We start from the raw sequence: 70,341 nt of genomic DNA, 5'->3' as shown, positions 1-70,341 counted from the left end.
CATGGCAGTTGGGCAGGTTTGCCCGAAGTGAGTCACCTTATCGTTCAATGCCTCAGCGTCCTCATCTGGAATTAGGGCATGACGGCTGTGACTAATTATGTGATACTGAATACTTCCTAAGACTCTTACTACCATCGGTAAAAATGCTGCGACTAACAACCCATCCCAATTGCTGATGTTTCAGGCACCACGCTGGGCGTTTTGCCTCGTTCCTGTCTCCCATGACCAACCCCGTGAGATGTGGGTCATCATGCTCGTTCCCATTACTCAGCTGAGGAAACTGAGGTACAGACGGGTTACATCAACCTAATCAAGGTTATAAGGTAGTAGGAGGCCGAGCCAGGATTTTTTTTCTTTTCAGTTTACTTCTTCACTTCTCTGAGAGAGATAGGGAGCCAGCAGGGGAGGGGCAGAGAGAGAGGGAGAGAGAATTCCCAAGCAGGCTCCACGCTGTCAAGCACAGGGCCCGACGCGGGGCTCGGACTCACAAACGGTGAGATCGTGACCTGGGCTGAAACCCAGGGTCCGACGCTGAGAACCGACTGAGCCGCCCAGGCGCCCCTGAGCCAGGATCTGGACTCAAGTCAAGAAGAACTCGAAACTTTCATCACCCCCACAACCCACCCCTCAGAGCTGTTCTCATATTGATAGAGAATCCAGTGAGAAACAACCCATCGAGCAAGATAGACGCACGTGGGAGGGCCTGGGGTTTGTCTTTTCCTCCTATTATTTTTTTTGTAAGATCAGATTACCCTGGTGACGAGCAGCCCCCGCAGCCCAAACAGGCGGTGACCGGGATTCAATGCGTGTTATCGTCGACTCCACCCAAGGGCTAATAATGCAGCGTCTGTGCCTTTCTGTGACCTTCCGATCCCTTGGAGCTCTGTGCCAGCTCATTCCCCTGTGAAAACAGAGGAGCCAAACTGGGTTGCAAGCAGCCGTCTTCATTATCTAGAGGCAAGGAAAAGCTTTTGGTAGCCCTCTTGGGATCTGGCCTGGGTTGGCCGTCCCTCTGTGAAAGACCCCGGGGTGAGCAACGGGTGGGTTAATTCTCCCCCCCTGCCCCCTGCCCAGTGCATGGTGGGCTCCATCTTGGATCCAGTGCTGACGTGTCCCCAAGGCCCTCTGGAAAGCTACAGACTAGCCCCCGGAAGAACCAGCTGACAAAACCTCGGACGTCCGGCTGGAAAGAGCTCCCCAGAGCCCCTGCTGGGTAGATCCGATCCCTTGGGCTCTTGGGCTGGTCAGTAAAGTCTTGGGGCCGGGAGCTGACGCCTTCATCGGTCTCTCCTGCAAGGAAGACATGGCAAATGGGTGGTCTTACAGCCAGAAGTCTCCACTAGACCTTGCCAGGGGTGCCTCTTCCCAACCATCGAATCTCAACCCAGTTGCGCCCTCCTCCGAGAAGCCTTCCCTGACCGCCGTGACCTAGAGTAGGCTCAGCTACATCACCCAACTGAGTTCCTTCTCGCTAGCAGAAATTACCTTCGGTGTCGAGCTGTTGGATGGCCCCCTCGTGAGAATATAAGCCACAAGCGGGCAGGGTCTTTTTCTGCCTCGTTTTCGTCTGCGTTTCCAGAATCTAGACCAACGCTGGGCTTGTAAACAAAACTTATTGGATGAAGGAGCGAATTCCACAGAGGAATAACTGACCGAATGACAGATGGAGGATGAACACCTGTTTCTGTTCCACGTTCGAGAATGTTCCACGTTCGAGGAGAGGGAGGCCTGGTGAAGACAAAGCCGAATAGACAAGCCAGCAGTCCTGCGGGCTTCCAGAACTCTGCCTGCTTCCTGCCACCCACCCCTGGCCCTTTCCTCTGTGCCTGCTGGCCAGGCCCTTAGCCCCTGGCGAGAAGGCGCCCTGTGTCATTTGGCTTTTATCCCCAAGGTCTCATAGGTCCGGGCTCCTCACGGGGAGAGAGCAGGCTGGGGCAACAGACCCTCTGCGTTTAAAATTTTTTTAGGTTTGTTTATTTATTTTGAGAGAGACAGAGACAGCGCGAGTGGTGGAGGGGCAGAGAGGGGTAGGGAGAGAGAATCCCAAGCAGGTTCCCCACTGTCAGCGCAGAGCCTGACGCGGGGCTCGAACTCACGAACCGTGAGATCATGACCTGAGCCGAAACCAAGTGTCAGACGCTCAACCATCAGAGTCACCCAGGTGCACCGACTCTCTGGGTTTAAATCCCGCATCCTTGGGGCGCCTGGGTGGCTCGGTCGGTGAAGCATCCGACTTGGGCTCAGGTAGTGATCTCAGTTTGTGAGTTCGAGCCCCACATCGGGCTCTGTGCTGACAGCTCAGAGCCTGGATCCTGTTTGGGATTCTGTGTCTCCTTCTCTCTCTGCCCCTCCTCCGCTCACCCTCTGTCTCTCTGTCTCTCAGAAATGAATAAATGTTAAAAAAAATTTTAGGGGCGCCTGGGTGGCTCAGTCGGTTGAGCATCCGACTTTGGCTCAGGTCATGATCTCGCAGTTCGTGGGTTCGGGCCCTGCGTCGGGCTCTGTGCTGACAGCTCAGAGCCTGGAACCTGTTTCAGATTCTGTGTCTCCCTCTCTCTCTGCCCACCCCCTGCTCATGCTCTGTCTCACTCTGTCCCTCCAAAGTAAATAAATGTAAAAAAAAAAAACTTTTTTAATTTTTAATATAAATTTAAAAAAACCTCGTCCTCGTGTGTGATTTCAGACAATTCACTTGTGTCCTCTGAACCTCAGCTTCCTCATCAGTAAACATGAATTATAACAGAACTTTCTTCATAGAACAGTGCAAGGATTAAATGAGACAGCTGTGCATGGTCTAGGCAAAGCCTGACAATTATAATACGAATTATTATTACCGCCAAACGTTTTAACATCTTAAATGTATTATCACTAAGTGTCTTAATATGTACAAAGATTATGCAAATGCTTTAAACATATTATTTGGAAACGTTTGAATGTTCTAGATGTATTATTCTTACAGTTAAGTATTTTAATGCTTTAAAGACATTGTCGTGGATGGCTTTCGTGTTGAAAACGTATGGCTGGGAACTTTCAATTTTAAACGTATTGTTCTCAAAGATTTGTTGAATAAATACATCGTTCAAAATGGACGCTTTTCTCTCTGTCTGTCTCGTTCTCACCGCTCCCCATCTACCCCTGAAGACGGAGGACTTGAACTCTGGAACTTGAACTCCAGTGGCTCTATTTCTGTTTCTATTCTCAAACACGCTCCTTTCCTTGTAGGCGGGTCTACAGTGAGCATCCATACGACAGGGCAGCACCGACAAGCCCTTTGAAGTCAGACAGACCGGGGTTCGAATCCTGACCCCCCGCTACCTGCCTCTCTAAGCCTCTGTTTGCAAAACGAGACCCGGCCAACCCAGCCCCCTCACAGGTCCGTGAGGAGAGCTAAACGCGAGAGGGTATAGGAGGTTTATCAAGGAGGCTTCTATTTCTTTGCCTGTTTTAAAAAGGAAGAATTCTTTGTTTGGTAACTTTGTTTTTAATTCCAGTGTAACGGGCATACGGTGTGACATCAGTTTCAGGAAGGCAGCACATATTTCTTGAGCACCTACTATGTGCCAGGGACCGGGGACAGCTCAGTGAGCCGAGGAACAGAGTCTTGCCCTCGTGGGGCCTCTCCGCGGCCAGCTGTACCTTTTCCTGCCTGAGAACTTGACTCCATTCCCCCCGCAAGCCCTCTGCCTTCTCCCACGTGCTTCGACTCCCAGCGGCAGACATTTACAGAGCGTGCGAAGCCGAGGGTGCCGGGCACATCCCCCGAGAAAGGCACAACCTGGGATGCTGAGTGGTTGAGAGTGGAGTCTGTGTTCCAGTGGATGCTGTGCTGGTATGTCCAGACTCCCCCTTAGGACAGAAGGCTACGTGCCCTCGCCTGCCGGGAGCGCGGCCGGCTGACGGCACGTAGCTGCCAGCCTCGTCGGGACGGCCCCTGTCGCAACCCCCTGGAATTCTCTCCTGGACCGTTCCAGAAGATCACTTTTGGATCACTCACTTCAAGGTTACCTCAGCCTTGCCCCACCCCCCCCCCCAGGTGTCCTTATCACACTATGTTTTCCTCTCTTGGTTTAGTTAAATGTCTCCCCCGCTGACCTATGAAGATTTACACGATGGAGCTTTCCGGAAGAATGTCCTTCAGACAGCAGAAACTGCCTATGAATGTATTCAGCCTCGTTCTCCGACTGGCTGAAAGAAGCTTGGCCAAGGCTTGCGAAATCGGCTAAAGGAAGCATGACAGAGGTCGGAGGGGATTCCAGAACTCTCCTTGACAGGACTGGGCAGGGTTACCCGGTGGGTAATCAATGGTAACAATGGCTGATGTTTGTAAACACTTTCTCGTGCATGCTTTCTATCCGTCCTCAATATTATTACGGTCAGTAGTCATTGTTGGGCATCTCGCTTGTGGGTTCATGCTGTGCACCAGCCCCCCAGGCTGGCAGTTGACCTACAGGATCACAGGGATCGCCTATGACATTGGGAGGCAGCCGTTGTTTATTTTATTTCATAGGTGAGCGCCCTGAGTCTCTCTCCAAGAGAGTGACTGGCTTAAGGTTCCACGGCCAGCAGGGGTGGGGCCGGGACTCCAACCCACTGGGGTTTAGAGTCCGCTTGGCTCGAAAACCCTCGATCGGAAGCATCAGAGTAGAATTACGCTTGCATTCTGACAAGCCCGGCCAAGAAAGGAGACCAACTTATGCCCACTTCACAGCGTGGAAGCCGGAGGTGCAGACGGTACATAGACTAGTCGCAGGAAGTCACTAGGATGTCCACACGGAGGGCACAAAGACCCGCTGAGCTCCCGAAAGGGGGGGTTCCTGCTAACGCAGAAAAAGGGAGCGAGGTTCCGAAAGCAGCAGGCCCGAGGGACGCTCGCTCTCCCCGCGATGTCTGGCTGTGTCCGGGCGAAGCGCTTGGCACTGAGCAGGTGCCGGATGGCCGGGAGCCGAAGCGGACTCCACGGACGCCCGCAAGGAGGGCTGCTGACTCGTGTGATGTTTCACGCGGGACCCCTCGTCCGCACGATGGACGTGAGGCAGCGAGGCTGAGCCCTGGGTCCCAGCGAAACCGGCACCCCTGGGAGACGCACCCCACGTCCCACAGCCCCCTCCGCGCCCGGATTTTGGAGCCAGATCTCCCGAGCCCCCCAACCCCGTCCGTCTGGCCCTTCCCCCCTCCTCCCCCAGCAACTGAGCTGTAAGTACCTCTAACACCGCCTGCACTCACCCTGCCCGCCCGCCCCCCGGCCCCGTGCACCTTGGCTACAATATCTCCTCCTCATAAATCACACAGCCATATTAACTGTCTCTCAATCAATCTCTTCCAGGTGTTGGCTTAGACAGTCTCTCAAGGAGAAAACGTCTCTCCCCTCGAGGCTTAGGCGCTAAGAGCCCCGTCGTCTGGGAACGGTTTAAAGCCAGATAGCTTCCCTTCCTTCTCAGGGTCTCCAGGCTCAGGCTGGAGACCCCCAGGATGCACAGACTGCAGACGGCTTCAAGAAACCCAGGAGAGGGTCAGATGTACCCTGGAGCGTGAGGCTGGTCTTTCTCAACGCGCGAAAGCTGGGTAAATCTGTACCATTTGAGGTTTTTCCGCCAGCAAATATTCCGCGTGGGGGATCTGAACCCCGAAGCCCCGGGCTCAAAGCCGAAAGCGTGGTCTTCCCAGGACAGTTGTTAATATTGGCGGGGCGCCTGGGCGGCTCAGCCGGTTGAGCGTCAGACTTCGGCTCGGGTCACGATCTCGCGGTCGGTGGGTTCGAGCCCCGCGTCGGGCTCTGTGCTGACGGCTCGGAGCCCGGAGCCTGGTTCGGATGCCGTGTCTCCCTCTCTCTCTCTGCCCCCCTCTCACTCGTGCTCTGTCTCTCAAAAATAAACATTAAAAAACCCACAACTGTTAACATCGGTTCGTTTTAGAGACTTGTCATCCCACACTGCCTGCCCACCCCCCCACCTTTGGGCACACTGGTGGGCGTGGCAGAGATAATGCTGGATGTTCGTAAGATTCCCTGTCGACCCCATTATAAACCCTGGTTATTTCGTCTGTCGAAGACATACGGCCCGATCCTGGCCCGGGAGAGATGGACAGAAATATACCCACAACTTCCAGGTTCAGCCATGAGACACCCTGTACATCTAGAATCTTCTTCTGCTCTTTCCACGATGATCTAGGGCGCCCCGTGCATAAGACGGAAGGAGCCCGGAGCCCTGAGTCACCACCTGGAGAATGGTCCAAACAACTGCCCAGCGCACACGAGCCTGTGATGACAGCAAGTGTGACAAGCGACTGAGTTTCAAGGATGTGTCACTCCAGCAGCGCCTGGCCTACCCTGACTAATGCAATTAGGTTCCAAAAAGTCTACCGGCTTGCGAGATACGACGGCGGCCTGCTTACGTGTCACCTTCTGTGACCGACTTCGCTTGTAAATGCCGCAGAGGCCGTGTTGAACAGCAAATCTGGTGGCAGGGACCATCCACCGTGGGGATCATACCTAGGGCCTCATACAGCCACAATGAAGCACGTGGCTGCCGAAGTCAGGCCAACAGGGGTTGGACTTTGGCTTAATCCCATCCTGCTGTGTGGACTTGGTCGAGGTTAAACGTCACCACCTCATCTGTAAATAGGGATAAGATTTGTAGCAGACGCTGGTGGCCGCGTTGCGGTCACTGTGGCTCCTCGGCCGCCAGACGTGGCCTCGTCAATAGAGAGCCATCTCACCCAAGGTCACAACCCGCATCCAATGATGGGTGGATGACAAGGCGTAAAGACCTGATGCCCGTGACACGGCTCGAGACAACTCCGAAGGGTCATCCCGGCTTCGGATGTTGTGGGGGGGGCAGAGACTCCTAGGTGACCCCCCGATGATCCCCGCCTCTTGTGTCTTGCGCCCTTGTATAGTGCCGTCCCCGGGAACGTGGGTAGAAGCCGTAACTCGCCTCTAACAAATGAACACGGCAAAGGTGAGGGAGCGTCGCTTCTGCGGCTCTGTCGTGTAAGACTTCACTGTCGGTCTTGCCGTCAGACTCTGTCCCTTGCTGACTGTGATGAAGCCAGGGGCCAGCCGCGGGGCCAAGAACCAGAGTGGCTTCCTGCCAACAGCCAACAAGAAACCACTGTCATCCGTCCCACAACCTGTAAGAAATGGAATTCTGCCAACAGCCATACGGGCTTAGAAATAGACCCTTTGGGGCGGTGCCTGGGTGGCTCAGTGAGTTCAACATCTGACTCTTGGTTTCGGCTCAGGTCATGATCTCGCAGCTCATGGGCTCAAGCCCCATGGTGGGATGTGTGCTGACAGCTCAGAGCCTGGAGCCCCCTTCAGATCCTGTGTCTCCCCCTCTCTCTGCCCCTCCCCCACTCGTGGGGGGAGGCTGCCTTTCCTTCCCTTCCGCAAGTGTCGATCCCAAGAGCACTCCCTAAAAAACCCCCAGCCCCCTAAATTCCGTCCCAGGGTCTGCTTCTCGGAGAACCCAACCTGGGACGCGCATCGGATACTCACTGTTCTTCTCCACTTTGCTGGCAAAGCTCTGATCCTGCTGACTCGATCCCCCCTCGAAGTGACTCTGTGCTTCGACAGAGGCAGGCGCCAGCCCCTTGGCTGGCTGAGTCCTACTTAGACTAAGCCTGCCGGGAAAATCCCATTCTTCTTGCGTGGAGCTTTTTAGGAAGAAGCCCCTGGGCCAGTTGTGACCAAGGAGCTTCGAGAAGGGGAGTCTGTCAGGGGCTTCGAGGAAATAGACCCGGGAGGGGCAGTCCCTCCACTGCCCCTGAGCGCTGCTAGACCTGATCGTAGGAGCTGGGAACGCAGAAGTCAGCTGACACCCACGGCCAGAAGGCTCGGGACCGGGACGGCAGCGCAAGAAGTTGGAAGGGGGCTGCGTCTTTCATTAGATCGGCGTCATGGAAGTAATCGGCCCTGCTGTTGCGCTGCCTGGAGACTCTACCACGGGACACAACTTCTGTCTAGGGCAGCTGAATGCATTCTGATGGAATCGGTTTAGGTGGCCGCTTACAAAGTGTGGACTGGAGAACCGAATCCAACGATGCTGTCGTCGCCATGAAGCACACCTTGCGGGACCCCCCCCCCCTCCCCAGCCATGGGAGGAGTAATTGACCGAGGGCTCCAGTGGCTGATCCATCACCAAGTTTCGGCCACACTTCCCTTGGGCCGCTTCTAGCTAAGGACTCAGCACAGCAGGGACACTAAGATGGGCGTGTTCCCGGGAGACCTGGGATTTCTCTGATGGATGACCTTGGCACAAGGACTTGCCATTGGCCTTGCTGAACCTTCCTTAGAACTGCACTGCAGTCTGGGACTCTTCCTACCAAACCTAGTAGCCTCCCTCCCTTCCTTTCTTCCTTTCTTCCTTCCTTCCCTCCCTCCCTCCTTCCTCCCTCCATTCTCCTCCCTTGCTCCATTCCCTTCTTCCTTCCTTCCCTCCCTCCTTCCTTCCTGCTTCCTTCCCTCCCTCCCTCCTTCTTTCCTTCCTTCCTTCCTTCCTGCTTCCTTCCTTCCTTCCCTCTTCTCTCCTTCCTCCCCTCCCTCCCTTCCTCCCTTCTTTCCTCCCTCCCTCCTTTCTGTCCCTCCCTTCCCCCCTCCCTTCCTCCCTCCCCTCCTTCCCTCCCTCCCCCTACTCCCTCACAGGGGACAGACCTGAATCAGATCCAGTGACCCTTCAGCTCTTCCATCTCCCTCCCCATTTGCCCTCCAAGATGTTTCCCTCAATAAGCCTCTTGAAGGTTCTGTCTCATCTTAGTGTCTTCCCAAAGGATCCAGACAAGCACAGATGAGCTTAGTGTAGAATTTGCATTCAACAAATAGTGGTCATAGCAGTTGCTGTTGTGTCCCACTCAACATTTATTCTTCGTGTCTAGCACAGTGCCTGGCACAAAGTAATACTTCATAAATATTTTTTAATGAATGACTGGATGGATGGATGGATGGATGGATAAGTGGATGGATATGTGGATGAATGAATGTGTGGATGGATAAGTGGATAGATGGATAGATGGATGGGTGGATGATGGATGGTTGGGTGGATGGATGGGTGGATGGATGGATGATGGATGGGTGGATGGATGATGGATGAATGGATGGATGGATGGATAGATGATGTGTGGATGGATAGGTGGATGGATAGGTGGATGGATGGATGGGTGGGTGGATGATGGATGGATGGATGGATAAGTGGATGGATATGTGGATGGATGAATGTGTGGATGGATAGGTGGATAGATGGATAGATGGATGGGTGGATGATGGATGGATGGGTGGGTGGATGGATGATGGATGGATGGATGGATGATGATGATGGATGGATGGATGGATGTGTGGATGGATAGGTGGATGGATAGGTGGATGGATGGATGGGTGGGTGGATGGATGGATGGATGGATAGATGGATGCATGGATGGATTGATGGGTAGATGAATGGATAGATAGGTGGATGGATGGATGGATGGATGACAGAAGGATTGGTGGACAGGTAGGTGGATGGACAGACGGACGGATGAATCAATGTATGACAACACTTCTTTCTTTGCCAACTGATGCCTTTAAAGCCAGGTCTGAAGTTTCTCAAACCGTAGCCCACAGGCCTAAGCTAATATACTTGCTTGTTTTAGGACTTTTTATTTCCTTTATGTCCATAGCAACAAGAAATCTGAGGCCTCCCTGACTTCTTCCCTAATGTGCCTGACATCTCTGTAAATGGGAAGTGGAGTGAAAACGTACATTTCATGAATGTTCCTGTCATCCACTGAGACCTCCCTATGGAATCACACACAGGAGTGCCAGACTGGGAGATCCTAGGTTCCCATTTGGACCAGTGAGGCAAAAACTCCTGCCTTCAGCTCTGCCAGTGACTTGCTGTGTGACCTTGCACCAGCCCCTTCCCTCTCTGAGCTTCAGTTTCGTCATCTGTCCAAGACGGGGATTGAATGAGATGGTCTCTGGACCTCCCATCCTCCTTGTCATGTTCTGTCATTTAGGATGTGCTCAGTTACAAGTGAGAGTCAAGTGAACCATAACAATATTGAAAAATATCCTACATTAATATGTCACTTAACCAAAGGGATGCTTTGTACAGCTGCTCAACCAGTTTATCCATGTGCAGACTTTTTCAATCCTTTCTCCTCACTATATTTAACAGGCTGGCTTCTAATCTTGTCCTTGTTGTCTCATGGTCCCCTGAGAGCTGCCAGAGCACCGAATATCGCACTTCACTCCAGTGTCCAAACCCAGGAGAAAGGGGCCAACAGAAAGTTATTCCCTTTTAACAAAAAGGAGAACTTTTCCTAGAAACCGCCCCCCTCCAACGTGATTCCTCCTGATTTTCTGGCCATGAATCACAGGGACCCTTCTGGCTGCAAGCAAGTACTTGACCAAAAAAAAAAAAGAACGCGATCGCCATGGGCATATTGCTGCCTTGATCAGGGCAAGGCAGAAAGGATACGTCTTTGAGGGAAGGGACTGATGAAATCTGTCCCAGAGGCCTCAAAGGTGGGCACCCGATCTCAGAGAGACACGACAGCCGTGCATGAAACAATTTGTGGCCACCTGTCTTTGCACGTATCAAAAACAACAACAACAACAACAGGGCAAAAACAGAACTCCCGAGCGCTGACGGGGTCTGGATATTTGGGCTGCAGCTAGAGGAGTGCAGAGGCCAGAGGAATCAGAGGTGGGAAGGGAACGAGCATGAAGAGAAAGGAGATCCTGACCCCTTGCTTTCTCCGGCTGGGGCTGCGTGCCCTCTGTCTGTGCCCACCTTCGCATGTACCCTACCGAAACCCCCTACGCCCCTCCTCGCTGCAGCCGGACTGAGCTTGTCACCGCTCGACACAGGACCTGGCGTGTGATAGGTGTGCAATAAATGGGAAATAACGGAGCGCGTGCAGGTAGGAGGGCTCCCCGGGGAGTCCCCCGCCCGCCCGGCCCTCCTGCTCCAAGCCCTTCCCCTCTCCCTGCTCCAGTGCAGGTGGGGACCTCCAGCCCCTCGTGGTGGGACAGCCTCCAGGGCCGGCCCCTTCATTCTCCCCCAGGCCGCCCAGAGACACGGAATGGCTTTGATCACTAACAGGAGACTTCTGGGAAGAAAGAGAGAGGGAGCGAGAAATCTGGCGCTTTAAGCTCCCTGGACAGGACCCTTATTAATGAAACGAGCGGCTGTCAGCCTCCCCTCCAATCAGCTGTCCATTGCTGGGGGGGCACACGTGGAGGCTCGGGGCAGCCCCAAAGCTGGGGGGGGGGTGGGTAGCTGTGGCAGGGGAGGGCGCAAGAAGCCGCTGCCTCCAGATATTAAATGCATAAAAAAGCCCAAGCCTCGGCTGAGAAAGGTCTGGTGCCCCGAGCCATGTCCGACCCCACTGATTTTCACTGCATCCCCAATGTTCTCCTGTTTGCCTACAGCAGTTAGGGTTTACTTATAAAATCATGAATAAGTTCTCCTTGCTCAAAAAAAATTAACCTTGCAGATAAAGCCACAAGGACCCCCTTCCCCTCCTGTCTTGGCCCCTTCAGCGTCTCCCAGGAACTAACCACTGACAGCATTGTGGGGGGGTGGGTGTATCTTTCCAGAACCCGTTTCATGCTTGGGTAGTCGTATTTTGCGTAGCTATTGGTACGTAGACTTTTCCCGGGGGGAAGTGGGGGGGGGGGTTGGTTTGTTTTGTTTCCAAATGGCATCTCCTCGAATCTCTGATTCGGCAAGTGGCTTCTTCCATTCGATGATGTGTCTGGGGGGTCTTGCCGTGTAGGTGCACACAGATCAACCTGGTTTTTTTCATAACGACATAGCATTCCTAAAAGTAGATACAACCGAGTTTATTCCGCTCTGGCTGCATATTAAAACGCCAAAGTGGGGGGCACCTGGGTGGCTCAGTCGGTTAAGCGTCCGACTTCGGCTCAGGTCATGATCTCGCGGTCTGTGGGTTCGAGCCCCGCGTCGGGCTCTGTGCTGACAGCTCAGAGCCTGGAGCCTGCTTCCGATTCTGTGTCTCCCTCTCTGCTCCTCCCCTACTCGCACTCTCTCTCTCTCTCAAAAATAAAATAATAAACATTAAAAAAAATAAAAAACAAACAAAACACCAAAGTATAGGTGTGTAGGAAGGTCCCTTTTAAAATAGCGATGCCTGGGTCCCCCCCCCCCCCAAACAAACCTAGTGAGAACTCTGAGGGCAGGGTCTAGGCAGCAGATGTTACAACTCTGAATGATTATAGCTTGCAGCCAGGGTCAAGCCTTATTCATGGAGTCAGTCTCCTATTAATGTATATTGTTTCCAAGTCTGTTCTGTTAAAGAAAAAAAAAAAACAAAAAAAAGGCTGCCGAGCACTTCTTTGTACATTTCTTCTTTGTGCCTCTGCCCTGATATTTCTCTAGGGTGGGGGGTCTACCTCCGACATTTGGGGCTTCATAATTCCTTTTTTGTGGAGGGCTGTCCTGGGCACTATAGGATGTCCAGCAACATACACACACACACACACACACACACACACACACACACGTCACAACAACCAGAAATGTCTCCAGAGGCAGGTAAAGGGGATTAAGTGATACAAACTTCCGAGTGTAAAGTAACTAAGTCCTGGGACTGTAGCTTACAGCACAGGGGATACAGTCCACGATAATGTAACGACTCTGCACGGTGACAGATGGTTCCTACGCTTCCCGTGGGGGTCGCTCTGAAATGTATAAAAATATTGAGTCACTATGTTGCATGCCTCAAACTGATAGGATATTGTGTATCAGCTACACTTCAATTAAAAAAAAATGTCTCCAGACACGGCTGAATTCTGGGGAGCAAAATCACCCCAGGTTAAGAACAACCGCTTTGGGATAGGAACCCAGAAGGAGAGTGGTTGGATTATAGGGGTCACACCCTTTGGGGACTGATCCACAACCTCTAATTTTCTGGGACTATCCTTCCGGCAAACATTCTACCCCTTTGTCCCTGTGTCTGGATCCAGAAGTGGGGCCACAGCCCTGAGCACCTCCAATTTTCACGCTGCCACCTGTAGCCTCAAAGCTCAGGAACGCTGTCATGCCTGGGAATACAATTCGAGCTTCTAGAATCTAGACTCGAGAGCCTAAAGGTCCGGAGTAGAAATAAGGGTGAGGACAAACAAGAGTTTTGTTGTTTTTTTGTTTGGGGGATTTCTTTTTTTTTTTTTTTTTTTCTTGCTTTTATTTTATTCTGTTGGGGGGGGGGGAGGATACTCCATCCTGCCCCCCCCCCACCTCAAATTTCCAGAGTCCTCTCGGTCTCCTTAAGGGCACAACCGGCGTCCTGGTGGCTGCCTGAGTTTCACAAGCAATGAGCGCAGTGAACAAGAGGGAGAAAGACCAGGTTAGCTGAAGAAGCTTCCCCGGGTCTGGGTGCAGGCGTGCTTGCGGATGTGCCTCTGAAAGAAAATTAAATTCACAGGCTGGGAAGGAAGAGAAGGGGTGGGGGGGGAGGCCACAGGCCCAGCCGGTCATGTCTCTTTAAGCGAGATAAGCTGCCTGTCTCATCCATCTCATTGACACTATCAGCCTGTTGTCTAAAGTACTTACAGTTCCCTCCTCGAGAGAGGAGAAGCTTGACGTGGGGGTGTAGGGGGGAGGGGAACGGGGGCACTTAGGACGGGGCGCCCTGGCTGGCCTGCTTCCCCAGAGAGCAGGGAGGGTGCACAGAGGGAGGAGGTCTTCCCTCCCCTGGCCTGTTTTTAGATCGGCCCTGAGTGCCGGGGGGGATGGTCCTGCCCCGGCCCCCGACCTGGGGCCCCATTCCCAGGGGAGCCACTTGAAACCCAAGCTTGTTCTTCTCAAGTGGCTGGGGGAGAGTGTGAAGCTCAGGAAAGAGAGAGTGAGAGGAAAAGGGAAAGGTCTGCGGCTCCAACTGGCCTCAGCCCTGCCCCGGGATCCTTTCAAAATCACCGTGGTTCTCGCTGCACCGTGAAACCGCCGCGGGGAGTCTCCCTGTCTCCGGAGAGCAGGCAAGCAGACCCAGAGACGTTGACTAACTCACCTAGGGTCACACAGCCAGTCAGAGGCATCGATGGGACTTGAACCTAGATGTCTCTCAAGTTCCCAAGCTGACTTCTTACCTCTTTAAACCAGGGTGTTCCTTCTTTTGTTATGAGAGAGCCCTTGATGGAGGACCTGTTGGAATGACTGTACAGCCATTTATTCTTTATTCATTCAACACTTAAAAAAAATTTTTTTAATGTTTCTTTATTTTTGAAAGAGAGAGAGAGAGAGCGTGAGCAGGGGAGGGGCAGAGAGAGAGGGAGACACCGACTCCGAAGCTGGCTCCGGGCTCTGAGCCGTCAGCAAAGAGCCCGACGCTTGGCTCGAACTCACAAACCCTGAGATCGTGACCTGAGCCGAAGTCGGACGCTTCACCGACTGAGCCACCGAGGCGCCCCCACTACGTCATCTTTCCAGGAACCCAAGAGAAAACTCTCTCCCGGTCTTTAGCAAACATGGCGATTTGTTGGTCTCTTACAACCTCTCGGACTATTGTCACAAACTATTCATTCTCTCCTCGTTTTGGCAGCTGGGAAGTTCAGAGCCAAGTACGTTTCTACCAACTACACAGGCTGTTCCAGCTCTGAGGGCTGAGATGCAAACCATCCCCAAAGGTGGTGGTGCAGGACGACGCTTCCTTACGTGATCCAGACGGTGCGTGGCCAGAACCCTGAGCCTCTGCACCTACCGGGTCAAGGGCAGGGTGGGAGGGGGTTGGGAGGGGGGTAAGGGGGTTGCAGGATGAACTGAAGGCTCTTCATTCACGTGTCTGGGGGTAGTGCTGGCAAGCTGGGGCTTCTACGTCTCTCCACGCAAACCTCCCCTTGGGGGCTCTCCCGGCAGGCGGCTGTCCCTTCACAGAAGGCCGGCTGGGTTTCGAGAGCGAGTCTCCCGGGGACAGGGGCAAGTAAGACAGAAACGGCACCCGCTTTTCATGACCTCGCCTTGGGAGGTTTTCTGACTGAGGAGGTCACTCCCCGTCCCCCACCCTTGGCCTGACCCGCTTTCAACTCGGCCCTTGGTGCTGGGGACCGTCACCCCCTCTCACACGGCGTTTGCCAGAAGGAAGCCACCACGAGGTCCAGCTCGCACCCAAGGGGGAGAATCAGACTCCACCTCTTGATGGGAGAAGCGCGAAGGTTCTAGAAGCCACCGGGGGACGCAGTTACTGCCGTGGCCACTTTGGGAAAACACAGCCTGCACACACGGGACCAGATAGAGCTCACTGATGTGTGCTCGGGATTCCGGCCTCTGTCCCCTCATTGATCGTCCTCCGCGGACCACGCGGAGGTTTGCAGTCCCAGATTCTTTGCACGACAGTAGCTGAAACGGCTCTGCTCTCTGAGTGTTTTTCACATGCCTGGCACCATGCAAATAGGTCCTTCCTTCCCCCCACTCCCGGTTTTCATTCACAGACAATCCTCCCATCTTTCTTTACCGCAGGAGTAAAGACACAGGAAGCGGACGAAGGTCACCAGACCCGGCATCTCGGAGAAGTGGCAAAGGTGGGACTCCATCCTGGGCCGTTGGATTCAGCTCTGCCCCCGGTGGAGACCCACGCCCCTGCCCCCCACCCCGCCACCCCGCACCTTCGTTCCCGGCCTTTGAGCCCCACTCAGCACCAAGCTCCTGCCCTTGAGGTTGTAACCTACAGGCTACGCCAGATTTAGCCCTCCCTTCCCCCCGAATGTCTCCCCTGACCCCCCGAGCGTTCTTACGCACAACTCTCTCTGAGAAATAAGAAAGTACTCCCTGACCCCTGCGTATACATCAAGATTAACATTCCCTCCAACTTAGATCAGCCAGCCTGTGGGAAGTCGGGGGATTTGGCAGAAAGTTTCTGAGCACCCACTTCCTGCCGGGCCCTGAGCTGACGCTCAGGAATCCAGACGCAAGGCCTGGAACGTCACACCGGACTGAGATCCATTCGAGGGCGGGGACCACGCCGCCGCGGCTGTGTCGCTGGGCACCCTGCGAGCGCCTAGCGTCCCGAAGGGAGAAGGGGGAAGCGCTTGTCTGTCTGCGGTAGCAACGGAGCCTGGGGCGAGTGACCCCCTCTCTGAGCCTCCATTCGCTCACCTGTGAAATGGGGATGAGACTGGTCCCGGCACTCCCCACAGGGCTGTGTCAGAAACCTCGCAACAAAGTAGGTTCTCCGTTTTTTTGTGGGTTTTTTTGCTGGCTTCTAAGGGGCTCAAAGGCGAGTCTGGGGCCTGTGCCCCGTCATCCCGTAAAAATGCCCAGCAGACAACCAGCCCTCAGTACCCAGGGCTGGGGGTCGGGGGATGCTCTCTGGAGCTTGATCTAACCTCAACCTCAGGGTGATGGCAAGCGGGAGGAGGAGCGTGGGTAAAAGTCATCGGGCTTCCGGTTCTCCCACCTCTGGAAACGGCAGCCTTGAGGGAATGGGATGCAAGCCGGGGACCTGATGCTTCGGGAATGAACAGAAATCTCCCACGTTCTTTTTTTTTTTTTTCCCCCTAAACCCCTGATCCTTTAAGCCAAGCTCTTTGGCCAGTGCCTGCGTCAATGGATCTGAACAGATGCAGCCAATGACCTTCTGAGGCTGCAGCCTCGCGGGCGGGTGCCTGGTCAGGGGGCGCCGGGTGGGAAGGCGGGCTGGCGGCCTTTTCGGCTCCGCAGACCCGGTTGCTGCCCTCTCTCTGTCGGCCCGATCAGCGCCCACCTCCACTTTTCTCTTCCGCGGAGAATGTGGCTGGGGCGTCAGGAAGAAAGGAGAGCTTCACCATTCACTTCTTTTGCTAGCTCTTGGAAATATCAAGAATGCCTGGCCCTCAAGACAAACCCCAGCTCCCGGCCTAAAAAGCTAAGTCCAGATATGTTATATATTTATTCAAGGCAGCAATTGGCCAGGAAACGACTATAAAACACACATTTTGAATAAAAGAGGGAGATTTATGGTGCATTTGTGAATCTGAGTCATATCTCTCTGCCTCCCCCAGGCCAGGATCCCTTAATCACTAACATACCCCCAGCTTGTACACTCGGTGGGCACAGAATTGCTTCCTTCTGGTCCCGTCCCAGTTAAAGATGTGGTGGGGATTGTGCTACTTGGACTGACAGTCAGTAAATGAATTGCCAATTCATTCTGAGCTGGGATGGGGGCTGGTTTCTGCGTTGGGAAGAAAAAAAGTGGGGTCCTTTCATACGTATCTTTGATCAGTCGGGACTTGACAAATTATTTTCATAGGAATTTCTCTGTCCTTAATGCCACAGGGAAAAAAATGGATTTACTCTAAAAGAATAGCTTTTATGTTTCAGAAATTAGAGCAATGTAAAAGCTTTCCTGGGGTTTCTCTCTCTCTCCTTCTCTCTCTCTCTCTCTCTCTCTCTCTCTCCCTCCTCCTTTTTTCCCTTCCACTGCATTTTTCTCCAGGGAAAGAAGGCAGGTAGCAGAGACAGCTGGGCAAGGCCACTGCCAATGGCTAGACTTCCAGCTTACGTGACTTCAAGCAGGTAAACAGAACAGGAAAATAAGACTCACCTCCTACATACAACTGATATTGAGAAAGCCAAGTCAGCTTTTCTACCTCAAGCGTCCCTTGCGATGGCTGATTTCTTTTCTCCTCTGGATTTTTGTCGTAGGGACAAAATTCAACCCGCAGAATACCTGAATTGGGTTTGAGCAGGATTCAACCCTACGGCAACTATCTTATGCCCGTGGTTTTTAGACGTTGACGTCTCCGGAGGCAGAGGGCTGGGACAGAAGATCTCTACGCGATTTCCACATCAAGATTTTTATCAGCTAGGGTACAACCTTAAAGAAAAGAACGTGACGACAGGATTCGTGGTGCAGAGCTGCCAGGGACAGCTGGGCAGGCTGTGCACTGCACCACTCCAAGAGGCACCACTCAGGTAGACTACCCCTGTGAAAGCTGCGCTCCGAGGGTTGTGCCACGTTCAACCTATACAAGTGTGGGTGACAGCTCTGAAAGGGAACTCACAGAGGTGAAGGGAAGATTGGAGAACCACAATTATAAGAAAGGGACAATCTTGGGGATCTAGGTGGAAGGAACTCGAAGAGAGTTTGGTTAGGGACCAGAGTGAGCGAGTGAGTACGAGCAGCGTCAGTCCGTTTATTTCTCTACTCCAGATTCCGACGCTGGGAGAGACAGAGGCAGAGACCGGGAGCCTTTCTCGGGTCAAGCACTCCTACCCCCTGTCTGAGGGGCTGGGGAGCTGTTGAATGAGCAGCTTTACTCTCTTACTCTAGGGCTCCCTCAAAGCAGCCCCTGACACCAGCATTTGGGAGCAGCGGTCTGTGTGGGCGAGACCAGGAAGGCAAGGAGGCTTGCTCAAGGCCACGGGGCTATGTAGTGGGATGAACACTTGGGCAAATCCGTATTTGTGCCGGATTCCTCGTGTGATGGGTATTCGGCTTTTTTCGACCTCCTTGCCTCCATTACTCCTTTTTTGGAGGGGGCACCCCAGTCTTTTGATGGGGTTCCTCTCTCCTTCATCAACAGGCAGAAGAATGCAGTTGTGAGGTCAGAAGAGAGAAGGCGTGGGGTTGTCGGCCTTCTGGGGCGTAGAGAGTTCTGGTCGCTCGTGGTTGCCGCAGGGGACCCGGGGTTGAGGTGGGGCCTGGGTGGAAGACCTGTGTTTGAATTCTCGTCCTAAGTGACGACAGTGGCGATGGCGAGGATAGTATCGTTTTCCCAACCCTCACCGAGCTGAGGTGCCCTGTAAAACTCCTAGCGCATCGCAAGGGGCGAATTTCCCAACCAGCGAAGGAGGGGGAGGGGGCGGGAGGGGGAGGGGAGGACGGGGAGGAGAGGGGCTATTAGCAATGAGGATAATCAATACTAATTCATCTTTCTATCAGCTCACAGCCGTTGCCTTACACGGGGCTCTGTGCCCAGCACCCTCGATACCCACTGTCCCACCGAATGCTGGCTCGAACGTCCCGGGTTGGGGGGGGGGGGGACGTACCCTTATCCTCATGCCGCACATGATTAAATGGAGGGTCAAAGAGGTTAAGTGACTTGCGCAAGGTCACGGTCACGGAAGCAGTAAGCGGCAAAGTGACTTTTACGAGCCAGGTCAGGTAGGGAACAAAGGTGAGATTCTCACAACGGCCTGCGTGTGTTCGTATGTATATGTTGCACACGTGTTTGTGTATGTGTATATTGTGTGCGTGTGTGTGCGCGTGTGCGTGTGTGTGCTGTATTTGTTAACAAGCGAATAATAATTCGGACCAGGACAACATCCTACCGCACCGAGAGGAACAAGCCAGCAAGGGCCAACCCCAGAAAGTGGCAACAGAGAAGCACCCAGGTGTCTCCTTGTTTCGGAGGTAGAATGTCCCGTGATTAGCAGTCGGCCGACTGGGACCGGCGTCCAGCTCTGTCACCGACCGGGCCAAGGGCACTCCTCGACGGGTCTCCAGCCCCTTCGCCCTCGAAGCACACAGACACCAGGTGCCCCGCCTTCCTCACAAACTCGATTGGACAATGCGCCTCCAAAGAAACTAGATTTTATTTCACTAGTGCTGTTCCCAGTTGCAAAGATAATTCGTCTTCGTCACACAGGAGAATGGAGACGTATCCGAAAACACAAAGAAAACGTAAGCACTCACAATCCTGCCGCTGTTATTGTTGTGTCGTGCACACGAACAGTGGTTTTCGTGCCCCTCTATGCTCGAATGAAGGCCGTTGCATTCAAGACGACCGAGAAGCTGCTGGGCACGGCGGTTGTCATCAGCGTCTTTGACTTACAATGTATCTTAAATACCCCTTGGGGCAGAGAGAGGGAGACACAGAATCCGAAGCAGGCTCCTGGCTCTGAGCTGTGAGCACAGAGCCTGATGCAGGGCTCGAACTCACAAACCGTGAGATCATGACCTGAACCGAAGTCAGACCTCAACCTACTGAGCCACCCAGGCGCCCCTCCAGTTTTGCAGAATTTTAAAAAATCATGACGAATGTCCCAGAAAATAAGTACGATGCACATTCCCAATTACTTCCTTAGGACCAAATTCCTCAAAGTCGAATCATCAGATTAACTGATTGGCACAATTTTAGGGCTTCTGATATAGTTTGCCAAGTTCCCCTCTTAAAAGGTGTATCTATTTTTTTTTGGGGGGGGGGGTGCCTGGGTGGCTCAGTTAAGCATCCGACTTCGGCTCAGGTCATGATCTCATGGTTTGTGAGTTCGAGCCCCGCGTCCGGCTCTGTGCTGTCAGCTCTGAGCCTGCTTCAGCTCCTCGGTCCCCCCATCTCTCTCTGCCCTTTCCCCACTGGTTCTTTCTCTCTCTAAATAAATTAATTAATTAATTAACTTAAAAAAAAAGATGTATCCATGTTCATTCCAGCCAACAGTTTCTGGGATTTCTTATCTTCTCATTAGAAAATCGGTATCATTATTCGTTAAATATACATTTGCTAACTCAATGAATAAAAGTTACGTCTCACTTGCATTTCATTGAGGGAAGTCTGTCTTTCCAGGCATTTATTTAGCATCTACTACAGTAAGTACTTTACTGGACATTTCTATAGATCCCACCCACTTAAAGTTCACAACAGTCCTTTGAGGCAGGTGCCCTTATCCCCTTTCAGTGAACGAGGAAGCTGAGGCTCGGGTAAACTGAGGGTCCCTGCTGAGCTCGGCCACACACCAGCAGTGAGGCTGGGGGGTGTTCCCAACCTCTCTGAGCTCAAGAACACTAACGATCTGAATCTCTGCGAGTCCTGGCGATCCTTCCGGTGATCCCAGAACTTTGAGTCCCACGCTCACATACCCCGTGTTGGACCAGAAAGCCAGGAGGACGCTGTCCCACTCCTCTCTCAAGTACAAGGAAGCCCCACCAGCTCACAGATCGAGACTGTCCTCTGGGAACTAGCTGGAAAAGAGCCTAACACCACGAGTAGGTGCTCAACGAGGAAGGGTGTCTACCACATAGGGTGGGACCTTAGCAAATGCTCGTTGAATTAATGAATATAAAGAAGGTCATCACTACCCACTCATGAACCCACGGCTCCTTCCTTCATCGCCATTTCTGCCTCAGGACCTTTGCACAAGCCGGAAGTCCCCTCTGCCTGAAATGCTCCTCCTCCCAACTTTTTACCTGGTTAATTCCTACTCAGCGTTCAGGGCTCTGCTCAGAAGTCACCTCCTCCAGACCGAGTTAGGACCCCTCATCTTACCGTTTTGTGACCTCACGCATGCTGCCTTCATCGGTCTTCCTGCCTCTGCAATCCACTGATTTTGCAGATGATCACCTAAGGGCTGTTTCTCTCACTAGACCGGAAGTTCCAGAAGAATACAACCTCTATCGTCTTGTTCACTACTGGGAACATATTGCACATGTCCAGTCCAGAGCAAGTATCCACCAAATACATTACGGGAACAGAGCAATTTACATCGTGTCTCCTGACATCTACATAATGATAAAACTACACGAATATTTAGATAGGACGACCTTAACCCTACCAATTCGGTGAGAAGATCCTCGGTAACCATTGTTTGGAACCCAAAGCAGTTCACTTGCATCCGTTACGGAATGAGATGTCCCTTCTCTGATTTATGAAACTTGCCCCGAACATGTTTTTAGTGATTTTCCAACGCCAGCAACTATTTGAGTGCTGTGCCCAGAGAGGGGGCTGGTGGTGTGAATTCAGTACTCTTGTGACGTTCTTGGGAAGAAATAAGACTGCCTGCCTTGTACAGTTGGGGAATTCGTTTGGGAGGCTAATTTTTCCAAAGGCAACCTTTTTGTTTCTTTCTTTCTTTCTTCAGAAGAAATACCTATTTAGAGCACAATCAGAATTTATTCGGCGAAACTTCACTAATTCATTCTCTGCAGGGACACGAAGGCCACGGACCTAGTTTGTCCACTGTACCTAAAAGAAGCTGAATTGTCATTTCTGTACAATTAATTCACGCTTCTTGGGAGTTCTCTGCCTAGGAAAGGTTGGGGGGGGGGGGGAGTATGATTAAATGAATAATTTGTAATCAACAATCTAATCGTTCCTGTTTCAAGGGGATGTGATCTCTTTGATGGTTCTTGATCATTTGAAAGGCGCAGGCACGGAAATTATAAACGTTTTTAAACATTGCGCCGTGAATTCACTCGCGAGTCTGTAGCTCTGTTCTGCCTTATAGGTATTCTACAGGAAGAACTCACAAATCCTCAACGTGTGCGTTTTAAATAAATATCCGTGGAAGGCCCACAAGGTCGCTTGCATCGGGACCTCCGGAACACTCGCTTCCAACAATTAAGGTCAAAGAAAGAGATCCTTCCGAAAACTCCAGCACGGGGTGTTCTATGCGGTACGACCGATACTTTTGATCAGCTGGGATTCCTGACGATTTTTCTTGTCCGACGTCGGCACGAATTCAGTGCAAATCAATTAACTCCATTCCAGGGACACAGGCCAGTGGATAAATATATTCACAGCTCCACCACACTCACGTACGAGATCCCACACAGTTCCTGAGAGCAGGAGGACAAAGAAAACGGGACGAAAAACGCACCTGCAAGACAATTTCTTCCTATTTCCTCCACCTAACTTCCCCTCTATTCAATCAGCAGAAAGAACGAGGAAAATAAAAGGGGGGATCCAAGTCCCTTATACTTTTTTAAGCACATGGTATTTATTAGGCATTAATTGGCGCACAAATACACGAAATGGTTACTTAATTCTCACCCCACCCCCGTAGCAACATGAAAAGACGTAATCGCATGAAGACACTCACGTACAAACATACACACTCGCTCATACTTGGACATACTTAGCCTCACATATTACCCTGTTCTCTTTATTAGGGTCAGTTTAAAAAAAAAAACAACTTTTTTTTTTTTAATCAAGAAAGCAAAGCACATTCGAAAGAGAAAAAAAAACGCAAACTTGGTTTTGAGTATTCATAAAATTAAAAGCTCTTGGCCAGCTCCCATGCTGGATTTCATTTCATGTTATTACTTAATTAGAATTCCTATTTATAAATAAATAGTACCAGTAAAATATTACATCTGAAGAACCCTGCAATAACATTTTACTTACACGCTTATTTTTTTTTTTTTAATACTGTTTTCTGCTTTCAATAACCACAGTTTGGTGTCGGCATCTGGCGTTGGTATGATCGCTTTGGAGAAAACCAATCGGCGAGCACGTCTCGCCCTTTCTCTAGGAACGGCGGGCCTCGCGTGGCGTCCGGGCCGGGTCGACGGTGACGGACATTTGGAAGCTTGGGGCTGGCTTTGTGTTTTATCAGGACGAATATTTGCTTTGGCCTTTTTGCAACGCTTGTCGGCACAGAGCTTGCTCCTGGCTTATCACAGTTCTGCCCGCGTGTAACCCAAGGCTTTTTAAGTTTTTCAAAGCAAGCTTTCCGGTCGGGAAGCTATAGGCCACGTCTTAGCGACAGACGGCTGGAAAGACAGAGCTGGGACGACGGGAGGGCTGAGTAAGATAGGAGGCCAGACGGAGTGCCACGCTATGCTGACCCCGCTGGTAAAGAAGAAGGGCCAAGCGGGGCTCCGCAAGGCCCGGCAAGGTGGGAAAAGTCGGACAAAGGCCAGGACGTAGGGAACTTTCTCGAGAACATCACGTGGCAGAGGTAGGTAATTTCTTAGTCAAGGGCAGGGTGGCGAATCTCCGGTTCCGGCCGTGGTGTACGTGAGGGGAACCCCCACAAGTACATATAGGAAACACACTTGCCTCAGACTTACCCCCCTCCCCCCCCCCCCATAAGGGACTGGGTCCCATTAAGAAAATTGAAAGAAAAAATATATTATTATTTATTATATAACAACGTCAACATTAACACTGAGACAGGAAAGGCTCCAGCCACACCTTTAGGCTAAAACCCTCGATAAGGCAAAGGCCTTTTGGAGGCCAAAAGAAGGAATCACGGAGGACTCCCGGAGGTGGCGTGAACATGGCCGGCCAACACGTGGAGTGGTCGTGGCAGGTGGGGCGCATCTTGGTTTTGTTTTTTTGTTGTTTTTTTTTTTTTTCTTTTTTTTTTTTTTAAGTGTTGAAACAACAAAGTCACCTTTTCTGAATTGTGGTTTCGAGCTACTGATTAGATCAGCGTCCAGGGCTCTCGAGGGCAGACACAATATTTAGATAGGACGGAGAAACGCCTCCCGCGGGGGTCCTCTCTGCTTCCGTCTGTCTCCCGCTCTCTCGCTCGCTCTCTCTCTCTCTCCCCGGCCAACGTCCGTGACGAAGCAGCCCTCCCTTTAGCTGTTCTCGCTCCACTCTGGCACCATGCCGACCCCGTGCACAGGGTGGTACTGATGTGGGGACAGGGTCCTCGGCACGCCGTGAGGATACAGGAACTCGGACGGCTGAAGGCCGCCGGGGGACTGGAGGCCGGTCTGAGGCCCGCACTGCCTGACCGCGGGCTGGTGGGCCGCGGAGGGCTGGTGCTGGAACATTCCCTCTCCGAGCTGCGGGGAGCCGTGGTTGGCCACGCCAGCCAGCCGGGGGACCAGGGGCCCCGAGGTGAAATGAGCGGAGAAGGGCTGGTAGGGTAGCCGGTCCATGGGCTGCACCGTGGTGACCGTGCAGCTGCTGTAGGAAGGCATGCCGGACCACGTGTTGCAGCTGATGTCCTCCAGGCTGGGCACCGGCTCGCTGGGGGGCACGGAACTGGCGTACATGCAGGCGTGCCGCTGGGCCGACTCTGTCCTGTAGGAGGCACTCAGGGCCTGCTGCTGGGGGTAGCCGGAGCGGTAGAAAGGGTCCTCGGGGCTGGGCGACGTCTCCATGTAGGGCTTCTTGTACGGGTGGTCCGTGGTAGAACATTCTTCATCTGCTAAGACAGGAGGAGAGAGACCAGTGAGGCCCCGGGACCAGCCACCCCTCATTCTGAAGGCGGAGGGGGGACCTCGGGCCCAAGGCACGAAGAATCAAGTCCGGGAGAGTCAGCGCCAACCTCCTCTCTGATTAAAAAAAAAAAAAGAAAGGGGGCGCCTGGGTGGCTCAGTCGGTTAAGCGGCCGACTTCGGCTCAGGTCACGATCTCGCGGTCCGTGAGTTCGAGCCCCGCGTTGGGCTCTGGGCTGACCGCTCAGAGCCTAGAGCCTGTTTCAGATTCTGTGTCTCCCTGTCTCTCTGACCCTCCCCCGTTCATGCTCTATCTCTCTCTGTCTCAAAAATAAATAAACGTTAAAAAAAAAAAAAATTTTTTTTAAAAAGAAAGAAAGAAAAGAAAAAGAAAGGAAAGGAAAGGAAAGGAAAGGAAAGAAAAGAAAAGAAAAGGAAAGAAAAGAAAAAAGAAAAGAGGGAGGGGAGGCGCCTGGGTGGCTCAGTCAGTTAAGCGTCCGACTTCGGCTCGGGTCACAATCTCACGGTCTGTGAGTTCGAGCCCCGAGTCGGGCTCTGGGCTGACAGCTCGGAGCCTGGAGCCTGCTTCGGAGTCCGTCTCTCTCTCTCTCATTCTCCCTCTCAAAAATAAATAAACATTAAATAATTTGTTTTAAGTAAATAAGAATGATAAAATAAAATAAAATAAAATAAAATAAAACAAAACAAAGAGGGTAGAGACCTCGAGCAAACAGGCTGACCTTTCTGAGCTCAGTTTCATCTATAACATGGAAAGGACAGTAACGACATGCTTCTACTTTTCCACTTTTCATGGTGAAGGGAGGTGTTGAGAAGGAGACGGAAAAATACAGATTAAGCAACTTAGTCCAGAGCTTGGTACAAGAAAGAAAAAAGAAAAAAAAAAAAAACACCCAATAAGTAACAACTATCACTATTTCCTTCCCTCCGCTCCGGCGTGTATGTTCCATGAAGGCGGGACAGTGTCCTACCCATCGCGATATTCCCAGATTCCGGGACATTCTGCGTGCGCAAAGAAGTAATAACACCGTCAACAACAACAGTAAAAACAAACGCCAGCAGCGTTTCCCCTGCCTGGTGCTGTTCCAAGCTGTCTCCGGAAGGTACCCCGTGACGTGGGTTCTGGGATTATCCTCATGCTGCAGATGGCAAAAAGGAAGCACACAGAGGTTCGGAAACTCGCCCGAGGCCTCACGCGCGTGGCTGATCAACCGGGGAGCGAGGGTTGCAATTCAAGGGAGCGAATTGCAAGTCTCTGCCCTGCGGTACTACGCTACCCAAAAAGCCACGCGCCAAAATACCCGTGCGACAGATGGGAAGGACAGACGGACACGTCGTGCACACACAAGGCTGGGCGCTCGGACGCCTCCCCAGCTCCTCTCCCGATGCCTCCGTGAGCAAGGCTCAGTTAACATCTGCAGAGCTGGTACAACGTAATGTCAGTCCACTCCCTTCCCCAGACACCAGTCCCCGGCGTAGGGCGGTGGAGGTACTTCGGTCCCTGGAAGAGGGTCTCCCTTTGTGACTCTGGGGTCACTGCCTCATTTGGGAACAAAAGTGCGGGGCTGTGTCCCGGAAAAATCCACTAAAATACAAAGTTTGGAAAACGGCACGTGCCTGGCACAGCTTCACGTGCAGTTTACAGAGCTCCCGGATCCCCTAAAATCCAGACCCCGAGTTAAGGAGCGGAGACGTATCTGAGTTTCGATCTCGTTCTTCTGCTTAATGCCTGTGTGACACCAGCAGGGCGTCTGCCCTCTCGGAGACTCGTTTTTAGCGTCTCTGAATCCGAGTTAATGCTATTTACCTCACCAGGCAGCTAAGAATTAAATAAAATCAAGCATGTAAATCTCCCGATAGCTTTCGTCAAGAGCAGCTCTTGTTGCAACGGTAACACCACCAGTTGGTCCCTCAGCAGACCTGAGGTAGATTAACACGCCTCCAGGTGTTTCCTTTAGGGAGGCAATATTTGAGAATTTCTACCAAGGTGTAAACCCCAACACAGATTCATTCATTCCTTAGCTGGAATTTCAGCCCCCAGCCCAGAGATTTTCCGTCCTCATCTTCCAATCTCTTTCAAATCAATAAATGTTAAGAAATCTGTCTGTCGTGGGGCGCCTGGGCGGCTCAGTCGGTTGAGCGTCCGACTTCGGCTCAGGTCGTGACCTCACGGTTCGTGGGTTCGAGCCCCGCGTCGGGCTCTGTGCTGACAGCTCGGAGCCTGGAGCCTGTTTCGGATTCTGTGTCTCCCTCTCTCTCTCTGTCCTTCCTTGCTCGTGTTCTGTCTCTCTCTCTCTCAAAAATAAATGTTAAAAAAAGAAAGAAAGAAAGAAAGAAAGAAAGAGGAAGGAAGGAAGGAAGAAAGAAATATGTCTGTCGTTGGGGGGTGTGAAGAAGAAAGAAATACTGGTACATTCCTCCCCCTCACTGTGATGGCCGACGGCCTGGCGGGGAGGGCGAAGAACAAAATGGGAGGAGATACGAGTTATTATTTATGTAGCACGTCCTAAGTGACCTTACCCTAATCTCCCAGTAATTCTTCAGGGTGGCTGCTCTCCAGCCTGTCTCAGCGGCAGAAACCGAAGCTTGGTGAAGCGACCTTCCCGAGGTCACGCAGGGAAGGGGCAGAGGCTGGACTCGAGGTCAGGTCTGGCTTCCTTGGCCAACCACACCTTGCTTCCAGCGCTCCAGATTTCTCATATCCAAGGCCACTCACCCAGTCATCCAACAGAGATGTACTGAGCCCCTACCAAGTACCAGGCAGTGGGTGGATAGAGAGGTCAATAAACAGTCATGGTCCTGCTCAGCGCACATGGCGGGGGTCGGGGGGGGGCCCTCTCCAGCCCACCCTGAACAGTGAAGGTGGGAGGCTAACAGCCTGTGAGCCCGTGCACGGGGGGTGGTCCTTGCTAGAAAGCTCCAAGTGACTCATTCACCCCACGGGGAGTCCTTTGGTTTTCCACTGGATTTTAAAACAGCTCCCCAACTCGGATAGGATGGCCTGAGTTTAGGTTCCACCAAACACTTGCCCTGGTATCAAGCTCGGGAGTGACCCTCACAGGTAAGTAAAAAAAAAAAAAAAAAAAAAATCTCCCCAATCAAAACACATCTACGCTGGGATCGTACCCGCCTCACAGCAAGCGTGTTAATTGTTAGCTAGACTCTTTCTGGGACACATCTGGGCCCCAGAGGACGCCCACGCCTGTGTCCAAAAGAAAGGGAAAAAATGCGGCCGCTCTTCCAGGTGCTTTATCTACATCATGCCAACCATCCGAATGTTCGAAGCCATCCGGATGAGCCGGTGGCCCCATTTCTCACCTTTCCACGGGCATCTCTCTGGCATCTTAAAGACATTGTTACACGCAATCTTTTCTGTCCTCCCCACCTCCTCCCTTGGTCCCATCGTGCCTCCATGCTTCCTTCCAACCCCACCCCCACCCCCGCCGCCGGATCCATAAATCTGAATGTTTCCATTGTTGCTAGAATCATAACCTTTGGGTTTTCCATTTAACCAGGGCGTTCCCGTTTTCAATAATAAAAAGTACAGCTGCAGGGTACCCTTGGCAAGAGAAAAAAAAACAAGGCAAACTAACCATTCCCGAGTTTCTGATCCCCTTCCAGATTTGTTACAAGTAAAAAAAAGGAAGAATAATATGAAAAAGGCCGAGGCGCATTTTGGAAAATCGTAAAATTACACATTCCAGTCTTTAATAACCCAAAGATCTGATGCAGAGTCCTAAGGAAAAGCAAAACGCTGGCTTGTTCATGAAAGCGGGTCCTGAACATTCTCACATTCCTCTTGGACCTCATCACATTGTCGAGAAATTCCGAAGCACGGATCCAGATTTCAAGTGGGTCGCGATAAATGGTTTGGATGTGATCCCTGTGTCCTTTTGGGTTACGGCTCGATTTCCTTCTCTTTCTTGGGAGCCTGATAACCAACCGGTCAACTGCAAAGACCTCTTTCCCAGCCAAGCCTACTTTCCACGGCCCGGGAACGCGCTGTAGTCAGGCATCAAGTCTTCCGTGAGACGGGTCCTACAGCTCAGGTTCAGGAAGTTGAAGAACAAGAATGCTCAGTTGTAGTCCACCTGTCCTGAGCCCCGCTGTGTCTCCTGAATTACGGGAAAGCTCTTACGGGATGCTGAGCACCCGTCACCTCACTGCCCCGTGAAAATCCCCGGCCCCTTGCGTCTTTCTAGCGGCTTTTGATGCTGGACCACGTGGCTTTGATGATAAATCCAGACCACAGATTTTAGGGCGCGGTCACATCTCTGACTCTCCCTCAGCTATGTGACCTTGGGCAAACCACTTTACCATCCCAATCTCAGTTTTTGACTATATAGGAGGCTGATACTTAACTTTCTTGTAGGAATGCACGTAAGAAGTGTGCTTTAGTTTCTATCCTCCTTGCCCATCATGTGTTCAAATCTTAGCTGTCCAGGGACGACGGGTCTACTCTCCTTTCCCTCTGGAAGATGGGACAGATGGCCCTGGGAAGGCTGTCCCATGCTGCAGGGTGTCTGGGTGGATTCGAGCTGGAAAACCCACAAGCCTGCTTTGAAATCGCTATTCCCGTTAAGGACATTTGTCACTGTTCCCAAACAGGTCACTTCCCTCGCTGACTGGGTTCACTCGGATGAAAGACCATGGTGACCAGCCACTCCTCGGCGGAGTGACCTTTAGCAAGTCAGAAGTGGAACTATAGTTCAGTCCCTCCGGGTCACAAAACCGTGCTCTTTCAGACAGAGGGCCTAGCCTTTCAGCTTTCACGAAACCCACTGTGTTCAGAAAATACGAAAGGGTGGTAACCTTGACCTGGATGGATGGGTGGGTGGATGGATGGGTATAGATGGGTGGGTGGTTGGACGGATGGATGGACAGATGGATGGACAGATGGATGGATGAAGAATGGTGTGTGTACCCATAATGTTAGCTCTTAGCCCAACGTGGAAAGGACTGGAATGGTACTGTAGGGAGATCCTCAACTGGGAACCAAAAGACCCCAGTCTGCCCCTCACTTAACCACCACCTGAAAATCATAAGTTCATCCACTTGATTACTATCTGTCTCCCCAGTGAGAGTACAGGTTTCGGGAGAGCAGGGACCCCGGTCACCTTGCCCCCCCCCCCCCGGCTTATCCCCCATATTCAGCACAGTGCCCCGGACAAGTAAGTGCTCAACCGATATTTCTTTCACGAATGCATCCCCGATCTGCCACTCACCAGCCCCGTGACCTTGGGAAGCGAACCCAACCTCTTGGTCCCCTGTTGACCCTGCAAAATGTTGAGCCCCCTCCCCGCTCAGGGGCGACAGCGCGGGTCCAAGGAAGGAAGCGATGTGAAATTCCTCGAAAAAGCACACAGCGCCGACAAAATGCACCCTGCAAAACTATATTCCCCGCCCTTCCTCCCACCTCTGACTTGCCTTTGAAGAGCCAAGGCAGTATATGGCTTTGCTTTAAATCTTTATTTGGGTTGCCTCTGATATCTAAATGTGGGAAGGCGGGGGGGGGGGGGGGTGTCGGGGTGGGAGGGGGAACAAGAGACAGACAAGTGTTCTCCCAGGCCCCGGGGTCCTGGATTTGATTGAGTGGCATTGATAAAAGACCTTCCCAGCTCTTTTGGTTCCATCCATCGGGAGAGATAGTTGGGAGACAGCTGGGTCCAAACACAAGAAGCCCTCTGGCCGGCCTGGCCCTTTGACATTTCATTGGGCCTGCCTCCTGGGCTCCTTGGAAAGGAGACAGACAATGAAGGGAAGTCAGATAGTGGGGCAGGCAGGGGGCCGGGGGGGGGGGGGGGGGGGGGGGGTGACGCGCGCGGGGTTCCCCCCCCCCCCCCCGCCCCCCACCCCCACGTCACAGGCACCAGCACTTTGCACATCTCCTCTGCAGCATTAGCCCACCGTGGTCATCAGTTATGTCACCACGCAGGACGACATCCGACCCCCTCGCCACCGTGAGCTTCAGAAGCGCAGAGCGGCGGCCAGCTAACAGGCACTGCGCCCTTAGACCATCTCGTTCCATCTCACCGCAACCCTACGGGGGAGGTGCTGTTATCACACTTGTCGTTTTGCAGAAGAGGGAGTTAGGGCTGAGAAAGCGGGGGGCTTGCCCGCAGCCGGAAAGCGTCCGCTGCTGTGACCTCCTACCACAGACTGGTCGCCACCCCACTGGCTTCGCCCGTGGCCATCTCAAGCTGACCCTGGGCTCACCCGAGGGCCCCGCCGAGTGCCCTGTGCGGGTCACCTGCTCCCATCACGGGAGGGGGTCCATTCCCCCGGCATTCAAAGCCTTGCGACTCCCCCCGCCGCCTCCAGGAGAAAAAGCATTGACACGGATGCTGCTGTAGATATCGAGCCTTAAAAAAGTGCCTTGATTCTTTTTAACTTCTTCCTCCCCTTCTTCTGGTCTGGCATTAATTTAATCGACCGAACTCCCTAATTCAAACCCGGTGAGCTCTTCATCCGTGTGTCTGACCCAGTCTCGGTCTCGAGACGGGTCTCTAGCGGAGGATGGCATTTTGAGATCGTAGCTGATACTGCTGACCAGGCATGGGTTCAAATTCTGCCCCCCGGCAGCCTTCGGCACATGCGTTTACCTTTCTGGGCCTCAGTTTCCCCACATGTAAAGCGGGTGAATAACCGCACCTACCTAGCAGCGTTGTTGAAAGGTCGAGGTGGAGAGCCAGGGCGGGGCACCCTTACACAGAACAGAGAACAGGATCTCCGTGCAGGGTCCTGCGCCCCAGGTGACATCCTCAACCCCTGCTGGGGCCTGAAGAGGCAGACATTTTTGCACGCATCTGGTCTCCAGGCCACGCAGCAGCGGACACGCTGGGAGCCGGGCCAGGGGGTCTGTTGGGGTGATATCATTGTCCCACCCTTTGGGATCCAAGGAGCGTGGATGGGCTTCAGGTTCAGCCTGGAAAACAGCCTCACCCGGATCAGCACCCCAGCCCCGGGCTTGAACCAACGAGGGCCTTTCTGTCCGTCAAACTGCGAGATCGGTACACGTCGCATAGTCAAACCGTGCGACTTTCCGCAAGTAACCTCAGCTCAGAGAACACTGCCAAAGCATCTGTTTCCATCAGTTCTCGTTAGTGAGTTGATACATTTTTTTTTTTAAAGATGTTCCAGACACCGGGCTCTGGAATTCCAAAGGCATTGAGTTGGCTACAGAGTCTGGGAGACACATCAGGCCACACTGGGCCTGCCGGAGCAAACCAGTGACTGCTTATTGGGTCCACCTTGTGCTAAATGCGACAAGCACGAGGGGCGCCCGGGTGGCTCAGTCGGTTGAGCGTCCGACTTCGGCTCGGGTCACGATCTCGAAGTCCGTGAGTTCGAGCCCCGCGTCGGGCTCTGGGCTGACAGCCCGGAGCCTGGAGCCTGCTTCCGATTCTGTGTCTCCCTCTCTCTCTGCCCCTCCCCTGTTCATGCTCTGTCTCTCTCTGTCTCAAAAATAAATAAACGTTAAAAAAAAAATTTAAAAATAAATAAATAAATAAAAACATTTTTAAAAATTAAAAAAAAAAAAAGAAAAAGGAGAGGGGCGCCCGGGTGGCTCAGTCGGTTGAGCGTCCGACTTCGGCTCGGGTCACGATCTCGCGGTCCGTGAGTTCGAGCCCCGCATCGGGCTCTGGGCTGACAGCCCGGAGCCTGGAGCCTGCTTCCGATTCTGTGTCTCCCTCTCTCTCTGCCCCACCTCCACTTGCACGGTCTCTGTCACTCTCAAATAAATAAAATAAAACTTAAACAATATATATATACACGACAAGCCCAATTTCATGACATCCTCACACCGAGCCTAAGGGACAGGTCTAATCGTGAGCCCAAATCTATAGATTAGAAAAAATAAGGCTGAGAACAGTTAAGTAACTTGCCCCTAATCATAAAAATTTGCAACTGGCAAAGGCAGGATTCATCCCAATTGTATGTAGTCCCCTCCGTCCCGTATCTTTCTCGAAGCTTCACTGGGACGGGAGCCTTACCACCTCCCCCTCCACAGACACACTTCCTAGAGCGACAGCCGTAACCAGAGCCAACACCTGCCGGGTGCTCACCGAGTATCAGGTGCTCTCGGGAACTCGGCACCATTTACAAAGCGAGAAACTGAGGCACAGAGACGCCAGGACACCTGGCTAAGGCCACACAAGAAGCTGGCGGCAGAGCTGAGACTCGAGCCTGGGTCCTCCAGCCCCGTTGCCCACGCTGTCCCCACCGTGCCTGTCTGCCACTCACATAAGCAACGGTTCCAGTAAAGCTGAACTCAGCCGCACACCCCCCACCCCATGTCAACCACTTTGATTCTGGCTCGAAAAATATGCCACCAGAAATTCCCTTCAGTATGATAGCCCTAGACTCAGATGACTCAGGAAAAGTCCCCATTTCTCATTCGGCCAAGAACACTACGCAGCGTCTCAGACAGAGTTCAAACCAGATTTAAAGACAAAACGCAAAGGAGAGAAAAACACCCCGTTGTGATTTTTCTTTTCTTTCTTTCTTTTTTGGGTGTTGGTTTTGATCTAGAAAGGCAAGAAGACGAGCTCAGAATCCACCCACCCAAGAGAAACCGTAGCACATAAACCAAAGCACATCCAACTGTAAGAAAGCTCCCTGCAGCATGGCTCGCGGGAGACAACGAAAATGCTGGAAACAACCACCGTGTCTGCCAGTGGGGGGTGGAAAAGCAGACGCGGCTTCACCCTTTGGGGGCAACGCTCTCCCTTCGGCAACTAAAAAGCACGAGGCAGCTCTAGGCTCGTGAAAAGATCCTCCGCGGCACAGCCTCAAGTTTAAGAAATGCACGTTGCGATATTCAGACGGCATAATATCAGCCGTTAAAAGCAAAAACAAAACCGTTTTCGTGTGCTTGCGCGTGCGGGTGCAAACGAATCAAATAAGGCTGGACGTTTCAAATACATTTTCCCCAAGGAAAGGGGCCAGAACTGGAGGAGACATGTCAAGTTCTACAGATAATGGTTTGAGTTTCTTACAACCTCTGTTGAGTTTTTATATTGCGTACGTTTTTTAAATAAACAAATGCAGTTGTGTGTACTTTTCTTCCCCCAAGGAAAGGAAGGAGAAACAGAAAGGCAAGGTGGGCAGGCAGGGAGTATCACACTCACCTTTCCTCTTGGTGCAGTGATAAATCTGGCTGTGCTCCTGGGGCAGTGGGTATGGGTTGGGCGGGGGCAGGAGATCCTGGGAGGGGCCGGATACACCATTCTCGCACTGGTACTGGGACCCCAAGTTGGACGAGGAGGACAGAGCTCGAGGCTCACTGCTGAAAGGACTGTGGTTGGAGGCTACTTTCTGTCTTACTGTGCTCCTGGGAACCACGGGATATTCTTTACTGAAAGAGAGAAGGTGAGAAATACTGTGGATCAGTGCCCCCGATGCAGATCCCCCCCCGCTGGCTGAGCCACGGGATCCAAGAATCCACCAGAAATGTGTCACAGCATAAGAAACAAAGGCGTCTTTGATGAGTGAAGCGGTCCACTTGTACTCAAGTGCATCAAATAAACAGACATATATATTTAGGCACTAACTTTTCATGCCTTATACGTTAGGCAAGTGGGTTTACATATAGTTCTGTATGTATACCGAAAGTTACATGAGCTCCACCGCTGAGGAACCCTCTTCATGATCAATGAACACACAGCGTCTTGAAACACTTCAATCTGCTGCGTATGTCTTTGAATTCCCTAATTCAAAAGCTAAAAGAGCTGAGTAGTCGGGGTCACTTAGGCTTAACTCCTGGGTTTCCATCTTTAAAACGGCGCTCAGGTCTTTGGTCAACATTAGGAAAAAGGTAGTTGACCCTCTAGAATAGTCAGGAACGATCCCCAGCTACCCTAATCTGTGCCTTACAATTTCCTTTTGAGCTGTTCTACTGGTCACCACTGACATCATACTTAACTTCTCCTCCGTGCCTGGGTTGTCCCATCTGTGAAACAAGGAGAGTAAAAATCCCCAGTTCAAAGGGTCGTTGAGGGAAAAAAAAGAAATTCATACGTGTGAAAGAGGGAACAGTAGCTGGCACAGAGCGAGCGTTCAACAAATGACGGCCGTCATCATTACTGTGGTCGTTTTGAGAGAGTAAGGAGAGAGAAAGAGAGGAGGGAAGGCAGAACAGGGCCAAAGGAAACAGAGAACAGAGCACAGGATCTAGGACTGGGCAGGCTCAGGTTCAGGCCCCGCCTCCAACACTTATAGACTGTGTGCCCCTCTGAGCCTCAGGCGTCACATGGGAAACCGAGCAGAAGAAAATCCAGTGACATCCTATGAAGAGCATCCTCCCAGGTGCTCAGAATCTGGTTTCTCACACTCGTCTGGCTCACACGCGCCACATTCCCTTGCCTTCAGCTTTCACACCAGGAATTCCCACTCCTTTCCTCATAAGAGCTTGGGAATTTCACCAGGAACCTCCCCCCCGGGAAGGAGGGAGCCCCACAGGAAGCTGGGTGGGTGAGGAGGGTCAGAAGAAGAGTCTGCAGAGGAGTCGGGAGGAGGGGTGGCTCTACGATAAAAGGGAGAATTGAGGGGCACCTGGGCGGCTCAGTCGGTTAAGCGTCCGACCCTTGATTTCAGCTCAGCTCACGATCTCAAGGTTCGTGAGTTCGAGCCCCACCCCGCATGCTGACCGCACCGAGCCTGCTTGGGATTCTCTCTCTCCCTCTCTCTGCCCCTCCCCTGCTCATGCTCTCTCTGTCTCTCAAAATAAATAAATAAAACTGTTTTTTCAATTTTAATAAATAAATAATTTTAATTTTTTAATGTTGATTTATTTTTGAGAGAGAGAGAGAGACAAAGCATGAGCAGGGGAGGGGCAGAGAGAGGGGGAGACACAAAATTCAAAGCAGGCTCCAGGCTCCGAGCTGTCAGCACAGAGCCGGATGCGGGGCTCGAACTCACCAACTGCGAGATCGTGACCCGAGCCGAAGTCGGACATTTAACCGACTGAGCCACCCAGGCGCCCCGATAATTACTTTCAAAACAGGGAGAACTGAGAGGAGCATCTGTGCTCATAAGAAGATTATAGTCTGACCCCCAACGTGTGCTCATCCATGCAGGGAAGGGGGCTGCTGACATCTGGAGTGGGGAGAGGAAATCGGGGACAGGAAAACCACAATCAGTGTGCAGGCTGATGGAGGGGTGACCCATCCCATCCTTACTGGAAGGCGACTGGATGGCATCCCCTTTTTTTTTTTTTTAATATACAATAATGCAGATCCCGCAATCCAATTACGACGAATTTCCCTAAGAAGTTGACCAGGTCAGTGCGCAAAGACATAAGCCTGAGGCTTTTCCCTGCAGCCCAGGGAAAAACTAGAAATGGCTGAAATGCCCTCATTAATGGCTAAGTAAACTTTGACAGAGCCAAGCAATGGAATATTACACAGAATTGAAAAAAGAATGAGGAGGGGCACCTGGGTGGCTCGGTCGGTTAAGCGTCCGGCTTTGGCTTTCGGCTCAGGTCATGATCTCTCGGTCCGTGAGTTTGGGCCCTGCTTCAGCTGAGCTCAAGCCCCACTTCGGGATTTTCTCTCTCCCCCCCACCCCCGCCCCTCGCTCACTCACGCTCTCTCTTAAAGAATTAATAAATAATAAAAATACTTCCATCACTGTATTTTAACACAACTGGTTTTCTTCTGCAATCCACACAATTGCTACGATGTGTCGAATCGTGTTACTCTGAGAAGTGACACGTCAGTTTCACGAGGCCACCAGAGAGGCCCATGCCACCAAACAGGCTACGACCGCCTCCCGAGAAGAAATACGTATCAGTAAATCCCAAACTCAGCTGTGATTTTTGCCATAAAACAAACTCTTCTTTTACGAATCACGTTTTTCAATCCGTTTTTCGCCGAGTGCGTTTAGCCTCACTCTGAGCGACGAGATCTGCAAAGCGACGGCAACTGTAGAGGAACTGAAATAAATACTCATTGAACTCAAAGAGGGGCGCCTGGGTGGCTCAGTCGGTTAAGAGGCCGACTTCGGCCGACTTCTGTGCCGACAGCTCGGAGCCTGGAGCCTGCTTCTGATTCTGCGTCTCCCGCTCTCTCTCCCCCTCCCCCACTGACACTGTCTCTCTGAAATATGGACAAACATTTAAAACAAATTAAAGGGGCACCTGGGTGGCTCAGTCGGTTGAGCGTCCGACTTTGGCTCAGGTCACGATCTCACAGTCTGTGAGTTCGAGCCCCGCATCAGGCTCTGTGCTGATGGCTCAGAGCCTGGAGCCTGCTTCCGGTTCTGTGTCTCCCTCTCTCTCTGCCCCTTCCCTGCTCATGCTCTGTCTCTCTCTGTCTCAAAAATAAATAAAAACATTAAGAAAAAAAAATTTTTTTAATAAAATAAAAACAAATTAAAAAAAATTTTTTTAAACTTAAAAAAAAAATAAATCTACGTTTGAAAAGAGCGCACGTGAAATCATGTCACGTCCAAAGAGTGCTGCATCTAGCACATTCTGAAGGGTGGGCTGCATTGGCCCTCTCCATCCTTTCTGTGACCCTTAGGAAGTAGGGACTGGTTTTGTCCCCACTTTACAGATTAGGAAACCAAGGCCCTGGGAGAAGAAGCAACTTACCGCCCCTGGTCACAGAGCTAGAAAGACCCACCACCAGGACTCTACCCCAGGCGTCCCTTAACGACTTCTCCGCAGGCTCCTGATGGTGTCTTTCCATTCTCAGAACACAGTATACTTTTAGGAGAGCAGGGACCAGGGCCCAAGATTCCTCTCCCGCTTCTCCCACCCTTCGGGCGCTGGAATGATCTCCACCCTGGCCCCGGACTTTGTTTGTCACGCGAAAGCACGTCAGAGTAGCCAGGCAGGGGACGCAGAGCATCCGCCAAGTTTCCATGAGGGCACAGAACCCTCACGACACCCGGGGGTCCCCTGGCAGAGCTTTCCCGTGCTATGGGCCATCTCAGAACCCAAGCTGGAGCCGTCCTGAGCAGCCACAACACTCAGAACTCCCCCCTGGGGCCAGAGGCCTGAAAGGAATAAAATTAGCTTTACGGTCCTCTCTTTGAGGTTCCAGCTACGTAATGGAAAAAAAAAAAAAAGAAGAAGAAGAAGAAGAAGAAGAAAAATTAGAATAATAATAAAACATTATAAAAGTTGTCAACTCTTGCTGGCAATTCTGTTCGGGTCTGCTTAGTTCCAGAGCTGGGCTGCCAGAGCTCCGACAGGAAGGGGGAAATCTCTTTGGGTCGTATGTTCTTAATGGGGAAGGTTATTTTTTTTTTTAATTAAAGAAAACAACTCCCAAAAAATGTTGGCCGCGGGATTTTACAAGAGAATGTATCAATGGACTCCGTGGAATTCTCCCCTCCAGTGCTGCCAACTTGCAAAACAACTCTCTGCAAAGGCCAAACCCTGCTTTTGATTACTAACACTCCCAGAAGTGGGAGAGCCACATTATCCCAACAGCCGCTTGTCCCTCACAGCTTGTTTCTCTGCAAGGCGCTTGAGACATCATCCCCACCGTCAGTCAGGAACACCTCCCTCTCGGCGCCTGCCGTGCAACGTCCCCAAGTCCATCTGACAGGTGTCAAAACAGGAGCGTGCAACGGCGAAGCCTCCCCTCCATCGGTACGGGGTCGACACAAAGGGGGGAGAGCGCCGGCAATCGACCAACACGGGGGGGATTTTCCCCGGGCTCCCCAATGCACCAAAGGAACGCCGTCAGTAGCAACAAGACAGCGTCTAACGTCCTTGCAGCGGGGAAGACAAACTGTCTTCCTCTACAGCTCGAGAGCGGCAGTGAGGAATCCAGCGCGCTTGGGGCACCTGGGTTAGCCTCCGACTGCGGCTCAGGTCACGATCTCACCGTTCGTGGGTTCGAGCCCCGCGTCGGGCTCTGGGCTGACAGCTCGGAGCCTGGAGCCCGCTTTGGATTCTGCATCTCCCTCTCTCCCCGCCCCACCCCCACTTGTGCTCTGTCTCTCTCTCTCTCTCTGTATGTCAAAAATAAATAAAATGTAAAAAAAAAAATTAGAAAAAAAATCAGGATCAGGAGGGGCGCCTGGGCGGCTCAGTCCATTGAGTGTCTGACTTCAGCTCAGGTCACGATCCCATGGGTTCGAGCCCCGCGTCGGGCTCTGGGCCGACAGCTCGGAGCCTGGAGCCCGCTTCGGATTCCGCGTCTCCCTCTCTCCCCGCCCCACCCCCGCTCACGCTCTGTCTCTGTCTCTCAAAAACCGAATAAACGTTAAAAAAACAAAAAGAAAGAATCCAGGGCACAAAGGGGGTAAAAGTAAAACGATGAAAAGCCCTTGTGCATCTAAGAAGAGGGCAGCAACACAGTGCTGGGGGTTTTGTTTTGTTTTGTTTTGTTTTGTTTTTTTCCAGCCTTACCCTCATCTTCCGGGCGATGAACTGAAGCTTTACCCTCATTTGATCCGGGCGATATGCCCACCTCACTGGTAGGATTACATGCACTTCAGAGGTAAAGAAGCTGAGGCTCAGAGAGGTCAAGCAACTTTCCCCAGATGGCACAGCACAGGATAAAGCGGAGCTTCGTCCCGGCTCAGTGCTATTCCAAAGCTCTTGCCAGCTCACTTACACTCGATCGCAGGGAACTGTTGCCTTCACAACAACAGCCTGGGCAACACAGCCGCCCTGTTGCATAAGGCATCCTGGTGGCAGCAGCTGGAGATGGGCTGCATCGGGCAACATCAAGTTCTACTGGTCAACCTGTCAATCCTACCGTTTGAGCGGCCTTGAGTTTACCGAAGGGCACCCCCCGCCCCCACCCCTCCTCTCTGCCGGCCGCGGCCACATCCTCAAGGACGGGCTGTGCTCAGTCCGGGCTCGCCCGACACAAGCCGGGGTCCTCAGCCCCTCCGCTCGCCCTGGGTGCCGGCGCCCCGCAGAGCAGCTTCTCCCCGGCTCGGGCCCCCGCTCACATTCTGTTCCACGTGAGCGAGTGCAGTGAATGACGCCATTGTCGCCGGGTCTGGGCTGTAAAACGTTACAAGGGAATACTGAGATCCGCGGCCAAACTGCCCGCCGCCAGCTAATGAACGCCCCCGAGAAGGTCTTCCACTGCAGCCAACTGAATCGGCCTTTTCACGGGAGCAGGTGGCAGGGGTGCTGGGTGCTGGGGGGGAGGGGTGTTGTCGCTCCCCCCCGCCCCCCGCCCCCAGCCCCCGCCAAGCCCGGCGAGCCCTTCTCAAACAACCGAAGCAGCTTGCTGGGGCAAGACTGGGATTGCAAAATCCCTGTCCCCGAGGAGCAAATCCCTCCTCTGCTGGTACCTTAATCTGCGATTAAAATTCCCACCATCCCACAAGGGCCTTGGCGATTTATTCACTCTCTAGTACGCTCAGGGACGCTCTTCTGATCTCACGTGCGTGGACGCTTGGGGGGACCGGGGACAGCTCAGCCCAGGCAGGACGGAGCTCAGCGCACAGAGGGCTTTGCCATTATTCTTATGACTCAGTTCATGCTGCACCAGCACGCTGCAGGAGGCACGGTGAGAACCGGGCGTGCTAAGAAGTTGGACACCCTCTCCCACCGCTGGTTCGACAACCGGGGCTGCAGGATTCGAGGGGGCACCAAGAAGTTCAAAGGCGCCTCTCCCTCTGTGGCTGTGAGCCCCCACCTTACGGCACTTCGGTTTGAGAACTCAGGGCTCCCCGGCTGAATCTCCGGGTAACTGAATATCAGGGTGGTCGTGTGGAGTCGGGGCTCTCAAGTCAGGCCTCGCGGATGTGCCTCACCAGCCACAAACGTGGCCACGGTGGAGCTGGCTAGCTTCCACCTTTCTCTGAGCCTCAGTTTTCTGTCTGTAAAATGGGAACAGTAAAATCCACTGCCTCGTGGGATTGTAAAACAATACGGTGCGTGGAAAGGCTGAGCCCGTCGGCGGGACACACAGCTCGATGAGCACCAGCTTACAAATCGCCCATTACTCGATTCTGAGGCAGAGGTACCTCCCTTGCCCGGGCTCTGATTGGTCTAGGAACCCCTCCTACTCTGCCCAAACATCAGATATTTAGAATTTGTCAATGTTTCCAGGGAGAGGGTCATTCTTGTTATCACCTCCTCAAAAGCGGTCCAGAGACAGCTCTGGGATCACAGAGAAAGCGCCGAATAGTTTCATGGACCGCTGAGGACATCAATCTTTGCCTCAGTTTCTCCACCAAGGCCCACGTCGCATAGCATAGCTGTGAGCCCCCAAAGTAAGGGCTAGGATGTGAGGCTACAGACAGGAAAGGTCAGTGCAAACGAAACTTGCGATGGGGCTCACGGTAAGGGTACAATCCGCCTCGGTTCAGTCTCCTAAAACTATCAGTTTCAACAAGTTTAACCATGTCTTTGCTTTACTAGCTTTTTTTTTTTTTTTAATGATTTTAGACGGAGGATGGGAAGGTGGAGGGGACTTTCTGAGGTCCGGCCGCGGTCTTTCTGGAAGCCGGAAGACTGGGAGGGCCCGGACTAACAGATCTTCCTCAAACTGCTTCCTCTACCAGAGGGGATTGTTTTGAGGCTTTTGTTCCGAGGGGATGCACGCGGGGGCCCCTCGGTCATGCAGAAAGAAGTAAGTCAAGGAGCTGCCGGTGACCTTCAGTTCGAAAAACGACCTTGGCAAAGCCACCCAAAAACAACCACTTCTGCAAGAATGCTAAATGGCCTGTGTACTAATATAAAAATCTGTCTCTCCCCCTAAAAACAGACACAAACACCTAGGAGGGAACGGGTCTCCAGGGAGACAAACTTCTAATGTGAGAACATGACTGGGATGGGGCAGCTGAGATACAGGGCTTAGAGTGAGGATGGCTAGAGATTGGAGTGGGTTTCAAGCTTGGCTGCATAGTACAACCACCTGGGAGAATTAAAGGGAAACAAATGTTCACTCCGGATGAAATAGTTAAAGGACATTAAGAATGCATTCATTGTGGGGGTGCCTGGGTGGCTCAGTCAGTTGAGCGTCCGACTTCGGCTCAGGTCATGATCTCGCAGCTCGTGGGTTCGAGCCCCGCGTCGGGCTCTGTGCTGACAGCTCAGAGCCCGGAGCCTGCTTCGGATTCTGTGTCTCCCTCTCTCTCTGCCCCTCACCCACTCGCATTCTGTCTCTGTCTCTCTCAAAAAAAAAATAAACATAAAAAAAAATGAATGCACTTATTTTCATGAGCACTGAACAATATATCGAATTGTTGAATCACTATCCTGTACACCTGAAACCAATGGAACACCATGTATTAATTATGCTTCAATTTAAAAAAAGAAAAAATTTCAGCAAAGAAAAGAAATACTGACTCCTGAGTCCACCGTCAGCCCCCCCGCAAGAGTCTGATGTCATTGTTCCATGGTGCAGCCTGGACTTGGCGATCTTAAAAAGCTCCCCAGGAGAAAGAAGCCTTATGCAAAAGAGTGCACGCTGTAAGCATCCATTTATACCAAATTCTGTAACAGAAAAAACCCACAGTAGAAAGGAAATAAAAGTCGAATTGCTTCTGGTGGGGACGTGGGGGCAGGAATTAATTGGGATGGGGCATGAGGGAAGTTTCTGGGGTGGGGGAATGTTCTATATTACGACGGGGGCTTGGGTTTCACAGGAATGTGCGTTTGTCAAAAAGCGAACGGTGCCCTTATGGTTTGTGCATTTCACTGTATGTAACTTTACCTAAAATAGAGATTTGTGAGCAAAAATGGAGTCTTAGTTAATGATACGCATGAAGTATAGAGGAGTGGAATATACTCGTGTCTGCCACTGCCACTCAGTATGAAATGCATAAAAAAATAAAATGGATGGATGGATGGATGGATGGATGGGGTGGTGGATTGATGGACAGATAGATTGGTGGGTGGATGGACTGGTGGATGGTAGATGGATGGATGGATGGATGGATGGATGGATGGAAAGACGGACTGGTCAATGGATGGATGGGCAAATGGATGGATGGATGGATAGATGGACTGGTGGGTGGTGGATGGTAGATGGATGGATGGGTGGATGGGTGGATGGTGGGTGGATAGATGGACTGGCCGATGGATGGATGGATGGATGGATGGATGGATGGAAAGACGGACTGGTCAATGGATGGATGGGTGGGTGGATGGATGGATGGATGGATGGATGGATGGATGGACTGGCCGATGGATGGATGGATGGATGGATGGAAAGATGGACTGGTCAATGGATGGATGGGAGGATGGGTGGGTGGGTGGATGGATGGATGGATGGGTGGTCAGATGGCTGATAGGGCAAATATGTAACAAAATATTAACTGTAGAATGTAAGCAGTAGATTTGTGGGTGCTCACTGTACCCTTCTTCCACGTTTTCTGTATGTTTTACAGTTTTCATAACAAAACACTGGGGAAGCACTGCGGGTACTTCTCACGTTCAGCCAAAGTTGAGCACTTACAGCAAAGGGTTAGGTTTTACACAACAGCCCAGCACATGGGATCTATTTCCAGATCTATTTCACACATTTACCTGAACACCCTTGCCCGTTCTGTAGAGCCAGGGGATTACCCAGGTGCGAGCAGGGCACCCCTCCATCAGAAAACGTGCCAAAGGGCCGTTTCTGAGCCCTCCCTAGAGCCACTGATGCAGAACCTCCGAGGAGGAAACCCAGAAATCTGCTTTTCTTAACAAGCCCCCCACCCCCAGGTAATTTTGATGTCTGCCAAAAGTCTGAGAAGCGCTATTCGCACGTGAATGAGTGATGTGCCCACAGACACTGTCCCTGAAGAGAAGGTATGCCGGAGGGGGGGGTGGGGACAGTGCTGCAGATGAGCAAGAAAAGGTCGAGGCGGGGGTGGGGGGGTGTTCTCAGCATCCATATCCCTGCCGGTCAACCAGGAGCCAACATGGGACCCCCTTGGGACAAACCTCAATTTCACAACTTAGGCCGGCTTGGCTTCCCAAACACAACCCCCTCTTATTTTCCGTAAGTTCACACTTCTCTGGGGGAAGCCGTGTCCAAAAGTACAGCAAGGAGTGGGGAGTTCATGCCGTCTCTGGAATGTTGTCTTGCAAATCACTCCTCATTAACCGGGCATTCCGATTACCTTTAACCACAAGCATGGGGTTCCAAGAGCCCTAAGCCGTTTGAAAGTGACCGTTTGAGGTTAAGGGCTCAACATTCATTTAAAATCAGGAAGCCGGGGCTGGAGAAGGAGGGAAGGTGCCAACGGAAGGGCTTTAGCCTTTTAGGGCGGCGGTGGGGGGAGGGGAGGGGTGGACCCCTGAATCCTTCGAAATCGTTTGCAAATGTTTGTTTTTTTTTTTTTCTATTTGTATCTTGTGAGTTGTTCGGAGAGTCCCTGGCTTTCATCGGATTTTCAAAAGGGACCCTGATTAAGAAGCCCAGCCCTGGAGAAAAAGATGGAGGGGACTCTAAGGAGCGCAGAGGCAGGTGACAAGGGTTTCCAGCGTGGGTGGGCGGAGACGGCCTGGGAGAGACAACAGGAACCTACTGGGTGGAGCTGGGACATCCTGGGCCCTAAGCTTTCCTAGCCGCTGGCTGGCTGGGGGGCGGGGGGCTCCAAATCCAGGCCAGCAAAGCAGAGCCTCAGGGTGTCCTGGCTCCAGACCGGCTCGGAAGCCACCACCGTCCATCGAGTGTGACAAACCCCAATGACGCTGCATAAATGGCCCTCTGTGCAAGGTGACCCAAGAAGCGTGGGGGAAGCGGTGGGGAGCAAGGGGGAGTCTCTCCACCCTCAAGGGGCCGAGCTCACAGCCAGGCCTCTGCACCCTGACTCGCCGCGGGGCCCTGGGCTGGTCAAGCCGGCGTCTGGCTTCACGAGGGCACGGACCCCGTCTCAACGTCAGCCTGACATCAATCCAGCCTCAGTCTGGGCCCCATCTCCTGCCAGATGCCTCCGTGCATGTCGGGGTGGGCTTAAAACACACGGACACCCTCTTCGACTCTCCTCCCTAGAGGGGGGATCCCTGCGCCTCAGATCGGGCCCCACCCCCGTGAGTCCCGTGCAAGCCACAGAATGCGGCAGGAGTAACACTACGTGTTTTCAAGACCAGGTAAGCAAGAGTCTCACGGCTCCCTCCTGGTCCTCTTGGGAGCAGCCGGCAGCCCCGGGAGGAGTCTGACTCCGCGGAGTCCTCCACGCAGGGCGGGCCGCACGCACCGGCTGAGGTCCCAGCCGAAAGGCAGCACCAGCTGGCGATCACAGCTGCGTGCCATCCCGGACGCCCGGACGCGTGACTTCAGCTACCTGCCGCCCCAGCCAACACCTGGCTGCAGGCGAGAAGTGCCCAGACGAGCCCTTTCCAAGTTCCCGACCCGCAAATCACGAACGAGACGAGCGGGGTGACTTCCTGCTTCACCTGGCACACATGGCGGCCAGCAACGCCTGGTCTTTTCAGCATCAGTGCTACTGACGAGCAGCACCGAGCGGGGGCCAGCAGATGGGCACTCTGAGGTCGCCTGCACTTCCTTGGCCCTTTAGCGGGCCGTGGTGGCACAGAGTAAGCGGGGTCTAGCGCTCCAGCTGTCCCGGATTTAGTCACACACACGGAACAGAAGGCATAGCCTTCCAGCCCGTCCCAGCGAAGCCTGGGCGTCACCTGTTACCTTGCAATAGCAATCAGGATGCGCCCATTATCTCATTCACCCAGGCAACAGCCCCGGAGGTGGGTTCTACAGTCACCCCTCATTTCACAGAGGAGGCGGCCGAGGCTCAGTGGAGTAGGGGAGCCCTGGAGCCACTCCACGCGGTGGCCCCGATCCCAACTCCAGAACTTTCCCCCAGTGGACCCCGTCCCCCGGGAGATTCACCTTTGCATCCTCAGGACCCGGCGTCGAGCGAGCCCTTCACAAATGTGTGTTCGCTGAATAACGGATCGACAGATCAGAAACTGCATGGATTAATGAGTCTCTGGTCCTCAGTTTCCCCTTCTGCAAAAGGGAGAACACTGGGGGACAGGCTGTCTCCTGTGGTCCCTTCTGTGTGGAGCATCCTATGCTTCTTGGAGCAGCTGTGCCCCCTAACGCCACCATGTCACCGGGCCACCCCGGCTGGCTTTCAGAGAGCTTCAGAATGTGACCCCTACTCTAGACCCCAAGACTTGTAGATCACTGCCCACTTCTACCCTGATCCAACCCAGAAAACCCTTGTTCCCAACAGGGCAAACGCCACTCTTCCCACAAAGCCTGACTCCCACCCGCTCCTTCCCCCATCTCCCCTCCCCCCAGGGCCCCCACTTCCTGCCCCAGCAGCCTTGGCCTTGGTCCCCAGCACCTGCTGACTCTTAGGAAGTTCACAACTTGCCTGAACACATCTTAAAGACTGGAGCAAAGTTCAAAGAAAGCCATGTTCTATGGGAAACCAGGCTCTAGATCATTTCAAACAGCAGTGAAGCTCCCACACCTTTCTTGTTAGGATGCGCATTTACGGGTATTTCCCAAATTTCGGCCATTTGCATAGGACCTTGACAAGTTCGACAAACGTTTACTCCAGCTCTACTGCTATGTAGTTAATACTTTCCCTTAAATAGGGGCGCCTGGGTGGCTCAGTCGGTTAAGCGTCTGACTTCGGCTCGGGTCACGATCTCGCGGTCTGTGAGTTCGAGCCCGGCATCAGGCTCTGGGCTGATGGCTCAGAGCCTGGAGCCTGCTTCCGATTCTGTGTCTCCCTCTCTCTCTGCCCCTTCCCCGTTCATGCTCTGTCTCTCTCTGTCTCAAAAATAAATAAACGTTAAAAAAAAAATTAAAAAAAAAAAAATACTTTCCCTTAAATAATCAGCCTTCGCCGTCCCCCTTCCCTCCCCCCTTCCTCCTTCTTTAGAAGCAGCCTCATTCTAAGCAACAGCAACTATAAAATCAGCCTGATGTGCTTGCGTCCGTAGACGTTCTAAAATCATCCATCTGTCACCAGGGGAGGGGTCCTGCAATTGGGGAAATATTGGTTTTTAGGGGAAGATGTTGTTTAAGCCGCAGATTAACCTTGCAGAATAACCTTGGCATTATTTTAATCAGCCTGCTAAAAGGCAGGATTTTAAAATAATTGTATCGTCCTCTTTGTGCTTTTCCCACAGCTCTCCCATTTTTTTTAGAGTAAGCGGTCTTCTTTCTGGAATTAGAAATCGTACACGGACGTCGCAAAACAACTAAGACCATCTGCGTTTCAAAAAACACCGAGAGCTGGGTGAGAAGAGACAGCGGGGTGAGTGCCCAGACATTTGCCAAGCGAACGCGGACGATATTTATGCGGGCTAACTGTGAGTCAAGGTCCGGCCCTCTCCCTTCTTCCAACTGCTGGAATTAGAGGAAATGTCATTCCTCCTGCTTCCCCCCGCCCCCACCCCAAGCCAGCTGTCACCGGGTGTGCAGGGGACAGGAAACAGGATTACAAGACGAACAGGGAGCCTGCCGTTCCGGCCTGGCTATTATCACAGCCGACTCCGGACAGCTATCTTCCCCACTTGTCACTGGGAGTTGGGACCACAGCCCAGAATAACTGCTTAACGAGGGCAAAACTGGGAGTAACGGAGAGTCTTCCCCCAAATCAGATACGTTATATCGAGCGTGGACTAAGAACCAAGTACCCTGTTGACAGCCTCTCATATGACACTTACAAGAACCCTGGAAAATGGAAGCTGTATTTATTTATACCCATTTTGCAGATGAAGACACTGAGGCTCTGCGAGGTTAAGTCACTTGCCTGAGGTCGCATGCTGATAAATGCAGAGCGAGGATCGAACCCGGGTTCGTCCGACTCCCAAAGCCTTCTGTTGGACCCGCTCTGCCCTACTCTGTCTCCTTCTCAGGGACCACGTCCACAGTACTGGGCCCATGACCGTGTCCACTCTCCCAGCCTGGTTCCCCGGTGCGGCTCCTAACACGCCCACAAAGACGCACGCGGTTCTTGGGCTGAGAGTTCCGATCCAACATGTCAGTTACTGAGTGCCTACTGACTACGGGCCACCCTTTCCCACCTCTTCTGCAAGTGCTTCCCCAAAAAGGACCCTGGGACGACCCCTCGGCGAATCTGCAGTACCTGGGGGATGAAAGGGACAGCCAACCCAGACCAAAGTAGAGTCATCTGCCTAAATATCTAACCAGCTGTGTTTAGAACTTCAGGACAGAGTCCCCTGGGGTCACTGACAGTGAAGCTCTCAGACACCTGTGCTTCCCCACCTGTCTCTCCTTCCACGTCTGTCATCCAGCCAATCAGCTTCCAAAGCACAGGGCCCTGGCCCAACGCAAGAAAGCGGTGAGGGGTCCTGGGGACAGACATACACGGTCTGTGGCCAGGGGACACCTCTTGGAGGAAGGGGCAGCTCCAAGGAGACCTAGTGATGGGCGGGAGAGGGTCAAGTGGGGAGGAAGGGAGAAAGCCTGAGGCAGACCAGACGTGCTGTTCGAGGGGCCAAAAATAATGGGAAGAATACAGGTGTCGAGCATCCCCTTCCGCATGACTGAGACAGAGCGGGGGCACTGGAGGGGGACAGAGCTAGGGAGGAGTGGCCAGGTCGGACAGGAAGGGCGTGGCCCTCCACGAGGAGTCTGGACGACCTCATCCTGAGGGCATCAGGAAGCCTGGGAGTGTTCTAGGCTGTGGAGTAACCTCGTCTGATTCGCGTTTTACACAGATGTCTTTGGCAGCTGCCTGGAGAATGTCCTAGAAGGGTCTAAACAACACAGCCTGGCAGGAGACGGGGGGGGTGAATTCGGACACATGTTAAGAAGGCTGCATCGCCGGGACCCGGTGACCGGGTGCGTGTGAGGGGGTGATTTGCAACACCCTCAGTCCATCATCCCGTCTGCTCTTGACTTTGTGGGAAGGAGGGAAGATGTGAGGGAAAAACCCCTGGTGTGCAGGCCGGAGCGGGGTGGCTCGCATCCAGTCCCTACCTGCACGGCCTAGAGCCTCACCCGCAGGCCTGAGGTGAGACTCCATCAAAGGCTACAACGCCGTAAAGGAAGCCGACAGGATGGCGAGGGCGTGTGGTCGCCGTGTAAACGACAGCTTGGCGCTGTGAGCCCAGGGCCACAAACAGGTTGACCCCTCCGGGCCTTATGCGGTGCTTACTGTCAACTTTTCCGCTGACCGTGGACTTGACCCACCTCCAATTTCCAAAATGCAGACACTCGACGCCAACGTTTTCTAACAATTTAAGAACTGGGTTCTCTTAGCCACAACCACAAAAAAATCTCACTACCCCCGCGATCGTGAAGGACCCCAATGATAAAGCAGGATGGACGTGTGCGCATCTGAAGGTATCGGTGTTATTCACTTTCTAAAAGCGTGCAAAATCACAGCAGGCGACCCCACCAGCTAAACACGGTTTCCGTGGCACGTATTTCCAAATGCATGTGAAAACCCCAGCGCTGCGGGTTCTCCCTCTCCCTTTCTTAGATCCCTTCTGTGTCTTTGAATGGGTTTGTCTGTCCATCTGCCTGACTCACCCTTCTCGTGTCTTCCAGAAAGAATAAGGAAAAACTTCCTAAATGACCTCATTTTATTTTGAAACACTAAACCCACCAGAAGGGGTGCGGCGGGTGGGGGGGGGGGCGGGGACAGAAACCCCTTCCTGGTCAAAGGAATCAAGATGTATTTCTAATTCTCTCACCATATGGTAAGTTATTTTGGAAGCGTATCATGAGGTAAGAGAACGTTTGAGAAACTTGGCAAGGCTTGTACAACCCTTTCAAATCAGACCAAATTCCCACTATGTACATTTGCTATAGCCCCTTCTATTCATCATATCAGCGACCGTGACCACAGGATATGTAAAAATACCGAGCAATTTTTATCACCAGCTTCCAATCCCCCCAGTGCCCCGGACCACCACATGGTGTCAGGTTTGTCTGTATTTCACCCCCAGGAAATCAAGTCATTAACTTCCCTTTCATTTACGGAGAGCTGTTGCCAAAAAGAAAATCATTCATCGGCTGTGACTTATGGGAAGAAAGAGAAAGGACTGACTTCATGGGAAGGTGGGCGACAGCAAAGAAAGAGGGGAGAGAAAGTTCTTGCTTTTGTCCACCCCCCCCCCAGGGCAGATGGAGAACATCAAGTTCCCTCGTGCTTCCTCCCTGTCCTGCCCCCCAAGGGGGCACACGCCCCTCCCCCCAGGCTGTCCCATCCTTTAAGGTTTAAGCCGTGGGTGGCCGCTTCTCCCTTTTCTGGGTGGGGACAAAGGAGCCCAGAATTCCAGCTTCTTACCTTTGCATTCTTGACATTCTGTGTAGGTCCATGTCGTCACTGCCCCGGAATCCTTTGGCAAAGGGATTATTCTCAATCTTTAATTGGGTGATCTGAAGGAAGGAGAGAGAGAGAGGGAGGGAGACACTTGGGTTTTCACTTGATGGCTGGAAACGCAGCCTCTGGCAACCAAAGGCGGCAAATTAAGCCAGTCACGTCAACGGAACCCACCACTTCATTCGAGAGGAGGCTTTGAAAAATGTCCTAGATCAGACCGCTTGGAAAAGGGGAAAAAAACCTGGTTTCGGTTTGCCCATTAAGTGGAGTCATACCCCGCATCACTCCAGCTGTGTTTGTTTTTTAATCCTGCCATGTTGTGCCCCAAACACGATCTAGGCCCCCGACACTCGGTGCGCCGCCCCCCCCCCCCCCGACCCCGCCTGGAAAGTTGTGCGCGTTGACACGGTGTCGCTCCCCCCGCAGCGTGGCGGCGATCGCCGTTTGGAAAAACTCGGCTGCTTCCAAAATTCTGCTCTGCCTCATGCCGGGTTCATTCAGCTTCACAGACAAGGGTTATAGCCAGCCCAGGTAGAAGATGGTGTCTAATTAAATCAATACCAAAATACAGAACGGTAACATACATGATACCTGTCAGACCGCTCCAAACCCCTTCAATCTTCTAGATAAAGAAGCGCGATCCCTGTTCTTGGAAATTTCGGTTGTAATGTACAATACTCAGTAACAGAACAGGGGAAACAGTCCCACCGTATGGACTTTGCTAGAAGTACTTCCTAAAAGCTGTGTGTGAATCGCATGTTTATGCATCAAATCCCTTTTTTTTTAAAGGAGCCTTTTTTTATGTTTATGTGTTTACTTTTTAAAAAATGTTTTGATTTGTTTTTGAGATAGAGAGACAGAGTGCGAGCGGGAGAGGGAGACACAGAATCCGAAGCAGGCTCCGGGCTCTGAGCTGTCAGCGCAGAGCCCAAAGCGGGGTTCGAACCCAAGAACCGTGAGATCATGACCTGAGCCAAAATCAGATGCTTAACTGAGGCACCCATGCGCCCCTATGTTTATCTTTGAGAGAGAGCGCGAGCAGGAGCGGGGAGGGGCAGAGAGAGAGGGAGACACAGAATCCGAAGCAGGCTCCAGGCTCCGAGCTGTCAGCACAGAGCCCGACGCGGGGCTCGAACTCAGGAACTGCGAGATCATGACCTGAGCTGAAGTCGGCCGCTCAACCGACTGAGCCACCCAGGCGCCCTCATCAAATCACCGTTACAGCCAGCAGGGCAGATTCAGGGACACTAGCTTCACCTTCGTTATCATGATTGTACCCTATCTATACTGCACGCGGGTCTGCTTAGTATCGTGATCTCAGTCAAAGCACTTCTTGTTTACATTTATTTTATACATGTAACCTTCTCTACGCGTCAAACCAGAATCACCAGCTATTCAATAAAAGGAAAACTATTGTATCAAATTCTCTCTGCTGGCACCCACAGAAAGTTCTAAATACAAGGCCCGCCCTCACTTTGTTGTGAGGGGAGACGAGGCACTTTTCGAGACGAACTTACACAAATTGGTTCTGTACTCTCTCCCTGATAGATGAACGGAAAGATCATCAAAGCGAGAACACTTTTCTCTTTGTGGTCACATCATATGCCAAGTACACACGAAAAACACCTCATCTACCCCCCCCCCCGTAGCAGAGCTGCAGACTTTGAGAAACTGAGCAAGTTTCTTTGAGAAACCAGGAGTAATTAGTGAATGCACCCATAATTCATCCGTGGCACATCCAGGGGGGGGGCAGGCATTCTGGTATGTTCTGTTTTCCAGAAGAGATGTCTTTATAAGGTTTCCTTCCCACCCCAAGACTCTATAATGAGCGTGAAATCACTATATTGTGTATGTGTACATGTGTGTGCGTTTGCGATGAAAAAACAAACATACAAAATTAACGTTTTTAAGATCTGGTATATGAATCCAACCATAGGACATTTTAGAAAGGCAAAGGTCAATGGTGGCCAGAAGTTGTGTGGGGAGGGACGGATGAAAAGGCAGAGCCCAGAGGACATTTAGTGAAACTATTCTGTGTGATACTTAACGGCGGACACACGTCCTCACATGTTTGTCCAAACCCACAGGATGTACGACACCACAAGTGAACCCTAAATTAGACTCCGGGTGATTACGATGTGTCAATGTGCATTCATCGATTGTAATAATGTCTCACTCTGGTGGGGGATGTTGATGGTGAGGGAGCCTTTGGGAAGGGTGGGGGGCAAGGGGTCTATGGGAACTCTCTGTACTTTCCACTTAACTTTGCTGTAAACCTAAAACTTCTCTTATAAAAACAAAATCTATTTTAAAACTTTTAAAGTAGGTGTGAGTATTTATGTGTATACACATTCCTTCCCCCCTCATTTTTTTTTTTTAAACCATGCCCATTCCTACAACTTCCTGATCTTGACTTGACTCTTCAGAACGAGTAGAAAAGTCTATAAAATCTCTTAGGAAAACAGTCTTTAACATGTGCACTCCCGAAGCCACTTCTGTTTTGGAGTCCAAAGACCCATCCCCTCCTGGAGCTTTTTTTTTCCCACTCAGGCTTTGTCACAATAAAATGCAACCCAACTGACCATAAATCACGTTTTTGTTTTTGTTTTTTAAAGGAGGGGGAGAGGGGCGCCTGGGTGGCTCAGTCGGTTAAGCGGCTGACTTCTGCTCAGGTCATGATCTCGCGGTCCGTGAGTTCGAGCCCCACGTCGGGCTCTGTGCTGACAGCTCAGAGCCTGGAGCCTGTTTGGGATTCTGTGTCTCCCTCTCTCTCTGCCCCTCCCCCGTTCATGCTCTGTCTCTCTCTGTCCCAAAAATAAATAAACGTTAAAAAAAATTTTTTTAAATAAAAAAATTAAAAAAATAAAAAAAAAAAAAGGAGGGGGAGAAATTCTCGATATGCTAAGTAAATATTCGATCATTTAAGAAGGGAGGGAGGGAATCCTTGCTGCACTCCACGCCCCCAATCCGCCCCTCGCCTTCAAGTGACTGAAGCCAGTCTCTGGAAATATTGAAGACAGTCAGGGTGTGGTATCGGGGCTGAATTAATGCCTGGTCCATGATGTCACTGTTCCTCCAAGCGCTCAGGACAAACAATTATTATGCGGGGGGCGGGGGGGGGGGGCAAGGGGCGGAGGAAGTCTTTTATCAGCAAAAATCTTTTTCCCTGACACCACTCCTCACCAAAAGGTTTACTGCTTCCAAAAACCAAAAGGTTTTTGAGCTTCCAAAAGTATGATCGCATAGGACAAACACAATCTGCTACACGTACCCCTAGGTAGGTTGATCTTACACACATCTGGCTTTGTAGACTGAGTCCAGACGCCCGTAGGTTATTAAGAATTATCACCCTGGAGAAACGTGAACCTACAAGCTTGGCTGAAGGTGGCAAAGTCCGCCTTGTTCTGTACAACCGCCTCTAGGATACGTCCTTCCTGACACACCGCCGCGTGCTGTGGCTCGCTCACTCACGGGCACACAGGCTGATAGAGTCAGACGTCTGAGTTCCACTAAAAGGCTCCACTGAAACTGACTTCCCTCCAAAGTCAGCATATAACCGGACATCCGGGGGAGGGGGGGTGGCGGTGGGGAAAAAAAAACAAATATAAATGCCAGCTCGGACCAGTGAGACAGAGGTTGTAAAAATTAATGAGAATAATTGTTGGGAATTCTTGCTTTTGAAAAAAAAAAAAAAAAACACCCTCGCGAGGGCCAAAAATCTTAATTATGTCTCTCTATTAGGGGTTCATTTCCTGGTCCCAACCAGAAAGCTCATACCTCATAAATACAGGCTCCTTACACAATGATTTAAGCAGGAAGAAAAAATGCCTCTTAATGGCGAGGTAAGTTAATATCGGGGGGACGGCCGCTTGCAAACACAGCCATTGTTGCGTGAGCAGAGAAATGAAATGCCCACGTGACCTTTTTTTAACACCTAAATATTTCTAGGGATCGCTCTGGACGCTGCTGACAGCTTCAGTGAAAACCTTACAAAAACGTGTTTCACAGAGCAAACGTCGTTCTGGACGAGTCGAGTTTTTAAATATCTTTTCCAAGCTGTCAACCATCTGGGGAAATAACTCCCAAATCCAGCTTGGGGATCACAGCTGGGCTGAGGGAATACGTCGTGTCATTAGGAGCCCGGCGGCGTGCGGGTGCGTGACTGCAGCCCAACGCGTGAACCCTGCCACGCACCTGCCTCCGCCTGGTACCCGCATCCAAGCAGAGAGAGGGCATCGTGAAGGCACCGGGCCGTTGACATCAAAAATCAGCGGCTCGTCAGTGTCCCGAACTGTCCTGGCGATTTAATCACGTGGACGGCTTTTCTGTCCTTGCTCATTTTTCCAAAGCATAATGTGGGGCAAAGAGCCCTTGGATGGATGGCATGTTCGGGGAATGAACCGACTCAACCACAAAGACTAATGTTTGTAGCTGTTGTGCAACCACAGTAAGAGGAACTTCTTTAAAATCTCAGTTTTCGGGGGGCGCCTGGGGGGCGCAGTCGGTTAAGCGTCCGACTTCAGCCAGGTCACGATCTTGCGGTCTGTGAGTTCGAGCCCCGCGTCAGGCTCTGGGCTGATGGCTCGGAGCCTGGAGCCTGTTTCAGATTCTGTGTCTCCCTCTCTCTCTGCCCCTCCCCCGTTCATGCTCTGTCTCTCTCTGTCCCAAAAATAAATAAAAAACGTTGAAAAAAAAATTAAAAAAAAAAAAAATCTCAGTTTTTCGGAACCTAACGTGGCCAGGGCAGGGCAAAGGGTTTCCGAGCGTGTTCTGGAAGGAGCTGCCCTGTTGCAAACAGATCAGTTGAGCAGTAAGTCAGTGACTTCATCACTAACTGTGCTTACTCTTTGCCAGGCTCAGCACTACGAATTTTCCGAGGATTATCTCGTTTGGTCCTCACAGTGATGAAAACAATGCTTGTGTTCTCCCCATTGTACAGAGGAGGAAAACTGAGTCCAGTAACTATGCCCAATCAAATGGACTTCAACCCAGGCAGCCCGCCTCCAGAGTCCCACCTTAACCTTATGCAACGATGAGTGGCAGCTCAGGTGGCTTCTGCCCAAGAAGTCAGGGGGTCTCAACACCTCGCCCAGGTGGGACCCTAAGGGAGCAAGACAGAGTCCACAAACCGCACGCAGGTTGGCCCTCTTAGTCAAGTCACATGTCATACATCCATGCAGGGAACGTCCGGAGGGGCCCTGGACTGGACTGGACTGGAAAAATGTACTGCTTTAGACTACCTCCTGATAAAAATGAGTGCCTTTGGTACCTTACCACTAAAAAGTGGGGGAAACCTCATATGGGAGAGAGTGACTGCAAGTTCCCTCCGATGGAATCCCTCTTCTGGGTGTCAGGTGGGCTCAAAAACCTTTATGGCCCAACCAATTAAAAAAAAAAACAAAACCCAGGGGCACCTGAGTGGCTCAGCCGGTTAACTGTCCAGCTCTTGATCTCGGTTCAGGTCATGATCTCACGGTTTCTCGAGTTCCAGCCCCACATCGGGCTCTGTGCTGACAGGGTGGGGCCTGCCTGGGATTCTCTCTCCTCTCTCTCTGCCCCTCTCCCACTCATGCTGTGCCCCCCGCTCCCAAAATAAATAAACATTTAAAAAAATTTTTTTTAAAAATTCCCACATGGGAACCCTATCCATCCAGATTCATATTTGGAGACACACATTTTTAGACCCATGAGCATTTAGATACACAATCCCCTAGATTGTGCTCAAACCTCACAAAGTACACACCCCGTTGGGCAGACACTCTTTCACGCGCATGGATCACTAAATATATTCACTGGGGAAGATACCTTTTTAAAAACAGAAATCTGGAAAAAAAAATTGGAGGCGGGGGGGCGCCTGGGTGGCTCAGTCGGTTCAGCATCCAACTCTTGGTTTCGGCTTGGGTCATCATCTCAGTTGGTAAGTTCGAGCCCTGCATCGCACTGTCAGCACAGTGCATGCTTGGGATTCTCTCTCTCTCTCCCTCTCTCTCTCTCTGCCCCTCCCCTCCTCATGCTCTCTCTCCCTCCCTCAATATAAATGAACAGACTTAAAAAAAAAGAAAAGAAAAGAAAGAAAGAAATAACAGAAACCTGAGCGTGTCAGGTAGATTCACAAGAGGTCGCGATGACAGTCTTGTGGGTAGAACACACCTGTCAAATTGGCCAAACTGTATGCTTCATATATCGCAGTTTATTGCTGGGCGGTTATGCCTCAATAAAGCAAAGAAAGAGACGGAAAGAAGGACAGAGACAAGAGTGTGCTCATGTTCCCCAGATCTAGCCAGGCTGGATGGGCCCTAAGATCCTAACTACGCAGAGCTTAGGGATCTCCCCCCCAGGACCTACTCTCCAGCAGGCTGAGTCTAACACTTCCTGTCCTTTCTGTAGGAGCCTGGGCTTTCTTAGAGGAAAAGAAAGAAAGAAAAGAAAAGAAGATCTCATATATCTTTGGACCCTCTGTCAGGTGTGTGTGTGTGTGTGTGTGTGTGTGTGTGTAGATACGTATGTGTAATACATGGCTGTATGTGCATATGTATGAGAGGGAGGGAGGGAGGGAGGGAGGGAGGGAGACTGAACGTCCTTGCTACTATTTTTTCCAATTTTTTTCCCCTGTGACTGTCACCGCAAAGTTAAACATAGATTGACAGCAGCCATAGAGGAAACAGGTTTCTAACAGCCAGACTCAAATTAGCCTGAAACAGTTTTGCAATTTTCAGGGTATTTGGCCTTAATGTTTTTTGCTCTTGCTGGTTTGACGAGTCGGGGCTTGGATCCCAGAAAAAAATCCTTCTTCCCCTTTAAAAAGTCATTGCACTTTGGGGAGAGTGAGTTTTCTTTCTGGAGGGAAGCTCTCTCAAGACCTGGGGCCCCGAGGCAGGCCTTGTGGTCCAGAAGGGACCATCCATCACAGCTTGGCTTGGTGACTGACAATCTGAATTTGGAGATTACTATCTTGTAAGTGCCCTGGCTTCACTGGGGCGGGTGGGGGGTCACTTTCTGACACCCGGCACGTACTGGACTGACCTTCCCGGGGTGACCAGAGGCTTTGCTAAACCCACCCTTCACCCTGCCCTGTCCTCTCCCACCTCTTCCCAGTCCCTGTAACTTCCTGCCACCCTTCCTGGCAAGTGGGGACAGGAGCTGTGGAGAGGGAGGACATTCCCATGCCCCCATCTACTATCTCCTCGTGTTGCCCCAGGGACCTGCCCTCACTGATCCCCTATGGGACCTGCTAATTTCCCCTTTGCCAGTCCTCCAATTAAACCACTACTTAATGCTAACAACCTGCACCCCCACGGTGCCTCCCCCCCCCCCCCAGATTCTATGTCTTTTCATAAGTAGGTTTAAGAATCATTCAGTCCTGCCCTCCGGCCAGTAAAACGAATCCAGAGGCACTCAAGTGTCTAAAGAACAGAAATGACCCAAGACAAGTCAAGACGAGCCCTTTCCCCTGGGAAAGAATAAAAGATACTCCCCCAACCTGCGGTTATGGGGTGCCCTGTTCACATATCATTGTCCAGCTTGGAAACACCCGAATCGGGGCCTGGATTTTGAACAGCGTGGGGTCTGTCGTTGACAGGACCCATGTGCACCCTTCCCTGTCTACACCACACTGCAGCCGGCTTCCTGAAAACAAGGTATCCCTCCCCTCCCCAAGCGGTGGTTGTGCAGGGTCTTGTCTAACTAGAGAAGGCATCTTGCAAACCCAAGCCCAAGGCTTCTGGCAACTTTGTCCCAATTCAAGTTGAAATGCACCCAAAAGACAGACTGGAGGAGAGACCCCCAACCCTCCCCCACCACCAAAAAAAAAAAGCTCCATGAAGGGTACCACCGGGCCCCCACCCAAGAGCAGGGAGCCACGTACAAAAGTGACCTTTCTCCTTGGTGATCACTTCATGAGTCCAGAGAGATGCTTTCTTGTTGCATTTGGACGCATGGGCACCTGCAGTTTGATAAACTTGTGTCTGACTGGTGTGTGTGTGTGTGTGTGTGTGTGTGTGTGTGGGACACACAGAGACAGAGACAGACACAGTGATACAAAACATGTGAACATAGTACAAACAGCTGCAGTCCTCGATCTGTAGCTTTGTCCCGCCTCAGCCCGCGGCGAGGGAACGAAGAATCCCTTTAAAGTCTAAAGGTTCCAGCACGAGACCCCTGCACAATTGTTTTCATGCAAACGAACAGACAGTCCCAGAGCTAGCTCCCAGGTTTCAGCTTACCTTGTGGTTCTGGTAGGAAGTCACCGCAATAAAGGCAGTCTCAGGAAAGACGTGGGTGCAGAACGCAGTATTTTTTGAGCCAAATCCATTATTTTCATCTGCTTTCACAATGTGTAATCTGGGCTGGTATTTGTGCATGGAATTTAGAATAATCTAAAAATCATAAAGAAAACGAAATTGTAAGAACAATCAAAACCCCTTTGTTTCCAGATAAAACCCCACTTTCCACCCCTAAAATTCGCCTCCTTGTACAGGCTCTCAAAAAAAAAAAAAATGTCTGATTTTTTCCCTCCTGTTTTGAAAAGGGGCCAGTGATTTCATTAAAAAGAAACATTTCAAAAATGACAATTTCCAACCAAAAAAGCCCGGGTAATATTCCAGGAATCTACCCAAAGCACACACGGCAGTAAATCAGAATTCTTAATAAAGTTTGCTTAATAAATTAACTCCTGCATAAGGTACTTCCCCCCCCCCCCACCCAAATGGGAGGAAAGCAAGTCAGGAGCAGGGAACTTGTGCCTGGAGTTGGGGCGGGGGTGGGGGGAGATGTCTAAGCATCAATTTTGGAGTGAAAGGGGAGAAGACACAAACAAACAAACATCCTCCGCCCTGCCCCACCCCCCATAAACCTGCGAGAGATGGAAAAAGAAGAGACCAAGCAGTTTGCAGAACTGGAATAAAAATCACCTTTTGTTTGCAGACTGTGCAAAGGAGCGTCAATGAAAAAAAAAAAAGAGGATAATGGAACGGGGGGGGGGGGGGACCTCCACGGATGGCGAGATTGGGGGGAGGAAGCATCTCCTTGTCACCCCCCTCCCATCTCACCCCCCAGCAGAGGAGGGCCTGCTTCCTTCCTGGTTCCCTTTCTATAAGGTCAGCAACATTTCAGGATCCACGAGAGCCTGATCTCCAGATTTGGCGGGACACAGAACGGCTGCATCTGCTTTTTGGGGGGAATGCGTTCTTTCTCCTTCCTTTCTACCTTCTTCGTGTTTGGGGAACGCCCCCGGGGAGGGGGGGCACACAGGGTCTTACCTCGGTAGCTGTACCGAGAATCCAGCTACTATATAGTCAGTATGGGGGGGGGGGGGGCTCTGCTGGAACAGGGCTATTCCTAGGAGATGAGCATCTTTACTTGGAAAACCGGCCTGGCTGCTTTGAGGACGCCGGGTTTTTGATGATTTCGGGAGGCTGTGAAAGCCAACACGCATCAGGGCGATCGCCGCGCTCCACGGGCTGGATGGAACTCGGGCCTGCTTTCTCCCCAGGACAGCCAACTGGAGCGGCCAGAGGCTGTCCCGGTGTCTTGGATTATTTGCGTTGATGACCCTGGGGCAGGGTCCTTGGGCCAACCCTTGAGACCCGCCCGGAGGAGGGGGAGCGGAAGCGGAGAAGGGGCGCGAACCCGGGGCCCCGCGGCTCCCCGACCCCGGGCCGCGCGGCTCTAATCTCCGGCTCGCCGCGGTCCGGCCGCCTCCCTGGCCGATAGCGACGCCGGGCTGGGGCGGCGTGGCGACAGAGAGACGCAGCGGGGCCCCGCGCGCCGCCGCAGCCCCCGGCCGGCGCGGCCATCGTCCCGGCTTAGCCAAATTGCTTTGACGGCCGGGGACAGTGTCGAGACATCAGCGCGAGGGCGATCTAATGACTCCTAATTTCATTAGGGCGGCTCTGGACCCCAAATCCGGAGTTGGGGGGTGGGGGAGGGCTGCGAAGGGCAGTCCAGGGCAGCCCCGAGCACCCTCCCTCCTCGGTGCCCTCGGGAGGACCAGAAACGCTCCAGGGTGCGGGAGCCTGGCTGCGGGGCTGCGAGCCTTCCCGGGGCGCCCAGCCCATCGCGACCACAGAAGGCACCGCAGGGGAAAAGCTAGGCGCCCACGTGGGGCCGGAGCACGGTCCCGCAGCCGCGCACCAGGGTTCCACGGAGACCCCCCACAAAAGGGTCCCCCGCACCCAGCCCGCGGGAGGCCGCCAGCCAGGCGGGAGTAGCACGCGGGACGCTTACAAAACCGTCCCGCTTCTCCCCAGCGCTTAAGCTAAAGTCTCGGTCCGGTGCCCGCAGGTGCGCGTCACCCTGGCCGGCTGACCGCCCACGCACGCTCGACGGCATTTCTGTGCAGTGCACGCTCCGGCCTACGGGCCGCTGCGGGCAAACTGCCTGGTTGAAACGGAAAGGAGGCCAGGCGTTTTGTCTAGAGACGCCCCTCTGCACCCCCTGCTCCTTCCCACCGCACAGGAAGGGAATGGGCCTGCCTTCTCTCTTCCCCAGCGGCCAGCAGCCAGAGGTGCAAGCACTCAATGTCCCCTCCCCACCCCAGACCCTGGGGGCTCAGTGTTTTAGCCCTAAGGCCCCACGGGACCAAGTCTCCCATTTGGACCTTCCCAAACCGTCTCCCCTCTGGATCAAATCCTTGCAAACCCAGCTCCCTCAACTGGGTACCATGTGTTTGTTGATTTTCCCTAAAGAGACCACATGGCAGGACAGAGACCACCCTTGGAATTAGATCAAGCCTCAGATCTCTGCTCCCACATACAAGCTGCATGACCTTGGGCAACTCCCCTCCCCTCCCACATTTCTGTCCTCATTTCTAGGCTGCCATGAGGGTCAAGTGTCCTAAGACCTACCAGCCCATTTTATGGTGGAATCAGCAAGCTAAGGGTTTTGAACACTGAATCCGGAGACCGTGTTCTGTCTTGGTGATTAATTATTGCCAATGAAAAGACCTAGAGACATTTCCCCCCAAATCGGCGTTTTGTTCTTCATTTGCTTTTCGTTGGTGAAGAGAAATCTACTCAAAGCTAGAGAATCCACTAAAAGCTACACAATTCTCTTGGAAGGTGGGGAGGGGGGGCAGCACATGCAATGTCCTGCATGCAGATTCAGGGGGTTCACCAAGGCTGCTCTCTCCAACCAGACTCCAGGTTTAGGACCCTGGTCTAGGTGTGCCTGCTGTGGGAATTGGTGCCCAGCCCATCCTGGGAACTGGGGGTGAGGAAGGCTAGAAGTCGGGGGGGGGGGGGATAAACATAAACCCTAAAGTATCAGCTAAAAGGGATATCAGGGTTGGTCTCTGGCAGCTTGGCTTCCCCATCCGTAAAAGAGGGAGCAGGTGGCCTGGGGTCTCCCTCTCAGCCAGAAGGTCTCAATAATAAGGCAAGATCTGGAAGCGAGTAGGGAAGGTATCTATGGCTCCCACCACGGTCCAGCCTTTGGGCAGCGGGTGCGGGTGCTGCGTACCCACTGGGCTAGAGGGACCGTGTTTTCGGAAGATCTGAAACGGAACCGCCACCCCTAATCACAGATGGGACTGGGGGCCAGGCCAGGGGTGCGCGCTCCCCTCTCCCCAAGAGCCCGGTTCTCCAGTTCCCCGGGAAAGGTGGCCCCAGAGCAAGGAACAGCAGACCACAGAGAAGACCGCACAGGAGAGAGGTGGAGCCAGAGGGGAAGAAGGTGAAAGAAATCAGAGGAAAAGGAAGAGAAGGGAAGGCCGGAGCCTGGAGGAAAAGACTCAGGCGGGTGGAGTGGAGCAAGGGAAGGAGAGGCTGGAAGTGTGACGAGGCAAGAAGAGAGAGAAACCCTGGGAGGAGAGAAGCGGGGACAAGAGAGACACACAGACGGACAGAGAGAGACTGGGAGCAGGGGCGGACCGGAGGAGCCCTCCTGGTACTTACGTGCCCGAATGGGTCCAGGTGGTTGTTGGTGAGCTTGAGTTTCTGGAAGGAGACCAGCTGCCGCATCCAGTGTGCCCCAGTGGCCGGCGAGTCTGGGTGCACATAAAGGCGGCCCGGCATAGCGGGCTCTGCTTTGCCCGTCACAGACCTAGACCGAGATGGGGCGGAAACCCACCCAGACTTAGCGGCCCCGTGGTGCTGGCGAGGGCAGCTGACTAAGAGAACGATCTGGAAATGTCCTGACCCTCCCCTGGCATCGACGAGCCCAGGCGCCCAGAACGCCTGCAGCCAGGCGAGCCCCCACCCGGCTCTCTTTTCTTCCACCTCGCTCCTTCCCCTGCACCAGGGGCACCGCAGCCTGGCGGCCCTCAGACAATCGGTGGGTTCTGGAAGCCTCTGGACACACACACAAAAAAAAAAAGTCTAAGAAAAATCCTTGAGGGCTTTCAAACGGGCCTTCCTCTTGGAGCCTCCGTTTGCTGGGCAGCCACGGGGAGCAATCCACCCAAGGAATGGACCTCTCCTCTCTTGCCTGTTTGACTCAAATACCACGGCCCGACTTTGCAATTTCATAAAAAGGCATGTTCAAAGCAGGTAACTCATAAAAAATGACTGTAAATGGTTTTATGCCCCCAGAAATACCTCCAGCGCTTGGAAACAATACCCTTTTGAAAAATCCACAACCCGCGGCTGCAGCAACAGATAACAAGCCCTTTACCTCCCGTGAGCCTCAGTTTTCTTGTCTATAAAATGGGGGCTAAGGGCTGCTGTTTCTTTCTCTCGGGGTGGTCCGGAGGATGCGTGGGGATAGCAGCAAGAGCCTCGAAGGCACAGTAGGAGTTCAGAAGATGTTGCTTCGTTCAGTGCGGGGGAGGGGAGGAGGTTTTTTTCCCCCCACTTTCCTCCCTGCTCCCCCGCAACTGCCCACGCCGGGGCCTACCATTTATTGTCTGCGAACTTGTATCTGTGGTCATCCGCGGGAACGATGTCCATGAGGAGGATGTATTTCGTTTTGGGGTTAAGGCCCGTCACCTTCACTTTGTAACTGGGAAACATCCGCCTAGGGGAGACAAGGAGGGAGACCCAGAAAGTCAGAGACAGAGACAGAGAGAGAAAGAGAAAATTGATGCCAACGTTTTAAAGAGCGCGTCCCCACATTTTAATGGAAGAAGCTACAGTTTGAGAAGCGCTCAGGAGAGAAGTGACCCCCGCTCCGCTCCTGCCAAAATCCACTCCGGGTTTCCCTGCGAGTTCTGGGGAGGAGAAAGGCCCAGAGGTGAGCTGGAGGCTGGTGATTATTTGTAACCGGGAGGAAAATAGAAACCTGGAGGCAAGGGCTTCTAGAGAGAACCAGGGCCTCCATTTCTGCTCTTTGTAAATGCTCTTTTCAGAGCCAGAGACCTGGTTTTTTATCTAGGGGCAGAAGGAGCCTTCTCAGGCGAAAAGCTGGCCTCCTCCGTGCAGGCAGGTGCGTTGGCCGCTATGCACCCACATGCGGGCACCGAGGTGTGTGCACACCCGTGGGCACCCGTGTACCTTCTGTCCGGGCTTTGGTCCTCCACCCCCAGCGTAGAGCTCAACTGGTGACCTTGCCACGAGCCCCCAGCCGACATTTATTCCTCAATCCCACCACTCCCCCGCCCCCCAACTTCTCCAAGGCACCTGGTGCTCTTCCTGGGAGAGTCTAAGCCCTCCGGCCCCCGGCAAAGAAACTCAAAACCCATCCGGGTTTGGTTTTGGAGACACCGGGGCCTGAACCAGGATGGACTCAGGGGCAGGCGGGTGCTTCGGGGGTCTGCAAGGCGCTGTGCCCCCGCTCCCCTCAGCGCGCACGGGCGGGCTCCAGTTTCCCAGCCCTCCCGCGAAGGGGGATGGAGCGCTCCCCAGAAAGCCAGAAGGCGGGTTCGAGGCTGGCCGGGGCAGAAGGACGGGCTGCTGGATCCTGGCTCACCCAGGGATGGCAGGAAGGGGTGAGTGAAGGGAGGCCTTGGAGCCAAAGCCTGGTGGTGTTTATCTGCCTGAGCTCCGCGCCTGCAAGCAAGCTCGAGGGAGGCTTCCCAGGCCTTTTATAGTTAAATCCCCTCAGCTCAGGCTGAGGGGGAGAGGGGGCCCGGCCGTGTCTTTCCTTCCAGAACAGATTGGGAAGAAGAACTCAGTTCTTCAGTGTAAACAGAACGCGCCTCCTGGTTCACTCAGGCCGAGCGGGGGAGCAAACGTTGTTTAATTTCAAATAATAATAAATGTCACTGTTGTCAGTTTATTGCGGGAGGCTCGGGCTGGAGAACCGGGGGCGTCTGGTGAGGCGGCTCCCCCCTCCCCCCCTTCACACACTCGGTGGCCGGCTTCACGAGCCTGTCCGGGGCTGACTCCGGACTTTCTGCCCTTGGGACACGGAGGGCCCCTGCGGCACTGGGAGGCCTGTGGTGAGGACGTCCCCAGGCCCGGGCTCGTGCACACACAGTCGCCCCTGGGATACAGAGTTGCATGACCCTCCAAATAGCTTCCCCCAGAAGTTTAGCGTTTCTAGCAAAAAAAAAAAACAAAACAAAACAAAAAACCCTGCGAGCTTTTAATAGGAACTCTGGGGTGAGTGTCTTGGCCAAACTGCCGTGTTTATCGGTGTCTGTATATATAGAGCCCGGCCGAGCCCCGGTTCAGTTTCAAAGGCTTCTCCCGCTTTCTATAAACAATGAAAGAGGTAGCGAATACATTCAGCGATTCGGAGTTTGGCAATCGGGTGGGACTCTGGAGCCGCTCCAAGGTCAGGGAGGGTGGGACGGAGGGTGGGGGCCAGGAGTCAAGGCTGAGAGCGGGTCTCATCTCCGTGCCGACTCCGCACCTCCCCGGTTCCCCGTTCTCTCTCCCTGCCCGTCCCACTTTCTCCCACGACCAACCCGTCCACTTAGTATGGCCCCCAAAGCTCTGGATTCTTCTCCTATACGAGGTGGGAGAAATGCCCTCTTTCGGAGGTGAATCCAACAGGCGTTTCCTCCACCAGCCATGCAGGTCAATGGAGGAATTCTCCAAGCATCTTTATCCAAAATCGGGTCAAACAAAACACATTCGTTCTCTCTCTCTCTCTCTGCTCGGCTCTGCTCTGGTCTCTCTTTTCTCTGCCCCCGTCTCTGTCTCTCGCATCTCCGAGACCTTCCCTCCTTTGTCTCCCCCCAAAGTTGCCCAGGCGCCCCCCACCCCACCCACCCCAGCAGAGGTGGCCAGCTCACCTTCCGGCCTTGGTTATGATCATTTCTGTGCCGACTTCGTGAAATTTCAGCCACAGTTCTCTTTCGTGGAGAAACACCTTGATCCCTTCCATGCCCTAGAGAGAGGAGAGAAAAGTCACACGGACCGGCCCCAGGAGCAGTGGGCCTTCCCTTCCCCCCAGCTGCCCCCCAAACACAGACTTCTCCTTCCCTCCGGAGCCTCTGGGCTCTGAGGCTGAGAACTGCCCCCAGCCAGCTCTGGAGCACCAGCAGCCCTGCCCAGGAATCCCTGTACAAGCTCCGTGTACCTCCCCACGATGCCCTGTTGTCTCCTAACGCCACCAACACAAGGCTAGAGAAAAGTCCCCAACCATCAGGGTCCGCTAGTGCGTCCATGAGAACAGACTTTAAAAAACCAAAACAAAAAAAACAAAAAAACTGGGGCCAATCGCAAACCCTTTTAGCCAAGAGGCAACTAAAAGACAAAAGCAAAAACAAAAACACTCCACCTCAAAAGGCCCACTCAGAACATTCTCACGTAGCCACCCCCATGGGCACCCACAAACACACAGACGTGCAAACAATGCATATATGCGTGTTGAGTCTCGCGGTGGTGCAAATATGGCCGTAAGAGAAAATGTAAACTGAAAAATGTGTAGATCGTATAAGAGGTTCCCACGGTCCAAAAAGTTAATCCTCTGATGCCTCTATTAACAAACCTCCTAGGTTCTCACACCCAACTTCATTCGCTTCGAGCTGTTTTTTGATGATGGGAGCAGCCGAAACCGTTTAACGTTTCCGCTATGCAGCTCGAAGTTATTTTACCGAACCGACGCAGAAAAATTTCTAGACAAAACCTTCGTTTTGCAATCATCCCCAAGTGTCTTAATAAGCAGATTTGCTTTTCCGGAAAGAAAATCGAAGTCCCCCAAACCGTGTACCCACTGTGCTCTACAGCTATTCACACATTTTCCTGAGCCGGGAAGGGGAAAAAGGAGAGTCAATGAGGTAGGCAGGAAGGACGTCCATGGAAATCCCAAAGAAGGGCTTTAGCTACGTGCAAATATCTCTTCGGACCAAGTCACCCCGCTTTGCACCAACTGACACCTTATTTAAAATTATGGGAGGGCTCCAGGGGCCGCCTGGAGCACCCAGAGCGCTGGGGGGAACAGGGCACAGAGCACGCGGCCTAGGAGGCCTCTCACCTTCTAACTGGATGGCCCAGCTTCCATCCAGGGGAGCCTGCGGCTCCCTGCAATCTCTTGGCACGGCCCGGCGCTCCCCTCCACCGGCCAGAGCGAGCCAGCCCTCCAGAGCCCGGCCCAAGACAAATAGTGCAACTCGAGGGTCTGGGCGGCGGCTAGGGGAAGGCGGGCGGAGGCGAAGGCTAAGGAAGATCTGAAGAAGGGTCAAGCCATCGCTCACGCCGGCCTGAAGCAGCCGCTGACCCAGCCCTTAATGAGGTGCTCAGGGCTGAGCCTATACCTAGTGCAGCAGCAAAGGAATGATTTGGGCTATTGTTAGCTGGCCCCAAATAGCCAGATAATGAAGGCTTCTCTATAACAACTTCAATGTATTTCCAAAATCCTCTGGTCATAAAGATTATCGTCACAATAAAGTGGATTGGAATATACTAGTATGGGGGGGGGATGCAGGGCATAGGAAAGTGGAATGAGTGGAGATAAAAAGGAAAAGGGGACAATTATGAGCAACGGGCAATCCACCCTCCTCCCCTCCCCCACAGGAGGGCCTTTGGTTTTTGCAAAGGGCTTCCAGGCTAGCTGTCTTCTTACCTGCTGGGTGAAGGCGGCCTGCGGGGATGACGGAGACTTGTTGGGGGCCCCTAGCGTGCTCTCGGGCTTGGAGTCACAGGGTAGATCCTTCGAATCAGGTTCCAGGGGAGTGTGTGCCAGGCCAAAGCCCTCGTCTGCGTCGGCCATGGTGTGCCTGGCGCCCTGTGCCCGAGCAGGGTCCTGCTCTGAGGCCAGGAAACACAGAGAGAGAGAGAGAGAGTGAGAGAGAGAGAGAGAGAGAGAGAGAGGTTGGAGGTACAATTCTAGTGACAGGAGGGCGCAGCTGGGCCCCAGTGTCCAGCTACCAGCACCTCCGTTCTCAGCTGAAGGAGGCTGTGGAAAGTCCCGTTATTATTATCGTTGTTATTACTCTATGACTATGCACAACCTCTTGCAAAAGACCCGGGTCAGGCTGAGAGGAGGCGGCGAGGCTCGCATCTCCCCTGCGCAGGCTCCCCCATGATAAGCCAGCTGCCCGTCAAATTTGTCTGGACTTCTGGAAGGGCCAATAAAGATAAGGCCTGGGTATTTTTGGAAGCCATTGGGCACGAACCAAAAACAAAACAAAAACCTAGTGTCCTTTGGAGAACTGTTTTTCTCCGTCAGACTTACAGAAGGACATCACGGCTCTGTGTATTAAAAGTCACAGGAGGCATATTCTCCTGCAGCAGGCAAAACGTCTACAGTAACCCGCCTCTTGCAAAACCAAGAACCTAGAGGGGGAAAGATACGCAGATCAAGAGACCCAGCCCCAAGGAGAATTCGCGTTCATCCTTTATCAGTTACAGGCCTTAAAATGAAAAGTCCCTTAACAGTAAGAGTCCTCCCCTTTCCCCCCACCTTCAGCAACGGTAAAAATTAAAAGTAGCCGAACAGAAAAGGCAGGAGAGCGGCCGCGCAGCAGTGGGGAGGGAGGCGCGCTGCTGGGCGCGGCAGGCCAGCGCTCTGCAGGCCGCCGGGGCTGCGCGATCTCCAGGCTTTCTCGGCTCTCCAGCCCCGGACGGGCATTTTGACGAGCGGCCAGGCCGAGGGGAGTTTCTCCGAGCTTCAGCCGGGCCTGGCTCGCTGAAAGTGCAGGCCCAAGCTCCGGCCGAGGAGGACAAAACGCGTCCCGGACAAATTCTACGCGGCAGGCGCTGGATCCAACTCGGAGGTCCGACGCAACGGGGAGAATGGGCCGGGGTTGCAAGCACGTAAAGGAACAGCTGCAGAACTGTTCAAGCCCGGATGAGCCTGCCTCCCCGCTCTGATCGCTTTCCAATCTCCTCCACGTTTCCAAGTAGGGATCTCCTCCCCCCACACCCGGCTGCACTGGGAAGGGGGAGCCAAGGATGCCCCCCCCCCCAAAGCTTCGCAGCCGCTGAAGCGAAAGGCTGGGTCCCACCCAGGTCTGCGGTGGCCGGAGACCCGGAGGAGTGGGGCCGACGAGGACGGCTCGCGAGGCCCGACTCCCCAGCAGCTCCCCTCACCACACCCTTGGGGCTTGGGCGAGGCGGTGATGGGAGCCCCGCGGCCGGCTGGCAACAAAAGAACGCGGGGCTGGCGTCGCCCACGTGCGCTGCCTTCCGCCGGGGGCCGCGGGGACCGTCCCCTCGCGCGCCCGGTCGCGGTCAGCGGCAGCTCGGGGCTGGCGGAGGCAAGCTAGATGCGCTGTGACAGAACCAGGCCGCGCGTCCTGCAAACCTCCCCGCCGCTCGCCGGGCCGCGCGCCTCCCCGCCTGGCTCCACGCGCCGGGGAGCTCCGGGCCGCGCCACATCCCCCGCAACGCCGGGCTCGGCGCAGTCCCGGGCGGGGCCGGAGTCCCGCCGCCGTTTCGCGCCTCCCGGAGCCCGCTCGGCCGGCGGGCTCCCTCCCGAGCCTCCCGGGCCATCTGCAGGGACGGTTACCTCGCTCGGTGAAGCCGGTGCATTCACCACATCCCTTCTTGCTCCTAGCAGGGAAGCTGGCGGCGAGGCGGGGGCGCGGGCATGGTGGCTCCGGGTGGGGGGTGGGGGTCTGTGCCGGGGACGGCTCGCCCACACTAGCGGCTACCGCTGCCTACAAAGGATCGGCCACCGCTGGAGCCTGCCCACCTCCAACACACACCTCCTCCGCTTTGCGCTCGCTCGCTCGCTCTCCCTAAAGACTTCCAAGTTGTCCGGCGCCAGAAGGGCTCCAGGGAACGCAAGCGGCAGCCTCCGGGAGCACCCCCGAGGGTAGAACCTCAGGGCCCCCTGCTCACTTGCACCCCTCGGGAGGGAGAGTTGGGAGACCGGAGGGAGCTGGGAAGTTGGGAATGGCCAAGGTCCTTTCTGAGCGCCGCTTTCAGGGTTAAAGTTCTGGAATCCAAAGAAAAAGGGCCTCTCTCCCTCTCTCTCTCTCTCAGAAATACAAGCCGACTCAGCTGAGCTCAGTGACGTTGGGCTGCCTTGATGCTTACAAAGTACTGAAATTGCCTCTCCAACTAGCTCCCATTGCATGCAGCCTGCCTCTGCCTCTTTCCCCCCCCCCCCCCCCCCTCTCTCTCCCTCCCTCCCTCCCTCTCTCTTCCCACTCCCTCCCCCAACCACCTTTTCCACTAGATTTCCCGAACACTCAAATCACAGCACTAGTCTCAAACCCAGACCTCGAGATCACCCCTCCTCTCCACCCCCTTCCCAACCTCCATCCATCTCTGCTTCTCTGAGCTCGGCTCGGTGGCTGCAAAAAAATCCTGCACAAATCATGGCAAACCCGGTCGGCTTCTGCCCGGGAAGTAATCTCGGTGACACGGCTGTGCAGAGAACGGAGTCTGAACGCGCTACGCTGCACACACACACACACACACACACACACACACGCCTTGCGCCTCCTCTGAAGCCTGGCCCGCATTCTCCCTCCAACGCTGACCTCAAGACAGAGCTGCGTGACCCCGCCTGGCCCGGCTGGCCGCCGACGGCCGCCCTGACATCTCTCCCCCTCCCCACTCACCACCCGGGCTCTCAGCGACTCCAGGGTGAAGGCAGGGTGAAGGTGCATTGGGGATGGGGACTGAGATCAAAGATGCCAAGAAATTGCCTGGGGCTCCCACCCCCGGGGCCACCAGACCTCCCGGGCTGGAGATGTACGCGGCAGTACCCAGTTTTATTAAAATAATCAAACAGTCATTGGAGACTGGCTGGGGTTTTCATCTCCACTGGGCCCCTCTCCCTGCCCTCCCCATCTCTGAAATGTATTATTTTGAGGGTTGAAGAGGTCAATAGAAGCGTAAACACAGCGAGCAGGTCTTAGCCTGAGCAGACCCAGTCTGGAGCACCAACCATTGAGGCTCCGAATAAATGTCAGGGTTCCCTTAGTTTCCCACCCTCGTCTCCTGTACCCCCTCGCCTTATTCTTTTCTGGGGCTCTGGTTCGAGACTTGGGCCTGCAGGCCAAGGTCTGGGGAGAGGCACCGAGAGGGGAGAAATGCCCTGGAGAGATCA

The 70,341-nt window shown here is 53.0% G+C and overlaps 1 protein-coding gene across 2 annotated transcripts; it reads right to left on the bottom strand.

Annotated features, from left to right (window-relative positions):
- Positions 1-22,803: 22,803 nt before the first annotated feature.
- Positions 22,804-68,927, bottom strand: TBX5 (T-box transcription factor 5). 2 transcript variants are annotated; one of them, XM_049619296.1, is made up of 9 exons: positions 68,788-68,927; positions 66,901-67,085; positions 65,129-65,223; positions 62,845-62,964; positions 61,905-62,052; positions 58,236-58,388; positions 49,978-50,069; positions 33,951-34,177; positions 22,804-24,791 (listed from the first exon to the last, which is right to left on the bottom strand). In XM_049619296.1, exons 2-9 carry the CDS (start codon positions 67,045-67,047, stop codon positions 24,214-24,216), a joined length of 1,560 nt encoding a protein of 519 aa, XP_049475253.1. In that variant the 5' UTR covers positions 67,048-67,085; positions 68,788-68,927; the 3' UTR covers positions 22,804-24,213. The 2 variants fall into 2 exon arrangements, with proteins under 2 accessions (XP_049475253.1, XP_049475252.1); XM_049619295.1 differs by lacking the exon at positions 68,788-68,927 and having other exon boundaries at positions 22,804-24,788; positions 66,901-67,119.
- Positions 68,928-70,341: the final 1,414 nt, after the last annotated feature.

This window comes from Panthera uncia, assembly GCF_023721935.1.
Source record: "Panthera uncia isolate 11264 chromosome D3 unlocalized genomic scaffold, Puncia_PCG_1.0 HiC_scaffold_8, whole genome shotgun sequence".
NCBI lineage: Eukaryota > Metazoa > Chordata > Mammalia > Carnivora > Felidae > Panthera > Panthera uncia.
The sequence above is the reverse complement of the archived record's forward strand: the minus strand, read 5'-3'. Positions and strand labels throughout refer to the sequence as shown.

What these genes read in the sequence shown, in the direction of transcription:
- TBX5 (XM_049619296.1), bottom strand. Translation starts at nt 67,047, where the DNA reads ATGGCCGACGCAGACGAGGGCTTTGGCCTGGCACACACTCCCCTGGAA. An exon ending in AGGCCGCCTTCACCCAGCAG is followed by an intron (nt 65,224 to 66,900) that starts GTAAGAAGACAG and finishes TCCTCTCTCTAG; the next exon opens with GGCATGGAAGGGATCAAGGT. An exon ending in AAGTTCGCAGACAATAAATG is followed by an intron (nt 62,053 to 62,844) that starts GTAGGCCCCGGC and finishes ATCTCGGTCTAG; the next exon opens with GTCTGTGACGGGCAAAGCAG.